Consider the following 69,468-nt stretch of genomic DNA (forward strand, 5'->3'; position numbering starts at 1 on the left):
TGATACATTCAAAATATAGTAGGTTTTAACAGCAAGCAGCATAATGTTTTGAATTTTTCAAACTTTGCGATGACGTCACATGCCGGTATAAACCCACTTGCTGCTATAATTTTTATGCTCAATGCAACAAATACAGCAAAGGTGACTCAAATACTGCACTGAGTTGTCTTGTAACAAAGCACAAACTGATCAAAGGTTCTTTTGTAGTCATCGTTAACTATCTCTAGTTAATAAAAACACCACATTCCAAAATGCATTTTTTTTTAACTTGCAAAATGTGCTAATTTGAAATTTTCTTGAGGCTTTCAGGTTTTCTTACAGGAAAACTATTTATCACTCCTTTACATCCTGTTATCAGTATCCATACTCTTTCCTTTGGTACTGACAAGGAGAAAATTGTTTAACCCTATAACTCTCACAAGTGATTTACATGTAACTTCTCTCTATAGTATTCAAACATTATCCAGCAAACAGGTAATCAGAATATTCAGACTTATCCTGTAGAATTTGTTACCTTGATCTAACACCAAAACCTTGTACTATATTTACAAGGAAATGTGTAGTAGTGAGTGGGGAGTATAAACAATTAGATCTTGGGAGTTAGAGGGTAAAGCAATCAAAGCTCTTTGTTCCTGATCTTTTCCTTTATTCTCATGATCTTATTGAATGATTCTGCAGTGTTAACGTAAGGAGAAATTAGGTGCAGGTCACTTGCTGGTTTAAAATGTTAAAGTACGTGCGTGTATATGCATATAGATGTTGAGTCTGAAGAAAATTAGTTTTCCTGGAATTTTTTTTTCTCTAACTGATAGAAAGAATCACTGAGTGAGGTCAGTTATAGTAGCGATGAGCTCACAGATGTTACCAGTCATGATGAAGAGAGCACAACTAGTGGATCACGAGCAAAACGTTCTCTTGATTTTGGTGGACGAAGACGCAGTAGGAAAGGCAGCAGAGAGGAAAGTCATGATGGCCAGGATATTGTTGATGGACCAGGATCTCACAGCAAAAAAGGGAGCACTAAACGGCAGACCCCTGACACAATTCAGGAGGTATCAGAAGATGCTGGTGAGGAAGGAGATGGGGCAGCTCCTCCTCCTATTCCACCTTACTTGGAAGACACATCCCCAGAGGCTCCTGAACGTCGCCGTAGGAGTAGACAGAGGTCAGCACTGGATCAGTTGGATGGTCCAGGTGAGCCCCTTCCTCCCATTCCTGGGGATCCACCTGAGAACAGGCTCACGGATGAACAGAGAAGAGCTCTGAAGGTTGTGGAGAGGTTAGGGTTTGAGGGAGTGTCTCAGAAACTTGCTCTGAGTGATCTCTCTGAAGATTCTGAAAGTTATATGACACCAGTGGTGCCCAAGAATACTATTGACTTCAATGGAAAAACGACATTTGAGCGAGAGCAGTTTAATGATACTTTGACAGAAAGTAATGTCCCAGTGTCTGAAGCAACAATCGCGGAAGCAAATCTAAGTTTAGGTCAAACATTTTCTGGTCTGGATGGTTATGAACTTCAGGAGGAGCTGCAATCTCCAAATGAACAAGCACAGAGAGGTAAACATCTTAGTTTTAAAACCCAGGCTGGTAAGGCTAACAAAGTTTCCTCATTTGTTAATCTCCTTAATGCACAAGAAAGGCATAGACAAGCTGAACGATCCTCCAATGCACCAGTAAAAGGACGAAGAGACCCAAGCCCCAACCAGTCTGGGGGTAGTAGCAAAGACAGCCAAGGATTTGTTGATCCATTTAATATCCAGAGACTTGAGGAAGCTCGGCAAGCAAATGAAACATCATTCTTAGAGAGACAACAAAAGTTGGAAAAACTTGTTGAGCAACAGCAAAATCTGTATCAAGAGCAATTAGAACAACAGAAAATCCAACAGCAACAACAGCAGGAAGTTGTGAGACAACAATGGAAACTACAAGAACAGCTTAGGGCATTAGAGAAGATGCAACAAGAGTTTAATGAGGTATGTACGTAGATGTGTCAATATGGACTTGAGGACTGCATCATTGATGAAAAAATTAAATAATTACAAACATACAGATACAAGCTGCTCAGTAAATGGTGCATGTATGCTTTAGTTCCAAATTAGGGTTTACCTCTGGGTAAGCTTATGTGTGTGTTCATGTTTCAACAAATTTATATTTAGAAGAATGTTTTTCTCCAATAAGACCTATTACTCATCTTATGTATTCAAGGTGAATATTATAAACTGTAATATTGCTTTCAGTTTGTAATTACAATCAGGCAAAAATACTGAATTAGTTATTATTTTGACAGAATGCTGACCTGTCACTGCAAGGACCAGCTGTGAGTGAATCTGATGTAAGACTCCAGCGACAACTTGTGCAGCAGCAACAAGAATTCCTTCAAAAGCAGAAAGAACAATTGCAGCATTCTCAAAATCAGCAAGCTAGAGCTCTTGAGCAACAGGAGAAGTTGTGTGAACAGATCGGACAGTTAGGTGTGACATACTCTGTTTGATTCCATTTGAAGTTTGAAATATCGCCTGTCATCAGTTTTACATACCGGTAAACATGTAAATAGATATTTTTTGACTCAAATATTTCCTTAGCTCACAATGCTTTAAATTAGTTTCATTTCAGTATTCCCTAGTCTTGGATTATGATGAAACATGACCAAAAAATAGACAAAATTAACCCAATTGAAATTTTTTAAACCATGAAATATTTTTAACTACACTTTGCACGTGTTGTTTGTTAAGAGAATGAACATGACTGTAAGTTTGGTGAGAAGGTAAAACTCTTCCCTTAGATTATCATAGACCAATTTATGTAAAGAAGATGAAAAAATAGTTTGTGTGAATCCATCAAATTTTATTTAAAATATGTGAGAACGAACGGCTATAATATTCCTTGAATTAACAATTAACTTAATCACCATTTTTCCTCGAATGATTTTTTACCAGAGGAACAGCAAAGGCAGCTTCAATCCAGTGTCAGCCTTCTTAGTCCAGCCGGTGAAGATCTGGCTGAGATTAAGCAACAAGAACAACAGATTGTCAATCTCCTGAATGAGCAACGGCGTCAGGAAAGCGAATTACAGAGACTGCATCAGTTGCAGCAACGAAGACTTGAAGAACAGAGTAACAGCTTTACACATGAAAGAAAGGTTCGAATGATTAATGGAAGCTTCATATCAATATGAACACGTTGCACAAATAAAGTTCAGAATGTCGGTGTAAAAATTTCATGATTGATGATCCCTTTCCGGGGGTGGGGTGGGACAGTTTACACCAAGTCGGTTCATACTACTTACAGTGGGGCAGCTTTAGCAAGATGGTCCCTCTGGTATTTTAGGTGCTTTTTTTTCTTTCACTGACACATCATATCGGGGATTTCTTAGGCTCTAGAACAAAACCAAGAAATGCTTCAAGGAAAAATTAAAGAACAGGAAACAAGGAGGATGCAACTGGAGGAGGAACTCGAGGAAATGCGACGAAAACACGTGGAGTCTGAAGAGCAGTGGAAGAAAAGACTTAATGCTGTGAGTGTTGAATCGTCGGATAGAAAAAGAAGGGAACGACTAGACAGAGGAGATGATCATGGTTACGGTGAGAAGAGACTGGACGAAAGAAACACCCAGGGTAATGTTGCAAGTTCGTATCAAGATAAAAAAGGGAGAAAAAGTAACCGAGCTACGGACGATTCTCCTCAGTTTGACGATGTCAGGCATGCGCTTCAGAGTGCTAGTCAAAGCTCGAACTTGTCGTATCGTGATGAAATAGAAGGAAGACGAGACAGAAATAAGCAAAGAAGCGCGGACAGCTCACGCCACGTTGATAGAGAAGGAAGATGGAGCGACGAAGACGCCGACAGCCCAAAGCATGGCAAGAGAGTCGGGAGGAAAGCGCGGGAAAAAGGGGAAAGAAACTCAAGGAAAACCCGAATGAGAAGTGCTGAATCTGAACCAGTGATAACGAAGACAGACGCAGAAGTAACCAGAGTCCAGGTGGTGAGAGATGACGAAGTTTACCGCTTATCTAAAGGACGAATTGAACTGCTAGAGTCAGAGAAGTCGGCTATGATGGAACTGAACACGTCGTTACAAGAAGAAAACAAGGCTTTAAAGCAGCTATCACTCTCTCTCCAAAAAGGAACAGGTTAGATTGCTACACTTAGTGGTTGCACGTCTAAGTTAGGGTGAACTCTTTTTAGGATCCATCAAATCTTTTTGCTCGCGCGCAATTGGTCTAAACGCATCACGTGGCCGAATATTCCCAATTGATATTCCCCAATTTTCAAACCTAATGTCCACTACGATATAAGTCTTCGTTCAAAATTTGAGCGTTTTGTGGTTGTTACAGAAGAAGGGAAATATTTGTTTGTTCATAAGCCGTACCGGAGAGCACTCAAAAGAAAACATCCCACGCAGCAAACAGTAAGATGTTGGTTAACATTTTTTCACACGCGTTGCAAAATATCTGAAGGATGATAAACACAATAGCCTCAATTTTGCTCGAACTGTCCGTACTTATTTTCGGGCTAAACAGCGGCTATTGATTATATTTGATTTGGCAGTTATATACGTGTTATGCGTGGACAACGACGAGTGAAAAATATTTCTTGTTGTTTACCCAGGTGTCTCTTCTGTAGTTCTACAAAAGCAAATCAAGGACTTGCATCAAGAACAGAAAGTTTTACGTGATACAGGTCTGGTAAAGTTGTTGTCAATTTTATTTTCTCTTTGCTTTCTTTGACCTCTACTTACTTACATTGGTGTCCTTCTTTTTCATCTTTTTCATTTTATGTCGTGCTGTTTTTCTGATCAGTGGAAATTACAAACTACAGGCACACTCTCAGTTGAGCAATTAGCTGTTGAACAGAAATTTAGAGGGATATGTATGCTTTTGCTCTTCTTGCAGTTCACAGACTCAACGTGGAACTCAGCAGATACCAAGCAAAATATCGCCCTGTGTCATTTGAGGTAACGAGCGGGTACTGAACTCAAAGATATTGCTTTCTAACTACACTCATACGAGACATTCAATGTGAAGAGTTTATTTAGGATGAGTCAGTCAGTCTTCTAGTATACGCATCCTGATACAATCTTAACATGTGCACCCTGATAATGAAGCAGTACAATACTTTGAGGAAAGGATAAACTAACCTTATGGCACTGCTAATCACAAAGAAAATCAATGATTATAATGATATTTTACAGGGAGTAGGAATACCAAAATTACAACAAATACAATAAAGAAAGTGGTCAAACATAGGACTGACCGAGCTAGAATGACTTAATTTTCTCGCTAAACGCTTAAATAATCCGAAACTTCCATGATGCCACGCGAACCTCTTCAACGTGCCATCAGAGTATTAATTTATCACTAATTCGTTCCCATGTCACTCAAGCGTCAGAAATAACATTTTTATTTGTAAACGGTTGTGATTGTGTTTCGGAACTCGCGTACTTTGTTCTCTCCAGGAGGTAGAAGGCATGGCATTGCCGTACAAGAAGGAGGCAGCTCCGTGGCTGGTAGGTATAACAATAACTGTACAAATGAAGAAAGGGCGTTGTGAATTGAATTATCAAAGTATTCACAGTTCAATTTTCTTTATAGCTTCATTATAGTAAATAAACCAGTCTGAATATTTTCCCATCCCATAATCGTCAAAGGTGAACTGCAATTGAAGAAAATGCAGAAAAAGAAGCTTGAAGAAATCTATCCTTCGACGAAGCTCCAATCCGTGCATCTGCGCAACTACTGTACCTACTGAACCACGAGTTTGGAATAGAGCAAATATGCTTGTTTTTTTTTTCACTTTAGGGATCTGGTCACGAATATATGAATTAAATGATGCTTCATGTAAGCTGTAATTTCCTCTCTTTTCTTCAGGTAAACACCAAGTTCTTGGCGCCGCTTTTCTTGGCGTACGACGATCGATTGAGAGAAAAAGAACAAATGATCAGAACTTACGATGTAAGTCGTTTTAAGCTTCGTTATCGATTATTAATTCGGTTTATGACGGCCATCCTATTCAGTAAGATTAAAGAAAATAGAGTTTCCTTAGAATAAACGGGATAAGCAACAAACAGGTGAAAGGCATATAGGTTTGGTCCATAAGTGTCGATTGGGAATTCTCTCCTACAACAGGCCGGGCTGGGTATGTTCAAAGCTGGGTCAAGAAAACTCATGGTTAGTGTGAAATTTGATTTTGGATCTGACAGCTGTTAAAGAAAATTCAGTTTAATTCTTTTTGCCTAAAAATTTGATGATTGCATGCTCTGAAAAGAGTAGAGAAAATTACTTTGAAAAAAGCTCTTGAATAGAGAAATGAAGAAACCCGGAACAAAATTTAAGCCTTGGTTAGTGGTTATCGGCCTTCGAAAAGCTGGCCCCAAAGCTCTTTCTTTCCTTTGTTCTTTTACAGTTGCCCTTTTTCGGTTTTCTTCTTAATTGCGATTGTAATTTGGCTGCAATTTATCTTTGTAGGAAGAGTTGAACTCTTTTAAGGCTCGAGTCATGGAAGTTGTCAAGGAAAATCAGCAGCTTCATATGGTAACTTCAGTTTGTCTCAGTCGTGGCTATCAACAGGCAACACACAGATTCTCTGACAACTTTCCTAATGCTGTCATATTTGTAACTGTTGAAGAATTTTTCCATCTGTGGACATAATTTCTTTTCAGTGCTTCATTTTTCATACTACTTTGATTTGTGTTTGTCTACATAGTTCGCGAGAAAGTTAGATTTTGATCATCATCTCGACCTCTATACCTGGTTTCCCGTGTTTCTTATAAAAATTTGTTTAATTTGTTAATGACAGAGCATCAGTAAGGCCAGTCCTGATGCATTGGGGCCGGATGAATGGTAAGAGACGTCAATATTTTGTTCTGATAATGAAGGACTTTTACTTTTTCATCGTTTCCTGGCTGTCTAAACCACGTGAAACTGGTTCGTTTTGGTTGATTTCCTGTAAAATTTTTTCCTCTGTTTTTTTATATCGTAAATAGCACTGTTAGTATTGACAGCACCATTTTTTTTATTGATCCTGTGATGAACTTAAAGTTTTGCCCGCATTTTTTCCAGCAATTTCAAATTGATTGCACTGGTTTTACTTTACTATGACTGGTGATTAGTCTACAATGTAGAGAGCTTGCCAGCGTTTTAACCAATCAATTGCAGAACCACTTTGACAACCAATCGCACCTTGCTTACTCTCGTTTTCTCGCGTTTAGCACTGTGTTCATGCCTTTACTTTTAGTTTTCCAAACAACAATCTTTGTTTTTTTTATTGGCCGTTGTGGTTTCTTCGGTTTTGGTTTTGTGATACTCTACTGCAAAGTGTTCTGTTAGGTCTGTAACAGATTGACTTAGCGGCGTTTGACTCTATTTTCTTGCAGGCAACAACTGCAGGAACAGGCAAAACTAGTGGTTGAGGAGAACGCTCTGTTGATGGAACAACAAGAAATACAAGACAAAAAAATGAAGGAAATGAAGAGAATCCACGGATTAGAAGGTGGCTATCGCTAACTTTTACCTTCCTTTCTCACGCAATGCTAAAGGCGCATGCTTCATACGCTGGTTCGCGAAAGGTTACTTAGAGCTTGCGAAACAAACGGTATCTTTTTGTTTCTCCCGCGAATAAAGACAAGTCTCGCGCGTGAGGGGCAGAGACACACGTGACACGCGCATGGCTCGCCCCTTCGTGCTTGCGTTCATTGGACTGAAAAAACGCAAGTCAGTGATGCGTGTCCAGCGTGGTAATTTTATAATTTTTTTCATATTCGAGACACGGTGTGGTCTTACGATGTTGTTTTGTACCGCTAATCTGACAAAGTTTTTAACTTCATTGATTCAAGTGTTTTAGATATTTCCTTTTCGTCTGTTTTTGATTGGTGAATATTGTCGCTATTTTCTTTTCAGTCTCCAAGTTGTCCAAACGGATTTCAAGTCAAGAGTCAACTCGGCGGCGCCTTGAAACGGAGCTAGATGACATGCGTCGTACCCATAACAACCTAATGCGTCAGCATGAAGCCATGGTTGCTGATCAGGAAAACAAGATGTTGATTCAAGAGCATCTTAGAATAATGGATGAATGCAGGAGGTAAGAGGTTACCAGCACGTCTTTCATGTGATGGAGAAAGAAACGATAAAAACATCCATCAGTTTGACTGGAAATGCGTAGAATTAAATTTTGCATCCGTTGACTAGCATTAGAAATTACAAGGTGACAAAAGATTGCAGCGAGGAAAAGTGCGAATTCCAGAAACAGCTTTTACCACTGTACTTAGAGACCATTTGGTGAATGACATACGTGGAAAATGTTGTAAGACCCAGCAGTGTTGACAGTTTTCTCTTCGTGTTCTCAACTTACCCAGCGTAACGCCCAAATATGTTGGCACAATTGCTTGGAGGAGGCATGAACGAGCGGGAAGGCACCTTCATCTTTACTGCGCCTACTACTCATCAGCTTAATTTGAGCGCGTTCTGCGTAGGATAATAACCTGATTTTCTTGCTCTTCTTTTTTCTAGTGTACTTGAAGACTTGAAGGCGAAAACGAAATCAGAGACAGAGGAATACAATTCGAAGTTACAGGTGAATTAACAAACCATCACAGTTTGTCAATATAAATTACAGGGTACTGGTAGTTTGGTTAGAAGGAAAGTTTGCACGAGTCGTTTTTTTTTTACCCATCACAAGGAATAATAGAGCAGCATTCAAGTTAATTTTGTATCACCAAAACCAAAGTTATCACAACGGACAATCAGTAGAAGCCGAATTATTTACCAGGCCCCAATTATAACTCACAGAGAAAACAAGCTAACCTCCTAATGCGCGGGAAAACGCGTGTTACCGCATCTTAATTGGTTTTAGCTTTGCATCTGATTAGTCGAGAGGATGGCGCGAATTTCCTAGACCAATCACAAAGTTTAGTGAAGCAACACGGACAATTACTTTTGGCACTAAAAAGATTTCACAAAACCAACTTAAGACAAGTTTGTTTTCTTACTCTCCTTGCAGTTGAAGTCTGCCCTCGCGCAAAAATTTTGAGGAATAATGATTTTAGATATGTGAAATTCACATATTTGCACTGTGGTGAAGAGACGAATAGTTGGCTTGTTTGCTCAGTTGGTAGAGCGCTGCGCCGGTATCGCAGAGGTCATGGGTTCAAATTCCGTACGGGCCTGAATTTTTTCAGGTCCTATTTTCAACTACTAGTTCAGTAGTGCTCTTAGCTGCGAGGAGCTCTTAAATTCGAATTTTGAGGAATGTTTCCTCAGTTTTACTTCAGATTGCTCAACATCTTGTATAAACTGCTGCGCTTTTGCTTTGAAGGCCGTTGTTGAAAGTTACTAATGTATAGTGCCTTTTTCATGTTAAATAAAGGCAGTCCAGAAAGAAAAGAGCAACTTAGCCATAAAATTTGCAGGTATTTGTTGTTTATGTAGTGTACGTAAATGCATTTTTAAAAACAATAGAAAATATGTCATGTGCATTTTGGCCGGCCGGACAGGCGCCATCTTTTCACGCAAGTTTGTCATGCGCGCAAGAAGTGGTGCATGACTCCTGTGACTCGTTGTTCGCGGTCTCCACGCTGTCGCCTCATGCTTTCCTTCGCCCTTTAAATAAAAGGCAAAAAAGCCCTTGTTCTTCAGGCTATGTTCATAAGTTGTCAATAATTCTAATCGATTCTAATTTGTGTGTTAAATCTGAAAGTCTCCACTGTTGGATTGCAGATGGCGAAGCTAAGAGCGCACAACTTGAACGAGAGCTTGATGCTTACAAGAAGTCTCTGCAGTGAGTACAAGTTTAATTTTAGGAAGTTGGTAAGATTTTTTACCAGCGTAGGATCAAGACAAATCTGAATGTCCAGAGAGGACTCGATATCCCCAAAACCTTCTGATTTCTTGCTTCAGTGCTCTACCAACTGAGCAACAGAGAAATCAATGGCGAGCCAACCCATTATTAGGTACACATGTGACAGGCGTCCTCCATTCTTGTAATTGACTCGTTCTCAGTCGTCTCTAAAAGGTGCGCGCCAAAGTGGGGAAGAGAGGGCTCATGAGAAGGAAATGGAGGAAAAGACGTCGTCTTCCTCTCTCGCTTTCTCCCTACACATCGCGCTCCGTGCCCCCATCCTACCCAGGTAGCTGCCCCACTTTGAAGACGACTGATTGAAATCAGAAATCAGTTTGCAACTGTAGCTCAGCGCAAACTGTACGCGCGAAAGTAGCGCGATTTGGTTTGTCTGTTGCTGGCATAAAACATAAAATAGGGGTTGATGATTAATTTCTTTCTATAGCCAGAAGGCTGAGAACCGTCGTCTGTCTTAATCTACAGGAAATCGGAGCGGAAGTTTCTGTTTCTTCAAAGAAAGTTAGAGCACATTCAGGAACGAGAGCTGACAGCGCAGGAGACTCTGTCACAAGTTCTAACCATTGTAAGTGTGACGTGTCACTGAATTGCGTGACTACTACTAAATTTTAGTCGATCTTTACCCAGATGCTTCTGGTCCCAACCTGACCACACCCTCTTTGCATCGTTTGCTGCTTTTCTTTTTCCTTTTTTAGCGAGAAAAGCTTGAGCGAGAGAACGTGGCGCATCCGAAGGCATAGGGTCAAAGAAACAAAAAAATTCAAACAGGGGTTGGGAGGGGGTAGGGAAAGGGTCTTCGGCCTGGCTGAAAAATAAAGGAAAGGAGTGTTACGCTTTCTAGGCTTAATGCTTTCAGTGAATTTCACTGAGATTTTCTTTCCTTAGGCGGAGAAAACAGCAGCCGAGAGGGACAACTACGTACAATTTGTAAGTTTACTGCTGTGCTTCCCGTGTACATGTACGTTTTCAAATATTCTTCCAGATACCGTGATGTTGCTATTTTATTAATTGGATATACATCGCAGGCCAAGACACAGAAGGCGGAACAACAGAAAGCTGCTTCGAAAATTCTTGCCGGAACTCAGAACATCAAAGGACTCGAGGAAAAACTCCAGGTACGGAAAATAGAAAAACATCTGGTAATACATTCAGCAACTTGCTTTAGGAAGAGTATATTTAAGTGGTTACTTAAGGAATAATCTTTGTAAAAACAATACTACACATCTTGCACCATGTCACAACGACGCTACGCATGGGCAACAGGAGCAATAACAATTTAATTCGACACGAAGAAAGTCCTATGTGTACATCTTCATCTCTCTCACTCTGGCCCTCATTTTACAACACGAGGTCCGTAAAACTACTCTCGCACATGCGCAGTACGATCGACTTAATCAAGCTTTTCCCTCCTAACACACCCTACTTCTATTTTAGTGTGATTAATTTCTTAATTATTTTCAGGAGTACAGGAGAAAGGCCACGGATAAAGTCGCCATAGTAACGGGAAGGTAGGTGACAGGTTGTTTAGTTCTTCAAATGGAAATTCTCAAATGTGATTTGTTACGACCTGAATTAGGAAAGGACAGACAAGCGTTTAAAGAGGAGATTTACTGATAAAGCTCCCGAGCAAAACGATATGAAAAGGAAATTTTCTGTTTGAACTGATTTTTTTATGAAGTTCTATAGCACAGCTGAGAAGCAATTCTGGTGAGAACTGACAAAAAGCCTAGGAAGACAGCCAAACTATTCAAATAGATACGCGCTGAGACCAAGAAATGACCTGTTAAAACAACGTTTTGTTATCCATCCAAATCCAAACAGGCTGCGAGAGAAAGAAACCGAAATCAACAAACTTAAAGAGCAGTACGAGGGGGAAATTAATAATCTTCGCGCTGTGGTCAGACAAAAACAACGCCAGTTGGAATTAATGATTGGAGACAACAGGTGAGATATAGGATTCTCTCGCGATATGGTCAAGTCTTTCTGCAGATGCTGTTTATGTCATGTCATTCAATAGCAGTTCATTTTGTCGGTTGATACTGAAGTACTTATTAGTTTCATCTGTACCACAGGAACGTTGACAAAGAACTGGAAAAAGTTTGGAAGACAGCAGCCGCTGATAACAGGCGAATGAAGGACACAGTTCGTCAAAAAGGTGGCATGTTTGATTCCGACTCAGACCCCAATGCACATCTATCTTCGGAAGAAGGGGAGGCTGCATAGTCAAACAATGCAATGGTGAGAGACCTTCGCTAACGGAATCGAGAAGACAAGTGCTACAGGACTAATGAATTTTTGCGTGAACACGTGTTGTATAAACAAAATCTAATTTAAAGTTATGGAAAGCTTATTTAAACTAATTGAAATTTTTCAATAAAATGGTCTATACAGTCCTTTTTATGTTTGGTTCGTTATTTTGAAGAAATGGATCCTCACTAGGTGGTTAAATATTTTATTTGATTGGCTTAAGACTGAAAACGGATTATCTATGAAGATGAAACTAACAGCGGGTGATTCACAAATAGTTTTGATTTCTTAACTCTTCCTGCATAACGCTTCATAATAAGAAACCAATTTAAACAAAACAACTGACTTAATTCTAGTATCGAAACCATGATGAATGGAAAGCCTGGGTTTAGAGCGATTGCCAAGTGGCTGCGGAAATGACAGGTTATTTTTTTCACGACTTATTTAATAGGTAATAGAGTGGATGCAAAAATTTAATCATTTTCTTTAGTTGTGAGAACTAAAGTTAATCCCGTATAGTCCAATGAGATACCGATATGACTGAATGAATAAATAGGAAACTCGGTGTAGAAAGTTAAAAAAAAGATGAGTGCTATTGAAACTATTTCTTGTGCATTTTGGAGTAAATTAGCATTAGTGAAAATTGCACAAACCCTACAGGGTTAAGCTCGTTTACCAACTTACACCCAAATGATTTGTTAACATATAACAAACGCACAAAAAAGAATACGCGAAAGGGAGACGACCAATGATTTAAAAAAAAAAGAAGTTAGATTTTTGAGAGGAAATAGGACCGTCATATTTTCGAAACAGAAATTAGTTTTAGGCATTCTAGAAATGCTATTCAGTAAGCCAATGAGCATTGCAGGCTCGCGCTATTACCGTGTTTGTTTTCTCCTTTGAGTCCATTTATCGAACGTGCAAGTCGAAGTCCTAGTCTTCTTTCAGGCAAAACTATGAACAACTCTTCGGTGATCAAAGTTAATCCATCAATCCATAGCGCTGAAGTTTGTTGCCTGTCCCTATACCATGGCAGTGCTATAATGGTAGTTAACACGCTGATTGCCCTGTTAGGTACGTTTGGTAATTTTCTTGTTTGCCTAGCGGTACTCACCAAGCCTCGTCTTCGCCGATGCTCGAATATCCCATTGCTTAGTTTGGCCATTGCTGACTTGATCATAACAGTGATCTGCGAGCCTTTGGTCGTGGCAATGGTCGGTAAAATAACCTTTCTACACGAGTGTGCGCCTAGTCTTGAACTCGGTTACTCACTTTTAGCCAACCTTTGCTGTTCCTCGTCGGTTATGCATCTTGTGGCAATCAGTATGGACCGCTTCTTAGCTGTCACCTTCCCTCTTCGTCATGGTCGGATCATGAAGAACTACGGCTTAAAAATCATGCTGGCAACAGTGTGGGTTGTCGCTTTTGCATTCACCATTGTTCGACAGCTCTTCCCGAGAAAAACTTATTACTTAGCTGCAGTAATGTTTGCCGTTGGTTATTTCCTCATGTTCGTTTGTTACCTGTTGATATTGCTTACTTTGGTCAGGGGAAGGAAACGAAAGGGCCGTCTGGGAGCGCAATCATCCATTGATGTCAATTTGAAAGTCGAACGGCGTGTTGCACTAACACTGGCAATTGTGATCATTTTGTTTTCTGTCACCTGGTTTCCGTTGATTGCTGTTTTTTTCATCACAGGAAAATCTCTGGTTGAAAAGTATGGTCCAGCATACATGTGGATTAGATCTTTGGCTCTCTCTAACTCTGCTATGAACTTTGTTGTTTACAGCGCAAGAATTCGAGACTTCCGCGATGCCTATATCTCGATATCCCGCAAGATGTTCGGTTGCTAAGTTGAAAATGCAAACACCGGTTCTATTGTATGGTAGAGCTTCTGATATTATGTCCTGTGGTAAAGGGATCAGTTGTAATGATCAATTTATTATAATAATATTAAAAATCATACGCTTAAGTTAAGCTTATGAATTATATCCAAATATTTTCCTACTGTCGATTCATAGTTGGAAATCTCGAAACTGATTAATGTAAAGAACACAGTGAGTCAACCTTAATTTGCATTCGAACACATAAAAAACCGCGAATGACTTTATCCATTCGGCATTTTTCTATTCGAAGCATTGAAACATGTCAAAGCAATCCGGTTGTACGTAGAAGAACCTCAATTTTGCTTCAAACTGGTCTTTGCAAATGCAAAGGAAAGGTGTACAGAGGGTAAAGATAAAATATAATGAAATATTAAATACGCCTGTTCTGCAGCTTTTTCAACTTTCAATTTTTCCGTGATGTAGACCTATTATCCCAGGTTGCAATAAAAAGCCTAATACTAGTGCCAGGTACCCAGTAGTCATAATTAGTTTAGTTGCTGGAAAAGCCTCGATATATTATACAGTGACAAAACTTTACATCACAGTGTATTGATGCATTAGCCTCGGCTAGAAAATGTTTGAATCGGTCATTTGAAAGGTCTCGAGTTTCTCTTATCTGCTTCGTCCAATCCATTAAACATCCAAATGTTTTTATCAATGAGGTTGCACGGAAAGACTGACAACTGTTGTGATCTGTCAACTTGTGTTGCAGAAATAGCGATTATTCCATAGAAAGTGCGCAGGAACGATTCTTATGCACGAGTTGCGTTGAATAAAAAAAAAGAACGACTAAGCGCAGCGAACGAGTGAGTTTTTTGATGCATCGCAACGAATGACTAAAAACTGTTCGTGCGCACTTTCCCTGATATGATTACACTCTGAATTACGAAGCGAACGACGATGAAAATGTATCGTTCGTCCAATCAGGGACACGAACAATAGGATTTCACAAGGTAAATCAGTGTGCAGGGAATGAAATCTTTCTTAATACTTTCTGGCACTAACCTGACATTCTCATCGCTTTTTTAAAATTTCGTTCAGGTTAAGAGAGAGAAGACATCAGTCGCGGCTATTTTTTCGTGAGCGTTGAAGGAGGATGGCAAAGGGTTTTTGCGTGACGCGTGATGGCCCCAAAATTTGCTGGGTGACGCGTGATTGTACCCAAATTATCCGCGTGATGCGGGACCGGACATCACAACATGATGCGTGATTTGCTATTTTTACAAGCCGTGACGCGTGATTTACAAGACTTACTAATCAGATTTCCGTGATAAGTGGACGCTCTTTGACCAAGAAGGATACCAGACATTAAAAGTAAATAGACTCTCAACAAAAATCAATAAACCAGGGCAGCTGTGACACTGTCTTCTGGTCTTTTCCGTCCTTTGCTAAGCTTTGCTTGACCTTGGATGTCTTTAATCTTCGCGGTAGGTCCAAACAATCGTGACACAAAAGGCATAAGTTAATAAAGTTAAAATTTGCACATGGACTATGACCTTCTGTGTTAGTTTTGTCGATCTCGTGGTCGTGGTAGTAAAGTCCACGGGTCAGTCCATGAATTCTACAGCTTGAAAAATAGCCAATTTGACAAAGTTCATACTGGTTCTCACGAGACAACCATTATACCATACAAAAGTTCAAACTACGGAAACATTGACAAAACTACGACTACTGATTCCTTGAACAACGAACTATGATGACTATGATGCCCAGACGAACACCTCAGATGTTGAAAAAATCAAGACTCTTCGTTTTTACTGTGTTCAATACTTGTAAAGTACGATTTAACATTCCGATACGAAACCTGAGTAAACGCTCTCGGAGCGTCTAGTTTTAACAAGTAAGTCGTCTTTATTGTCTAACAAAAAGCAATATGTCATGTGAAACGCAATTCATACCAGAAGGAAAACGTCGGATGCAATACAATTTCTAATAATACATCCGATAGGATAAAAACCTTACAGTATTAGTTGAGCGTACTTACTCCTTTTTTACGTGACGCGAGATTGGTTAAAAAAATCCTCCGTGATGCGCAATTTAATAGAAAAATTCGCGTGATGTGTGATTGCAACCCCCCCCCCCTCCTTTGCCACCCTCTTAATATATCATTTCTTGTATTCGAAGACTCGATTGATCCAGCCCACCCCAGTCTCCCTCGAGATCGTATATCAAATGCAAAAGTGAAACAACTGAAACTCCAATATCTGTATTCCCTTGACACTCGAAGAACATATTTAGATATCTCGACAGAATTGGTAGTTCACACAAGTAATTGGGAATCACGCCATAATTTCTTGGCTCCCGAAGAAGTAAACAAAAGAGGTTTACACATCAGCTTTGCTTTGTTTCCAGAATTAATCAATAATGAATGTACAGAATATTTCATTGGAATACAGCGCGAATACTTCAAGTGACTCCACAGACGATTGCGTCCTTCCGCAGACACATGGCGTGCTTCTTATGATAGTTAATTCTATAGCAGCCGTGGTCGGAACCTGTGGAAACATTATGGTTTGTATTGCAGTGCTCACGAGCACTCGTCTTCGTCGCAGCTCCAACTTCCTTCTTCTCAGTCTGGCCATTGCTGATTTAGTAGTGACGATGATCTGCGAGCCTTTGGTAGCTGTTATAGTCGCTAAGAGAGCGTTTCTCCATGATTGTGCATCCAGCCTGGAGCTTGCCTACGTTATCAGCTCAAACCTCTCGTGCTCTGCATCAGTCATGCACCTGGCAGCCATCAGTGTGGACCGTTTTCTTGCCGTCGTCTTCCCTCTCCAGCACAAACGGATCATGAACAGTTACGGTTTGAAGATCATGTTAGGAGTTGTCTGGGGCGTATCTATCATTTTCGCTTCATGCCGCATTCCCTTCCTCAAGGAGACATCTTATCTAGTTCTCGTGATGTTTGTTGTAAGTTATGGGTTGATAATTATCTGCTACGCGACCATCGTGACTTTTCTTGTCAAAGAAAAGCGAAGAAAAAGTGAACTCAGAGCACCACCCACAGTTGTTGTCAATTCCAAAATCGAGCGCCGCGTGGCGTTTACACTAGCAATGGTAATAGCTATCTTTACCGCATGTTGGCTGCCGATGATTGTCGTGTTCTTTGCTGCTGGTAAATCCCTTGTTAAGATGTATGGGACTGCTTACATGTGGATCCGATCCTTGGCACTTTCAAATTCAGCCATGAATTTCATCATCTACAGTGCAAGGATTCGTGACTTCCGGGAAGCTTACGCTCTAATATGCCGAAAGACTTTCCACTGCTCGTAATAATTCAGTCGTGAGTATCAAGGCTGGGCATCCGAACTATCTGTACACGTTATAGTCAATCGTTAACTTTTGAGGAAAGACGGGCAAAAGCAATGAGAAAATTAACCGTGAGGGAATGAATCAAAAGGATGCAATGTAAAAACGTGAATTGGTAAATTTAGAGGTAAACAGACAACAGATATATTAAGAGCTTTGAGAGATCTGAAGACACCGATTCTAAATATATCATTTCCTTTCTGCTGACATAAAAGTCAACGAAGCAAATAATACAGTGTGCATATTAGAAATTTAGAAACATCGCCCAATATTTTATGTAAAAATTAACCCAATTTGCTACAGCGGAAGTAAGTCGATATCGATTTACTCAAATACACCCGTATTTGAGTGTGCGGAGTTTTCAAAGTTTATATCACACTGAAAACCAGAAATGTTTCATATTGTTTCGTGATAGGTTGCTTAGCATTTGATCAGTAATTTTTATTATAGCTAGTTTGAACAGTATTGAATAATAAGGGCTCTTATACTGTAGAGTGTCATGGAAATATAGCGGGGTATGGCGCTCAATAAATGTATTTTAATTTTTTCTTTTTTTAATTCAAAAGAGACACAAACACAAATATGGGCGGCCGTCACCGCAAAAAGTACAGGCATCGTCTGTCTTTTAAGAGATCTATTTAAACTACAAATGAACAAGTTGCCTTTGGCGAAATGAAATTTTCAAACCAAAAATGATTTATACAATTCAAGAAACTGTGCAGCCACCCTTGTTGAACTGATTTAATAGAAAAAACACGAGTGGCTCAGAGTTAACTGAAATGGTTCAGTGTCGAAATGACAAAGTCAAGTCTTGAATGGATCAGCGTGCTGTGACATTCATTGCTATGCCAAACAGTCCAACTAACTGTACTTTTGTTCAGCGACTTGACACAAACGGTTCAGAGTAGTGTTAAATGGCTTAAGTTATCGGCAAATGGTTAATCGTAAGCCGCAATGGTTTAGAATTGCATCAATCTGCTTACCGTAACGTGAAGTTTCCAAGAGTTGCGGCTTAACTATGGTAAGAATTCTCCATTTAAAGTACAACAGTTTTTACATTAAGAAACTGAAAAGGTTAAAAAAATAACTTGAAACTGGCTAATAGCAATGTTAACTCCCACCATGAGGTCTGATGACAAAAACAAAAGATTGCTATCGTTGAGAACTGCTTCATTGTTCTCGCTTAGATGTTAAGGACCGCAAAGTATTTCATCGTGAAATTTGTGGGCCATTTAATAAAACCTGCACTTGATTTTCTGTTGATTCCCGGTTAGGGTTGTGTGTCAAATGAGTAAGTTTCAGCATATCACACCTGTTTTGCAGAAGCTTCACTGGCTACCGATCCAATACCGTATTATTTTCAAGATTCTGCTTCTAGTGTATAAATCACTGAATGGGGCATCGCCTAGCTATTTAGCTCAGAAACTACATTATCGTTCTCCTACTAGATCATCTAGGTCTGTTTGTAATGAACCTTTAATGCAACCTAGATCGTATACTAAGACTTACGGAGACAGAGCATTCGCTATTCATGCGCCAAGAGAATGGAACTTAGTACCCTATGAAATTCGGAAGTCTAACACTATCTCAATTTTTAAAAGAGCACTTAAGACGTTCCTGTTTAGTAAATATACTAATAACAGACCATTATTTTTAGAGATTTATACACATCGCTTTAGATTTATAGTAGGATATGGTTGTAAATTTGTAAATTTTTATTAATAATGTATGATTTTGTAAAGCGCCTTGAGCAGAGGATATGAACGCTATATAAATAAAGTTATTATTATTAGTATTATTATTATTAATCAGTAAGCCAATGAGCATTGTGTGCTCGCGCTATTAACGTGTTTGTTTTGTCCTTTGATTGCATTTATCGACGTGCAGGTCAAAGTCCCAATATTCTTTCTGGCAAAACTATGAACAACTCTTCGGCGATCAAAGTTAATTCATCAATCCCCAGCGCTGAAGTTTGTTGCCTGCCCCTGTCCCATGGCAGTGCTATCATGGTAGTTATATTTGCTTGATTGCATAGCAGTACTCACCAAGCATTGTCTTCGCCGATGCTCGAATATACCATTGCCGCTTACTTTGGCCATTGCTGACTTGATCGTAACAATGATTTGCGAGCCTTTGGTTGTGGCAATAGTCGGGAAAAGAGCCTTTCTACACGAGTGTGCGCTTAGTCTTGAACTCGTCTACTCGCTTTTAGCCAACTTTGCTGTTCCTCGTCGTTTATGCATCTTGTGGCTATCAGTACAGGCCGCCTCTTAGCTGTCACCTTCCCTCTTCGTCACGGTCGGATCATGAAGAACTACGGCTTGAAAATCATGCTGGCTACAATGTAGGTTGTCGCTTTTGCATTCGCCACAGTTCGACAGCTCTTCCCGAAAAAAACTTATTACTTAGCTGCAGTAATGTTTGCCATTGGTTATTCCCTCATGTTCGTTTGTTACTTGTCGATATTGCTTACTTTGGTCAGGGAAAGGAAACGAAAGGGCCGTCTAAGAGCGCAATCATCCATTGATGTCAATTTGAAAGTCGAACGGCGTGTTGCACTAACACTGGCAATTGTGATCATTTTGTTTTCTGTCAGCTGGTTTCCGTTGGTTGATGTTTTTTTTCATTACAGGAAAATCTCTGGTTGAAAGTTATGGTCCAGCATACATGTGAATTAGATCTTTGGCTCTCTCTAACTCTGCTATGAACTTTGTTATTTACAGCACAAGAATTCGAGACTTCCGCGATGCCTATATCTCGATATCCCGCAAGATGTTCGGTTGCTGAGTTGAAAATGCAAACACCAGTTCTATTGTAATGGTAGAGCTTCTGATATTATGTCCTGTGGTAAAGTGATCAGTTGCAATGATCAATTTATTATAATAATATTAAAAATCATACGCATATGTTAAGCTTATGAATTATATCCAAATATTTTCCTACTTTCGATTCATAGTTGGAAATCTCGAAACTGATTAATGTAAAGAACGCAATGAGTCAACCGTAACTTGCATTCGAACACATAAAAAACCCCGAATGACTTTATCCATTCGGCATTTTTCCATTCGAAGCATTGAAACATGTCAAAGCAATCCGGTTGCGTGTAGAAGAACCTTAATTTTGCTTCAAACTGGTCTTTGCAAATGCAAAGGAAAGGTGTACAGAGGGTAAAGATAAAATAAAATGAAATATTAAATACGCCGGTGCAGCAGCTTACTCAATTTTCAATTTTTCCTTGATAAAGGCCTATTCTCCCAGGTTGCCACAAAAAGCCTATTACTTGTAACAGGTATCCAGTAGTCATAAGTAGTTCAGTTGCTGGAAAAGCCTTCCATATATTATACAGTGACAAAACTTGATATCACAGTGTATTGATGCCTTAGCCTCGGCTAGAAAATGTTTGAATCGGGCATTTGAAAGGTGTCTGACTTCGCAGCACTTGTGTTGCTTCAATCAGTTAATTCCCTATTTTCAAATACAGGCCTAGTACTGCAGGCCAACCACTCATATAGTGCTCGTGTTTCTCTTCCCTGATTATTCCAATCCTTTAAACATTCAAATTTGTTTATTAATGAGGTTGCACGGGAAGTCTGTCACAACTGTCGTGAGCTATCAACTTATGTTGCAGAAATAGCGATTATCCGTGGAAGGTGCGCACGAACGATTTTTATTCACGAATCAGCGTTGAATAAAAAAAAAAGAACGACTGAGCGCAGCGAACGGGTGAGTTTTTTGATACACCGCAACGAGTGACTAAAAATCATTCGTTTGCACTTTCCATGATATGATGTTTTTATTTTATACACACAGAGATTTACACTTTTAAGTACGAAGCAAACGACTGTGAAAATACATCGTTCGTCCAATCAGAGACACGAACAATAGGATTTCACAAGGTAAATCTCAGTGTGTATGGAGTAAAATCTTTTTCAATACTTTCTGACATTAACCTTACATTCTCATCCTTTTTTTTTTAATTCGTTCGGTGTAAGAAAGAGAAGACATCAGTCGCGGCTATTTTTTCGTGAGCGTTGAAGGGAATCAACCATTTTGCACACATTTTGCTCATATTTAAGGTGAAAATGGGGCAAAGTCCATCTCGTTGTGTAGGGGACGAACAGCGGAGAGTTGTACAAGCAAAACTTTACTTGCTGATTTTAAAATATCAGTTTAATTTTGGGAATCAAGTTATAGAAAATGGCTGAAACTGAAACAACAGCTTCGCGTTGTATGCTTACATGTCTCGAGAATTCAGCCGCCGGCACTTTCTCTTAGAAGAACAAGAAGAGTTTCGAGTCTCTATTTCAGCACGTAGTCGGCTATACCCGACTTTTATAGACCATTCATAATCCTAAGATAAGTTTAACTCCTCAGTTGCATTCTGGTGGGGAACACTTTTAAAAGACCTTGAAAAAAAAAGTTGGGACTGCGTGTGAGAGTTGCTAAAACTGACGTTTTGAGCTTTGGGCCTTCGTCATCGTACCATTTGCTCTTACGATGGATCCGCTCACTCTCAGAAATGGCCAAATTGGATTGAACTTTCCTTGAAATGTCTTTTCATTTTCAGGCGGAGGGCTGCTAAGGAGAAGCAGGGTTTTTAGCTTTTACCAAAAAAGCTCATTTACTTGAACTATATAATACTAAAAATATTTATGTGGTCTAAGAGGCCTATAATAGTAACATGACGTTTTTGGTGACCCATAGCCTTCCAGTCATGAGGCGAAAATATAAAATTACTCACCATCAAGAGTGCTAGCCCATCCCAGTCCCCCTCCTTCCCATCCCTGTACCCGCCAACTTCTCGCTGCAAAAGTCACCCGTGATTTTCAATATGAAAACAATATATTCCTGCCTTATTTGGACCATAGATCAGTGTTAACGTCACGGTCCAGGTACTGGAAAGATCGTTTATCAAATGCAAAAGTGAAACAACTGAAACTCCAATATCTGTATTCCCTTGACGCGCGAAGAACATATTTAGATATCTGGACAGAATTAGTAGTTAACGCCATAATTGCTTGGCTCTTGAGGAAGTAAACGACAGAGGTTTGTACATCAGCTTTGCTTTGTTTCCAGAATCAATCAATAATGAATATACAGAATACTTCATTGGAATACAGCGCGAATACTTCAATTAACTCCACAGACAATTGCGTCCTTCCACAGACGCATGGCGTGCTTCTTATGATAGTTAATTCTATAGCAGCCGTGGTCGGAACCTGTGGAAACATTATGGTTTGTATTGCGGTGCTCACGAGCACTCGTCTTCGTCGCAGCTCCAACTTCCTTCTTCTCAGTCTGGCCATTGCTGATTTGGTAGTGACGATGATCTGCGAGCCTTTGGTAGCTGCCATAGTCGCTAAGAGAGCGTTTCTCCAAGATTGTGCATCCAGTCTGGAGCTTGCTTACGTTATCGGCTCAAACCTCTCGTGCTCTGCATCAGTCATGCACCTGGCAGCCATCAGTGTGGACCGTTTCCTTGCCGTTGTCTACCCTCTCCGCCACAAACGGATTATGAACAGTTACGGTTTGAAGATCATGCTAGGAGTTGTCTGGGGAGTATCTATCATTTTCGCTTCATGTCGCATTCCCTTCCTCAAGGAGACATCTTATCTGGTTCTCGTGGTGTTTGTTGTAAGCTATGGCTTAATAATTATCTGCTACGCGACCATCGTGACTTTTCTTGTCAAAGAAAAGCGAAGAAAAAATGAAATCAGAGCACGACCCACAGTTGTTGTCAATTCCAAAATCGAGCGCCGTGTGGCGTTTACACTGGCAATGGTAATAGCTATCTTCACCGCATGTTGGCTGCCGATGATTGTCGTGTTCTTTGCTGCTGGTAAATCCCTTGTTAAGATGTATGGCACTGCTTACATGTGGATCCGATCATTAGCACTTTCAAATTCAGCCATGAACTTCATCATCTACAGTGCAAGGATTCGTGACTTTCGGGATGCTTACGCCCTGATATGCCGAAAGACTCTCCACTGCATGTAATAATTCAGTTGTTTTAGAGAGTATTAAGGCTGGGGATACGAACTAACTGTACATGTTATAGTCAATCGTTAACTTCTGAGTAAAGATCGGAAAAAGCAATGAGAAAATTAACGATGTAGAATGAATCAAGAGGATGCAACACATAAACGATGTGAATAAGTAAATTTAGAGGTAAACAGACAACAGATATTAAGAGCTTTGAGAGATCTAGAGACACCGGTTCTAAATATAATATTTCCTTTTCAGCTAACATAAAAGTTAAGGAAGCAATTAACGCAGTGTCCATATTAGAAATTTAGAAACATCGCCCAATATTTTATGTAAAAGTTAACCCAATTTGCTACAGCGGAAGTAAATCGATATCGATTTACTCAAATACACCAGTATTTGAGTGTGCGGGGTTTTCAAAGTTTATATCACACTGAAAACTAGAAGTGTCACATATAATTTCGCGATAGGCTGCTTAGCATTTGATCAATGATTTTTATTATATTTAGTTTGAACAGTATTGAATAATGCAGTGTAAAAAGGGCTATTTTACCGTAGAGTGTCATGGTAAAATAGCGGGTATGACGCTCAATAAATGTATTTTAATTTTTTCGTTTTTTATTCAAAAGAGACACAAACATAGACATGGGCGGCCGTCACCGCCAAAATTACAGGCATTATAAATGGTTTATGATAAACAGAAATGGTCTAATTATCTTTTAAGAGATTTATTTCAAGTACAAATGGACAAGTCGCCTTTGGTGAAATGTAACGTTCAAACAATAAATGGTTTATACAATTCAGAAATTGTGTAGCCACCCTTGTTAAACTGATTCAATAAAAACGCGCGTGGCCCAGTGTTAACTGAAATGGTTCAGTGTCGAAATGTCAAGTCTTGAATAGATCAGCGTACTGTGACATTCATTGCTATGCCAAACGGTCCAACTAACTGTACTTTGGTTCAGCGACTTGACACAAACGGTTTAGAGTAGTGTGAAATGGCTTTACGGGTTCTCGGCAAATGGTTAATCGTAAGCCACTTAAGCGTGATTACTATTAGCTAGTTTCAAATTATTCTTTTAATCTTTTCAGTTTCTTAATGTGAAAACTACTGTACTTTAAATGAAGAATTCTTACCATGGTTAAGCCGCAACTATCAGAAACTTTACAGTCTCAAGATAAAATAAGAATCTGAAACAAAAGGAATGATAAAAATACAGATAAAAAGCATCATTTTACGCGACAGCACATTGACAGTCTAGACAGTCAGAACCCTATCTAAGAAACGTGATAAAGATAATTAGGGTATGAATTTGTTCGCTAACAAGCTCAAATAGGCAAACATTAAAAAAAGATTCTTACCAGAATAAGGCTCGCTGAGTCTAGTAGACGAGGCTATGGAAATAAATAATTTCTTCCTTTGTTGAACTTTGAGTGGACGGCGCGGTGAATACCTCATTCTGGCGAATTTCGCGCCAAATTCGTTCTGAATGACGTAAGTTGTGACGTAAGACCTGACATAGACTGTTCGATTTCAAACTTGACTTATCCATTTTGGTGGTTACGGCGTACACCAATTGCTGTAAAACAATTGCTGTAAAACACATTTCGCTTTGTACTAAAAAGTAGTTGTCGTCACGCTAAGCTATTTGGGCTCACGCTAAACCATTTCACTTTACGGTAAGCAGATTGATACTAAACCATTGTAGCTTACGATTAACTATTTGCCAATTCACACTGCTCTGAACCGTTTGTGTCATGTCACTGAACCAAAGTACCGTTAGTTGGACCGTTTGGCATAGCAATGAATGTCACAACACGCTGACCATTCAAGACTTGACTTTGTCATTTCGACACTGAACCGTTTCAGCGCTGGGCCACTCGTGTTTTTATTGAATCAGTTCATCAGGGGTGGCTACACATTTTCTGAATTGTACAAACCATTTCTTGTTTGAATATTCCATTTGAAGTTTAAATAAATCTCTTAAAAGACAATTAGACCATTTCTGCTTATTATAAACCATTTAAGATGCCTGTAATTTTAGTGGTGACGGCCGCCCATACACAGATTACTGATCGAAGGTGGCTATTTCAGAAGAAAATTCAGTGATAAAAATGTCAAGCAAGTTACGCTCAATATCAGGTCAAAGGTAGTCGAGGCTCTAAATAATTAGCGGAAAAAGTAGCGCTGGAAAATTTTCGGCTACATTCAGCCCAGAGCACATGTCTGTCGAAGAAATTCTGCACATTTAACCCCAAATATTTCAATGTCGATTTCGTTTACTCTCTTTCATAAATCTCTCATGACTAAGGGTAGGCTCTGACGGTTTGGATCGATATTTTGAGGTGAAATTACTAGTTGGTGCCTCCACAGAGAGTGAAAGGTTAAAAATAAGTATTGGAGCTACTTGTAATTAAAAAAAAAAAAAAAAGAGATGGTTCAGGAACTACCAAATCAAAAGTACCAAATCCTTTTCCGAGTCCCTGTCGAAACATCGCTACAACAACTACTATTTTCTTTTATTTATATTGTTTAATTTAATTATTTTTTGGTTAGCTATTAAGCGGCCACCCATAGGGAGAAGTGGGGTGACCACTTATTATAGACTGACCAGCAAATAAATTGCGTGGTTTTCGTGCATAAGTAAGTTTATTGATAGTTTATGTAAGCATTTCCGCTTAAGTGACCGTCCAATACAGATGAAAGACAGTACAAATAGGCCGTTGGGTTCAGTCATGGGTGACCACGACCGCTTAATAGAGGTGACCGCTTAACAGAGATGAAAGTTACCGTACCTGAGGGAAAAATTTCTTTGAAAAGCGATCGCTAGAGATAGTAAAGTAGAGATGGTCAGAAAACTTACTTCCTGTAAAACAGAACTAAGAATAAGTTATAGTAATTTAAAACCAATCATTCTAAATAAGATAAGAAATAACCATATATATTGAATTAAAAAACACCTTTGCACTAGCCTTCAGAACATCTGTGCTCAAAAAATGGTCAGAATGTCATAAAAAGACATCCATATCACCATTTGGCTTATTAATATCATTACATCTTACAAAAGAACTGAGCTGAAACATCCTGTCTGCAAAGATATTGACATCAACATTCTTTAATTCTAAATTCTATGTTGTGTTTTCTTACACTCAAGCAATAAAAAAATATTTCTTAGGTCCTACGTATAAGAAGACAAGTTCAACTGAACAGCTTAAATCTGTCAGTGAGATTCTGGTAAAGTTCAGTCTCCTCTTGATCATTCCTTGTCGGATTTCAAGTCAGTGCCACACGAGTTATCATAGCTTTCATTATCGTGCTGTTGCAGAAAATAGATAAATCGTTGTCATCTTTGACAATGAATTTTTTTTGTCTTGTCGAGGGAGGACTTGTGTGTGACATTACCCTGTCACGTGAGCACCGCCTCTGATTTCTCGACCAAGGTAGATTTATGTTAATATTATTTAGAAATCAATCGATTAAAAAAAAAATACAGCTTTGACTAGGCTTGAAGTGAAACAACACCTGATATCTTTTTTCCAGAGTTCACAACAACGAATGAAACTCGCTACCCTTAAACTATGTTGATAAGGCAGCCGACCCTGCAATTGGAAGTGTAAATTGGCTACCGTAGAGAGTTTTTAAAGCTGACGTTTCAAGCTTTAGGCCTTCGTCATCGAACCATTCACTCTTACGTTGGATCCTCTCACTCTCAGAAATGGCCAAAATGGAACTTTTCCTTGAATTATCTTTTCGTTTTCAAGCGGAGAGCCGCTATGGAGAAGCAGAAGTTTTAGCTTTTACCGGATAAAGCTCATTCACTTGAATGTTTATGTTGTCTAGGAGGCTTATACACGTTTTTGGTGACCCATAACCTTCCATTCATGAGGCGAAAATATCAAATTATTCGGCTAGATTTTCTCACGGAACTCCACTGTCCACTGTCATTATGTCATCCGATGGAACACCAAACAAAATTCAATTTAAATGGTAGGAACTTCAAATTTCTTGATTTGTCTTAATATATCATCTCGTGTATTTGAACAATCAAGAGTGCTAGCTCACCCCTGTCCCCCTCCTCCCTTCCCCCTCCCCCTCCCCCGCCTACATCCAACTGAAAAGGTCACTCGTGATTTTCAAAGTCAAAACATAACTTCCTGCCTTTCTTGGAATACAAATCAGTGTGAACGTGACGGTACATGTACTGGAAGGATCATATATCATATGCAAAAGCGAAACAACTGAAACAATATCTGTTATTCCCTTGTTGCGCGAAGAACATCTGTAAATATCTCAAACAATTGGGAATCCCGTCATAATTGCTTGGCTCTTAAGAAAGTTAACAGCAGAGGATTACTCATCAGCTTTGCTTTGTTTCCAGAATTAATCAATAATGAACATACAGAATATTTCACTGGAATACAGCGCGAATACTTCAAGTGACTCAACAGACGATTGCGTCCTTCCGCAGACTCATGGCGTGCTTCTTATGATAGTTAATTCTATAGCAGCCGTGGTCGGAACCTGTGGAAACATTATGGTTTGTATTGCGGTGCTCACGAGCACTCGTCTTCGTCGCAGCTCCAACTTCCTTCTGCTCAGTCTGGCCATTGCTGATTTGGTAGTGACGATGATCTGCGAACCTTTGGTTGCTGCTATAGTCGCTAAGAGAGCGTTTCTCCATGATTGTGCATCCAGCCTGGAGCTTGCCTACGTTATCGGCTCAAACCTCTCGTGCTCTGCATCGGTCATGCACCTGGCAGCCATCAGTGTGGACCGTTTCCTTGCAGTCGTCTACCCTCTCCACCACAGACGGGTCATGAACAGTTACGGTTTGAAGATCATGTTAGGAGTTGTCTGGGGCGTATCTATCATTTTCGCTTCATGCCGCATTCCCTTCCTCAAGGAGACATCTTATCTGGTTCTCGTGATGTTTGTTGTAAGTTATGGGTTAATAATTATCTGCTACGCGACCATCGTGACTTTTCTTGTTAAAGAAAAGCGAAGAAAAAATGAACTCAGAGCACCACCCACAGTTGTTGTCAATTCCAAAATCGAGCGCCGTGTGGCGTTTACACTGGCAATGGTAATAGCTATCTTCACCGCATGTTGGCTGCCGATGATTGTCGTGTTCTTTGCTGCTGGTAAATCCCTTGTTAAGATGTATGGGACTGCTTACATGTGGGTCCGATCCTTGGCACTTTCAAATTCAGCCATGAACTTCATCATCTACAGTGCAAGGATTCGTGACTTCCGGGATGCTTACGCTCTAATATGCCGAAAGACTTTCCACTGCTCGTAATAATTCAGTCGTGAGTATCAAGGCTGGGCATCCGAACTATCTGTTCACGTTATAGTCAATCGTTAACTTTTGAGGGAAGACGGGCAAAAGCAATGAGAAAATTAACCGTGAGGGAATGAATCAAAAGGATGCAATGTAAAAACGTGAATTGGTAAATTTAGAGGTAAACAGACAACAGATATATTAAGAGCCTTGAGAGATCTGAAGACACCGATTCTAAATATATCATTTCCTTTCTGCTGACATAAAACTCGACGAAGCAAATAATGCAGTGTCCATATTAGAAATTTTGAAACATCGCCCAATATTTTATGTAAAAATTAACCCAATTTGCTACAGCGGAAGTAAGTCGATATCGATTTACTCAAATACACCTGTATTTGAGTGTGCGGGGTTTTCAAAGTTTATATCACACTGAAAACCAGAAATGTTTTATATTATTTCGTGATAGGTTGCTTAGCATTTGATCAGTAATTTTTATTATAGCTAGTTTGAACAGTATTGAATAATAAGGGCTCTTATACTGTAGAGTGTCATGGAAAAATAGCGGGGTATGGCGCTCAATAAATGTATTTTAATTTTTTCTTTTTTTAATTCAAAAGAAACACAAACACAAATATGGGCGGCCGTCACTGTCGCGGAATCAAGAGGACTGTATACTTCTTTGTTTTCTAAACGCGTTTATTTTCTTCCATCACTCCTGACAATCTGAACATACTAACACTCTAACAATCTAATACCAATCTGCCCTTACAATTCAGTGCTACTTCGTTTTACAGTTCTAGTTGCGAAATAAAGTAATTTTCCCACAATCACGAGTTCAGTAAATTCCCAATCCCAAAGTACTGTTAGTTGCAATTTCACAATTATACGTTTCTTTCCCTTATTTAGTTCACTGTACGCATGCAAATCAGTGTTGAACTTTGTTTACAACGTTGTGAAATATCATGTCACGAAATCTTCCTATTCGCGTTACGATCAGTCTAGTATTTCGTTACATTGTGTGACAATTTATAACTTTAATCATTAATTATAAAGAAATCGTTCTCGACAGTCACCGCAAAAATTACAGACATTATAAATGGTTTATAATAAACAGAAATGGTCTAATTGTCTTTTAAGAGATTTATTTAAAATACAAATGAACAAGTCGCCTTTGGCGAAATGAAATTTTCAAACCAAAAATGATTTATGCAATTCATAAACTGTGCAGCCGCCCTCGTTGAACTGATTTAATAGAAAAAACACGAGTGGCTCAGAGTTAACTGAAATGGTTCAGTGTCGAAATGACAAAGTCAAGTCTTGAATGGATCAGCGTGCTGTGACATTCATTGCTATGCCAAACGGTCCAACTAACTGTAATTTGGTTCAGCGACTTGACACAAACGGTTCAGAGTTGTGTGAAATGGCTTAAGTTATCGGCAAATGGTTAATCGTAAGCCGCAATGGTTTAGTATTGCATCAATCTGCTTACCATAACGTGAAGTTCCTAATAGTTGCAGCTTAACTATGGTAAGAATTCTCCATTTAAAGTACAGCAGTTTTTGCATTAAGAAACTGAAAAGGTTAAAAGAATAACTTGAAACTGGCTAATAGCAATGTTAACTCCCACCATGAGGTCTGATGACAAAAACAAAAGATTGCTATCGTTGAGAACTGCTTCATTGTTCTCGCTTAGATGTTAAGGACCGCAAAGTATTTCATCGTGAAATTTGTGGGCCATTTAATAAAACCTGCACGTAAGCGTTAACTCCGCGTTTGCATTAGCACTTGATTTTTTGTTGATTGCTATTAGCCAGTTTCAAATTATTCTTTTATTCATTTGCCCCAATTGGCGTCCAGGCTGGCGCGGACAACGTTTTTTCCTACTGCGCTTGCGCATTAGAGTATCAATCGCCTTAGGAACAATTTAAATTTGTAACCATGGCGGCTGCAAGGGAAAGGAGAATCCCAAAACGATACTCCGACGAGGTCTTTTCAAGGGGGGGGGGGGGGGTTTATTCAGAAGAAGATAAGAACAAAAACCAACGACCGTACACTTTATCCTGTCGTTGTGACAGCCGTAGACAAAGTCATAAAACGAGTGAAAATTCACTACGTTGGAATCTTTGGAATCTTTGAAATATTTTTTTGCGATACTTGCAGCTTCTCTCTGTGTCTTCGAGTTTTTATGTATTAATATAAAATAGGACTGTCATAGTTTCGAAAAAAATTAGTTTCAGGCATCTTACAAATGCTTGTAATGCATTATTATATGGCTTGCCTAAGTATCAGTTAAAAAGATTGCAGTATGTACAAAACACGGCGGTTAGGGTTGTGTGTCAAATGAGTAAGTTTCAGCATATCACACCTGTTTTGCAGAAGCTTCACTGGCTACCGATCCAATACCGTATTATTTTCAAGATTCTGCTTCTAGTGTATAAATCACTGAATGGGGCATCGCCTAGCTATTTAGCTCAGAAACTACATTATCGTTCTCCTACTAGATCATCTAGGTCTGTTTGTAATGAACCTTTAATGCAACCTAGATCGTATACTAAGACCTACGGAGACAGAGCATTCGCTATTCATGCGCCAAGAGAATGGAACTTAGTACCCTATGAAATTCGGAAGTCTAACACTATCTCAATTTTTAAAAGAGCACTTAAGAGGTTCCTGTTTGGTAAATATACTAATAACAGACCATTATTTTTAGAGATTTATACACATCGCTTTAGATTTATAGTAGGATATGGTTGTAAATTTGTAAATTTTTATTAATAATGTATGATTTTGTAAAGCGCCTTGAGCAGAGGATATGAACGCTATATAAATAAAGTTATTATTATTAGTATTATTATTATTAATCAGTAAGCCAATGAGCATTGTGTGCTCGCGCTATTAACGTGTTTGTTTTGTCCTTTGATTGCATTTATCGACGTGCAGGTCAAAGTCCCAATATTCTTTCTGGCAAAACTATGAACAACTCTTCGGCGATCAAAGTTAATTCATCAATCCCCAGCGCTGAAGTTTGTTGCCTGCCCCTGTCCCATGGCAGTGCTATCATGGTAGTTATATTTGCTTGATTGCATAGCAGTACTCACCAAGCATTGTCTTCGCCGATGCTCGAATATACCATTGCCGCTTACTTTGGCCATTGCTGACTTGATCGTAACAATGATTTGCGAGCCTTTGGTTGTGGCAATAGTCGGGAAAAGAGCCTTTCTACACGAGTGTGCGCTTAGTCTTGAACTCGTCTACTCGCTTTTAGCCAACTTTGCTGTTCCTCGTCGTTTATGCATCTTGTGGCTATCAGTACAGACCGCCTCTTAGCTGTCACCTTCCCTCTTCGTCACGGTTGGATCATGAAGAACTACGGCTTGAAAATCATGCTGGCTACAATGTGGGTTGTCGCTTTTGCATTCGCTACAGTTCGACAACTCTTCCCGAAAAAAACTTATTACTTAGCTGCAGTAATGTTTGCCATTGGTTATTCCCTCATGTTCGTTTGTTACTTGTCGATATTGCTTACTTTGGTCAGGGAAAGGAAACGAAAGGGCCGTCTAGAAGGGCAATCATCCATTGATGTCAATTTAATAGTCGAACGGCGTGTTGCACTAACACTGGCAATTGTGATCATTTTGTTTTCTGTCAGCTGGTTTCCGTTGGTTGATGTTTTTTTTCATTACAGGAAAATCTCTGGTTGAAAGTTATGGTCCAGCATACATGTGAATTAGATCTTTGGCTCTCTCTAACTCTGCTATGAACTTTGTTATTTACAGCACAAGAATTCGAGACTTCCGCGATGCCTATATCTCGATATCCCGCAAGATGTTCGGTTGCTGAGTTGAAAATGCAAACACCAGTTCTATTGTAATGGTAGAGCTTCTGATATTATGTCCTGTGATAAAGTGATCAGTTGCAATGATCAATTTATTATAATAATATTAAAAATCATACGCATATGTTAAGCTTATGAATTATATCCAAATATTTTCCTACTTTCGATTCATAGTTGGAAATCTCGAAACTGATTAATGTAAAGAACGCAATGAGTCAACCGTAACTTGCATTCGAACACATAAAAAACCCCGAATGACTTTATCCATTCGGCATTTTTCCATTCGAAGCATTGAAACATGTCAAAGCAATCCGGTTGCGTGTAGAAGAACCTTAATTTTGCTTCAAACTGGTCTTTGCAAATGCAAAGGAAAGGTGTACAGAGGGTAAAGATAAAATAAAATGAAATATTAAATACGCCGGTTCAGCAGCTTACTCAATTTTCAATTTTTCCTTGATAAAGGCCTATTCTCCCAGGTTGCCACAAAAAGCCTATTACTTGTAACAAGTATTCAGTAGTCATAAGTAGTTCAGTTGCTGGAAAAGCCTTCCATATATTATACATTGACAAAACTTTACATCACAGCGTATTGATGCCTTAGCCTCGGCTAGAAAATGTTTGAATCGGGCATTTGAAAGGTGTCTGACTTCGCAGCACTTGTGTTGCTTCAATCAGTTAATTCCCTATTTTCAAATACAGGACTAGTACTGCAAGCCAACCACTCATATAGTGCTCGTGTTTCTCTTACCTGATTATTCCAGTCCTTTAAACATTTAAATTTGTTTATTAATGAGGTTGCACGGGAAGTCTGTCGTGAGCTATCAACTTATGTTGCAGAAATAGCGATTATCCGTGGAAGGTGCGCGCGAACGATTTTTATTCACGAATCAGCGTTGAATCAAAAAAAAAGAACGACTGAGCGCAGCGAACGGGTGAGTTTTTTGATACACCGCGACGAATGACTAAAAATCATTCGTGTGCACTTTCCATGATATGATGTTTTTATTTTATACACACAGAGATTTACACTTTTAAGTACGAAGCGAACGACTGTGAAAATACATCGTTCGTCCAATCAGAGACACGAACAATAGGATTTCACAAGGTAAATCTCAGTGTGTATGGAGTAAAATCTTTGTCAATACTTTCTGACATTAACCTTACATTCTCATCCTTTTTTTTTAATTCGTTCGGTGTAAGAAAGAGAAGACATCAGTCGCGGCTATTTTTTCGTGAGCGTTGAAGGGAATCAACCATTTTGCACACATTTTGCTCATATTTAAGGTGAAAATGGGGCAAAGGCCATCTCGTTGTGTAGGGGACGAACAGCTGAGAGTTGTACAAGCAAAACTTCACTTGCTGATTTTAAAATATCAGTTTAATTTTGGAAATCAAGTTATAGAAAATGGCTGAAACTGAAACAACAGCTTCGCGTTGTATGCTTACATGTCTCGAGAATTCAGCCGCCGGCACTTTCTCTTAGAAGAACAAGAAGAGTTTCGAGTCTCTATTTCAGCTCGTAGTCGGCTATACCCGACTTTTCTAAACCATTGATAATCCTAAGATAAGTTTAACTCCTCAGTTGCATTCTGGTGGGGAACACTTTTAAAAGACCTTGAAAAAAAAAGTTGGGACTGCGTGTGAGAGTTGCTAAAACTGACGTTTTGAGCTTTGGGCCTTCGTCATCGTACCATTTGCTCTTACGATGGATCCGCTCACTCTCAGAAATGGCCAAATTGGATTGAACTTTCCTTGAAATGTCTTTTCATTTTCAGGCGGAGGGCTACTAAGGAGAAGCAGGGTTTTTAGCTTTTACCAAAAAAGCTCATTTACTTGAACTATATAACACTAAAAATATTTATGTGGTTTAAGAGGCCTATAATAGTAACATGACGTTTTTGGTGACCCATAGCCTTCCAGTCATGAGGCGAAAATATCAAATTACTCAGCATAATTCTCTCTTTTCTCACGGAAATCCACTGTCATCTGATGCAACACCAAACAAAAAGTCAATTGAAATAGTAGGAACTTCAAATTTCTTGATTAGTCTTAATATGTCATCTCTTGTATTCGAAGACTCGATTGATCCAGCATTATCGTAAGACACCATCAAGAGTGCTAGCCCATCCCAGTCCCCCTCCTGACCATCCCTGTACCCGCCTACTTCTCGCTGCAAAAGTCACCCGTGATTTTCAATATCAAAACAATATATTCCTGCCTTATTTGGACCATAGATCAGTGTTAACGTCACGGTCCAGGTACTGGAAAGATCGTTTATCAAATGCAAAAGTGAAACAACTGAAACTCCAATATTTGTATTCCCTTGACGCTCGAAGAACATATTTAGATATCTCGACAGAATTAGTAGTTAACGCCATAATTGCTTGGCTCTTGAGGAAGTAAACGACAGAGGTTGTACATCAGCTTTGCTTTGTTTCCAGAATCAATCAATAATGAATATACAGAATACTTCATTGGAATACAGCGCGAATACTTCAATTGACTCCACAGACGATTGCGTCCTTCCACAGACGCATGGCGTGCTTCTTATGATAGTTAATTCTATAGCAGCCGTGGTCGGAACCTGTGGAAACATTATGGTTTGTATTGCAGTGCTCACGAGCACTCGTCTTCGTCGCAGCTCCAACTTCCTTCTTCTCAGTCTGGCCATTGCTGATTTGGTTGTGACGATGATCTGCGAGCCTTTGGTAGCTGCTATAGTCGCTAAGAGAGCGTTTCTCCATGATTGTGCATCCAGCCTGGAGCTTGCTTACGTTATCGGCTCAAACCTCTCATGCTCTGCATCAGTCATGCACCTGGCAGCCATCAGTGTGGACCGTTTCCTTGCCGTTGTCTACCCTCTCCGCCACAGACGGATCATGAACAGTTACGGTTTGAAGATTATGTTAGGAGTTGTCTGGGGCGTATCTATCATTTTCGCTTCATGCCGCATTCCCTTCCTCAAGGAGACATCCTATCTGGTTCTCGTGGTGTTTGTTGTAAGCTATGGCTTAATAATTATCTGCTACGCGACCATCGTGACTTTTCTTGTCAAAGAAAAGCGAAGAAAAAATGAAATCAGAGCACCACCCACAGTTGTTGTTGATTCCAAAATCGAGCGCCGTGTGGCGTTTACACTAGCAATGGTAATAGCTATCTTCACCGCATGTTGGCTGCCGATGATTGTCGTGTTCTTTGCTGCAGGTAAATCCCTTGTTAAGATGTATGGCACTGCTTACATGTGGATCCGATCCTTAGCACTTTCAAATTCAGCCATGAACTTCATCATCTACAGTGCAAGGATTCGTGACTTTCGGGATGCTTACGCCCTGATATGCCGAAAGACTCTCCACTGCATGTAATAATTCAGTTGTTTTAGAGAGTCTTAAGGCTGGGGATACGAACTAACTGTACATGTTATAGTCAATCGTTAACTTCTGAGTAAAGATCGGAAAAAGCAATGAGAAAATTAACGGTGTAGAATGAATCAAGAGGATGCAACACAAACGATGTGAATAAGTAAATTTAGAGGTAAACAGACAACAGATATTAAGAGCTTTGAGAGATCTAGAGACACCTGTTCTAAATATAGTATTTCCTTTTCAGCTAACATAAATGTCAATGAAGCAATTAACCCAGTGTCCATATTAGAAATTTAGAAACATCGCCCAATATTTTATGTAAAAATTAACCCAATTTGCTACAGCGGAAGTAAATCGATTTACTCAAATACACCTGTATTTGAGTGCGCGGGGTTTTCAAAGTTTACATCACACTGAAAACCAGAAATGTTACATATAATTTCGCGATAGGCTGCTTAGCATTTGATCAGTGATTTTTATTATATTTAGTTTAAACAGTATTGAATAATGCAGTGTAAAAAGGGCTATTTTACCGTAGAGTGTCATGGAAAAATAGCGGGGTATGACGCTCAATAAATTTATTTTAATTTTTTCTCTTTTTTTAATCAAAAGAGACACAAACATAGATATGGGCAGCCGTCACCGCCAAAATTACAGGCATTATAAATGGTTTATAATAAACAGAAATGGTCTAATTATCTTTTAAGAGATTGATTTAAAATACAAATGGACAAGTTGCCTTTGGTGAAATGTAACGTTCAAACAAAAAATGGTTTATACAATTCAGAAACTGTGTAGCCACCCTTGTTGAACTGATTCAATAAAAACGCGCGTGGCCCAGTGTTAACTGAAATGGTTCAGTGTCGAAATGACAAAGTCAAGTCTTGAATAGATCAGCGTACTGTGACATTCATTGCTTTGCCAAACCGTCCAACTAACTGTAGTTTGGTTCAGTGACTTGACACAAACGGTTCAGAGTAGTGTGAAATGGCTTAAGTTATCGGCAAATGGTTAATCGTAAGCCACTTAAGCGTGATTGCTATTAGCCAGTTTCAAATTGTTATTTTAATCTTTTCAGTTTCTTAATGTGAAAACTGTTGTACTTTAAATGGAGAATTCTTACCATGGTTAAGCCACAACTATAGGAAACTTGACGGTCTCATGATAAAATAAGAATCTGAAACAAAAGGAATGATGAAAATACAGGTAAAAAGCATCACTTTACGCGACAGCACATTGACAGTCTAGACAGTCATAACCCTAAGCTAAGAAACGTGATAAAGCGATTCATTGTTTTAAGACGACGAAACTACAATCATCGGGCGGCTAAAAACTGAAAGAATTGGAGATTAAAAAAATATGTGGTAAGAAATAATAGGAGAATATATTATTGTGAAATATAAGCTTAAACTTGCTTTCATTTTCATTAGCTGATTATTAAGCTACTGAACGTTCAGCACCTCGATAAAAACGGTTTCATCCGAAATATCCTTAACTCGCTGATATTGCGGCAAGATAATTAGGGTATAAATTTGCTCGCTAACAAGCTCAAATAGGCAAACACAAAAAAAGATTCTTACCAGAATAAGGCTCACTGAGTCTAGTAGACGAGGCTATGGAAATAAGAAATAATTTCTTCCTTTGTTGAACTTTGAGTGGACGGCGCGGTGAATACCTCATTCTGGCGAATTTCGCGCCAAATTCGTTCTGAATGACGTAAGTTGTGACGTAAGACCTGACATAGACTGTTCGATTTCAAACTTGACTTATCCATTTTGGTGGTTACGGCGTACACCAATTGCTGTAAAAAAATTGCTGTAAAACACATTTCGCTTTGTACTAAACTAGTTGTCGTCACGCTAAGCTATTTGGGCTCACGCTAAACCATTTCACTTTACGGTAAGCAGATTGATGCAGATTGATACTAAACCATTGCAGCTTACGATTAACTATTTGCCAATTCACACTGCTCTGAACCGTTTGTGTCATGTCACTGAACCAAAGTACCGTTAGTTGGACCGTTTGGCATAGCAATGAATGTCACAACACGCTGATCCATTCAAGACTTGACTTTGTCATTTCGACACTGAACCGTTTCAGCGCTGGGCCACTCGTGTTTTTATTGAATCAGTTCATCAGGGGTGGCTACACATTTTCTGAATTGTACAAACCATTTCTTGTTTGAATATTCCATTTGAAGTTTAAATAAATCTCTTAAAAGACAATTAGACCATTTCTGCTTATTATGAACCATTTAAGATGCCTGTAATTTTAGTGGTGACGGCCGCCCATACACAGATTACTGATCGAAGGTGGCTATTTCAGAAGAAAATTCAGTGATAAAAATGTCAAGCAAGTTACGCTAAATATCAGGTCAAAGGTAGTCGAGGCTCTAAATAATTAGCGGAAAAAGTAGCGTTGGAAAATTTTCGTCTACATTCAGCCCAGAGCACATGTCTGTCGAAGAAATTCTGCACATTTAACCCCAAATATTTCAATGTCGATTTCGTTTACTCTCTTTCATAAATCTCTCATGACTAAGGGTAGGCTCTGACGGTTTGGATCGATATTTTAAGGTGAAATTACTAGTTGGTACCTCCACAGAGAGTGAAAGGATAAAAATAAGTATTGGAGCTACTTGTAATTAAAAAAAAAAAAAAAAAAGAGATGGTTCAGGAACTACCAAATCAAAAGTACCAAATCCTTTTCCGAGTCCCTGTCGAAACATCGCTACAACAACTACTATTTTCTTTTATTTATATTGTTTAATTTAATTATTTTTTGGTTAGCTATTAAGCGGCCACCCATAGGGAGTAGTGGGGTGACCGCTTATTATAGACTGACCAGCAAATAAATTGCGTGGTTTTCGTGCATAAGTAAGTTTATTGATAGTTTATGTAAGCATTTCCGCTTAAGTGACCGTCCAATACAGATGAAAGACAGTACAAACAGGCCGTTGGGTTCAGTCATGGGTGACCACGACCGCTTAATAGAGGTGACCGCTTAACAGAGATGAAAGTTACCGTACCTGAGGGAAAAATTTCTTTGAAAAGCGACCACTAGAGATAGTAAAGTAGAGATGGTCAGAAAACTTACTTCCTGTAAAACAGAACTAAGAATAAGTTATATTATTGTTTTTTTAGAGGGCACGGTAACGAATCTTGCAATCTGATTGGTTCTTTACCCGGTCAGTATTTTCCTATCTCTGCCCACGGGCCACGGTAACGCTTTCGTGAGTCGCCGAGTACATCCCAACTTTCGTTGTCATTTTTCATAAATATACCTCGTTTTCCGGCTGGGTAGTACTTTTAAGCAAACACGTCGGTCACTACCTCAAGCCGATAAATAACTTATGAATCCTCTCTTTTCTCTCTATCAAATCACTTTGGTTGACAGAAAAATATTGGTTTCAGAATGAATTTTGTATAAACAATAGTGTCATTACTTTGGTTGGCAAGCGGCCTAAAAACCGTCTGCAATTAATTTTAATCGTTCACAAAAAGTACCCAGAAAGTTGAAACGTGAGGTATTTGGTTACAGTTAAACTGAACGATGGAACTTTCATTCATTTAATATCTGAATTTTCTCGAGCAATTTGTTCATAGTGAAAGAGCGAGCGAAGTTTTAATTTAAGTTCTACAACAAATATACGCTCCTGGTGAGTCTTTCCGATTCCGTTCAATTTGGACATTTGTACCTTAAATTGCACAACAGAAATTGAAGGAATTTTTTTTAGAAAAGGCCGCATTACATTCCCTTGTGTCTCGTTGGAGTGTGCCGTTCGAATTTAGTTTTTGTGAAGGAAAGATCAGAGTTAAACACGCCATTACAGCAAACAAACGAGCAAACTCTCACAACTTCAAAATAAAAAAATTGAATTTACTCACAATTACTTTCCTCGCCGTTTACTTAATGAACAGAGGTAAATCTTCGTACATGAATGAATGGTCGATGAGAGTGAATAATACTTTCCGTTAGATCATTAACTGATTTTGAAGAAAACATTATCGTGACAGTCCTTGCCAAACTGGTTCTGTTTGTTTTCAAATGTTCCTACGCTTTTTTTTTTCTTGCGCGCTCTCTAATTGACAGGTGTCAGATTGTGACAGATACTTGTAAAAATAATGTTTCAAAGTTTGTTTGGAAGCCTTTTAAATCACCTTTATCGTTACGGAAATGAAAATGTTTCGCTGAGGCATCTCTCTTAAATTTGCATCACCTCTATTTTAACCACCATTTACCCACTCAAAAATTGTTCAGTTTATGGAAGATCTTGCCGTATTTACGTCCACAAATCATTCGGGTTCTTTCGGAAAGAATTTAGTCAAGTTTAAAAACAATAAATATGTTATTTACCGGCTAAGGGTCGGTCCGTATGTTGAAAAACTGTGACCTCGGTCTTGAAAATGCTGCCCTCGGCCTACGGCCTCGGGCAGTATTTTCAAGACCTCGGTCACAGTTTTTCACCATACGGACCTCCCAGCCGGCAAATAACATATATGTAATTTAAAACAAATCATTCTAAATAAGATAAGAAATAACCATATATATTGAATTAAAAAACACCTTTGCACTGTGCTCAAAAAATGGTCAGAATGTCATAAAAAGACATCCATATCACCATTTGGCTTATTTATATCATTACATCTTACAAAAGAACTGAGCTGAAACATCCTGTCTGCAAAGATATTGACATCAACATTCTTTAATTCTAAATTCTATGTTGTGTTTTCTTACACTCAAGCAATAAAAAATATTTCTTAGGTCCTACGTATAAGAAGACAAGTTCAACTGAACAGCTTAAATCTGTCAGTGAGATTCTGGTAAAGTTCAGTCTCCTCTTGATCATTCCTTGTCGGATTTCAAGTCAGTGCCACACGAGTTATCATAGCTTTCATTATCGTGCTGTTGCAGAAAATAGATAAATCGTTGTCATCTTTGACAATAAATTTTTTTGTCTTGTCGAGGGAGGACTTGTGTGTGACATTACCCTGTCACGTGAGCACCGCCTCTGATTTCTCAACCAAGGTAGATTTACGTTAATATTATTTAGAAATCAATCAGTTAAAAAAAAAAATACAGCTTTGACCAGGCTTGAAGTGAAACAACACTTGATATCTTTTTTCCAGAGTTCACAACAACGAATGAAACTCGCTACCCTTAAACTATGTTGATAAGGCAGCCGACCCTGCAATTGGAAGTGTAAGTTGGCTACCGTAGAGAGTTTCTAAAGCTGATGTTTCAAGCTTTTGGCCTTCGTCATCGAACCATTCACTCTTACGTTGGATCCTCTCACTCTCAGAAATGGCCAAAATGGAACTTTTCCTTGAATTATCTTTTCGTTTTCAAGCGGAGAGCCGCTATGGAGAAGCAGAATTTTTAGCTTTTACCGGATAAAGCTCATTCACTTGAACTATATACAATAATGGAAATATTTATGTTGTCTAGGAGGCTTATACACGTTTTTGGTGACCCATAACCTTCCATTCATGAGGCGAAAATATCAAATTACTCGGCTAGATTTTCTCACGGAACTCCACTGTCCACTGTCATTATGTCATCCGATGGAACACCAAACAAAATGCAATTGAAATGGTAGGAACTTCAAATTTCTTGATTTGTCTTAATATATCATCTCGTGTATTTGAACAATCAAGAGTACTAGCTCACCCCAGTCCCCCTACTCCCTTCCCCCTCCCCCTGCTCCCTTCCCCCTCCTCCCTTCCCCCTCCTCCCTTCCCCTTCCCCCCACCCCCGCCTACATCCAACTGAAAAGGTCACTCGTGATTTTCAAAGTCAAAACATAACTTCCTGCCTTTCTTGGAATACAAATCAGTGTGTACGTGACAGTCCATGTACTGGAAGGATCGTATATCAAATGCAAAAGCGAAACAACTGAAACAATATCTGTTATTCCCTTGTTGCGCGAAGAACATCTGTAAATATCTCGACAGAATTAGTAGTTCACACAAACAATTGGGAATCCCGTCATAATTGCTTGGCTCTTAAGAAAGTTAACAGCAGAGGATTACTCATAAGCTTTGCTTTGTTTCCAGAATTAATCAATAATGAATATACAGAATATTTCACTGGAATACAGCGCGAATACTTCAAGTGACTCCACAGACGATTGCGTCCTTCCGCAGACGCACGGCGTGCTTCTTATGATAGTTAATTCTATAGCAGCCGTGATCGGAACCAGTGGAAACATTATGGTTTGTATTGCAGTGCTCACGAGCACTCGTCTTCGTCGCAGCTCCAACTTCCTTCTTCTCAGTCTGGCCATTGCTGATTTGGTAGTGACGATGATCTGCGAACCTTTGGTAGCTGCTATAGTCGCTAAGAGAGCGTTTCTCCATGATTGTGCATCCAGCTTGGAGCTTGCTTACGTTATCGGCTCAAACCTCTCATGCTCTGCATCAGTCATGCACCTGGCAGCCATCAGTGTGGACCGTTTCCTTGCAGTCGTCTACCCTCTCCGCCACAAACGGATCATGAACAGTTACGGTTTGAAGATCATGTTAGGAGTTGTCTGGGGCGTATCTATCATTTTCGCTTCATGCCGCATTCCCTTCCTCAAGGAGACATCTTATCTAGTTCTCGTGGTGTTTGTTGTAAGCTATGGCTTAATAATTATCTGCTACGCGACCATCGTGACTTTTCTTGTCAAAGAAAAGGGAAGACAGTATGAAATCAGAGCACGACCCACAGTTGTTGTTGATTCCAAAATCGAGCGCCGCGTGGCGTTTACACTAGCAATAGTAATAGCTATCTTCACCGCATGTTGGCTGCCGATGATTGTCGTGTTCTTTGCTGCTGGTAAATCCCTCGTTAAGATGTATGGCACTGCTTACATGTGGATCCGATCCTTGGCACTTTCAAATTCAGCCATGAACTTCATCATCTACAGTGCAAGGATTCGTGACTTTCGGGATGCTTACGCTCTAATATGCCGAAAGATCATCCACTGCACGAAATAATTCAGCCGTTGTAAAGAGTATCAAGGCTGGGGATACAAACTAACTGTACATATAACAGTCAATCGTGAATTTCTAGGGTTAATAACACACTGAAGAACCAGAAATGTTATTACGGTATTATTCCGTGATGGGTCGCTTAGTATTTGATAAATAATTTTCATTATAGTTAGTTTGAACAGCATTGAGTAACGCAGTGTAGTAAAGCTCCATTTTACTGTAGAGTGTCATGGACAATTAGCAAGGTATGGTGCTCCATAAATGTATTTTAATTTCTTATTTTAATTCAAAAGAGACGCAAAGACAGACAGATTACTGATCGAAGGTGGTTATTTAAGGGGAAAATTGATTAAAATGACAAACAAGTTACGATAAATATCAGGTCAAAGGTAATCGAGGCCTTAAGTAATTGGCTTCGCTCTGACGAAGGGCTAACGCTCGAAACGTCAGCTTGTAAACTATCTACGTTATCAACTCCTTGTTAATACCAAATTACCCTGTTATACTCTCCCACCGACGCAGCACCACAGTTTCTTCAGAAACTAACCTCCCTTAGTAAGTTTATTCATAGTTTGTGTAAGTATTTTCGCTCAAGTGACCATTCAATACATGTGAAAGACAGTGTAAACAGGCTGTTGGGTTCAGTCATTGGTGACCACGACCGCTTAAAAGAGATGACCGCTTAGTAGAGGTGAAAGTTACAGTACTTGAGGGAAAAAGCCAAAAATTTTCCTTGAAAACCGACCGCTAAATACAGGGTAATTGCTTGATATAGTGCCGCTAAATACAGGTTCGAATAAAGTTCTAAGCTGGAAATTCTTTGTTTCCCAACCACTTATCATCAAAAATAGACAGGAGGGTGACAAATATGCAAACAAATAATATTAAAACTGTGAATGTGGAGATGGCCAGAAAACTTACTTCCTGTAAAACAGAACTAAGAAAAAGTTATAGTAATTCAAAACAAAACATTCTCAGTAAGATAAGGAAAAAACCATATATATTGAATAAAAAAAACATCTTTGCACTAGTCTTCAGAATATCTGTATTTAAAAGATGACCAGAGTGCCATAAAAAACATCCATATCATCATTTGGTTTATTAATATCATTACATCTTGCAAAAGAACTAAGCTGAAACATCCTATCTGCAAAGATATTAACATCAACAGTCTTCAGTTCTAAATCCTTTGTAGTGTTTTCTTACACGCAAGCAATAAACAAATATCTGTTAGGTCCTTCGTATAAGAAGACAAGTTCAACTGAACAGCTTAAATCTGTAAGTGAGATTCTGGTAAAGTTCAATCTCCTCTTGATCATTCCTTGTCGGATTTCAAGAGAGTGTCACACAAGGTATCATGGCTTTCATTGTTGTGCTTTTGCAGTTCTATGTAAGATATAGGAAGGAAAATAAATTGTTGCTATCTTTGACAATTAATTTTTTTTGCTTTGTCGAGGGAGGACCGTGTGTGTGACATTACCCTGTCACGTGAGTACCTCTTTTGATTACTCGACGAAGGTAGATTGACGTTAATACCATTTATTTAAAAAAAAAAAACTACAGCTTTGACCAGGTTTGAAGTGAAACAACACTTGATATGTTTTTTCCAGAGTTCGCTACAACGAATGAAATTCGCTACCAAACATGACAACCTTTTAATCATGTTGATAAGGCAGGCGACCCTGCAATTGGAAGTGTAAATTGGCTACCGTAAAGAGCGGCCAAGCTTTAGGCCTTCGTCATCGAACCATTCGCTCTTACGTTGGATCCTCTCACTCTCAGAAATGGCCAAAATGGAACTTTTCCTTGAATTATCTTGTCATTTTTAAGCGGAGGGCCGCTAAGGAGAAGCAGGGTTTTTACCTCTTACCAGAAAAAGCTCATTCACTTGAACTATGTACAATAATGGAAATATTTATGTTGTCTAGGAGGCTTAAAATACTAACATCACGTTTCTGGTGACCCATAACCTTCCAGTCGTGAGGCGAAAATATCAAATTATTCGGCTTGATTCTCTCACGAAACTCCACTTTCATCCGATGGAACACCTACCAAAAGACAATTGAAATGGTAGGAACTTCCAATTTCTTGATTTGTATCGTGTATTCGAAGGCTAGACTGATCCAGCCTTATCATAAGATACCATCAGGAGTGCTAACCCACCCCAGTCCCCCTCCCCTACTCCTGCCTCCGCCTACTTCTTACTGAAGAGGTCACTCGTGATTTTCAAGATCAAAACAATAGATTCCTGCCTTTCTGAGAATATACATCATTGTTTACGTCACGGTTCGTGTACTGACAAGATCGTATATGAAATGCAAAAGTTAAACAACTGAAACTCCAATATCTGTTATTCCCTTAACGCGCGCAGAACATATTTAGACATCTCGACAGAATCAGTAGTTCAGACAAACAATTGGGAATCACGCCATAATTTCTTGGCTCTTGAGGAGGTAAACCGCGGCTTTGCTTTGCTTCAGCTTTGCTTTGTTTCCAGAATTAATCAATAATGAATATACAGAATATTTCACTGGAATACAGCGCGAATACTTCAAGTGACTCCACAGACGATTGCGTCCTTCCGCAGACGCATGGCGTGCTTCTTATGATAGTTAATTCTATAGCAGCCGTGGTCGGAACCTGTGGAAACATTATGGTTTGTATTGCGGTACTCACGAGCACTCGTCTTCGTCGCAGCTCCAACTTCCTTCTTCTCAGTCTGGCCATTGCTGATTTGGTAGTGACGATGATCTGCGAGCCTTTGGTAGCTGCTATAGTCGCTAAGAGAGCGTTTTCCCATGATTGTGCATCCAGCTTGGAGCTTGCTTACGTTATCGGCTCAAACCTCTCATGCTCTGCATCAGTCATGCACCTGGCAGCCATCAGTGTGGACCGTTTCCTTGCCGTTGTCTACCCTCTTCGCCACGGACGGATCATGAACGGTTCTGGTTTGAAGATCATGTTAGGAGTTGTCTGGGTCGTACCTATCATTTTCGCTTCATGCCGCATTCCATTCCTTAAGGAGACATCTTATCTAGTCTTCGTGATGTTTGTAATAAGCTATGGGTTGATAATTATCTGCTACGCGACCATCGTGACTTTTCTTGTTAAAGAAAAGCGAAGAAAAAATGAACTCAGAGCACGACCCACAGTAGTTGTTAATTCCAAAATGGAGCGCCGCGTGGCGTCCACACTGGCAGTGGTAATAGCTATCTTTACCGTAAGTTGGCTGCCGATGATTGTCGTGTTCTTTGCTGCTGGTAAATCCCTCGTTAAGATGTATGGCACTGCTTACATGTGGATCCGATCCTTGGCACTTTCAAATTCAGCCATGAACTTCATCATCTACAGTGCAAGGATTCGTGACTTCCGGGATGCTTACGCTCTAATATGCCGAAAGACTCTCCATTGCTCATGATAATTCGGTCGATGTGGAGAGTATCAAGGCTTGGGATACGAACTAACTTTAAATGCAATAGTCAATCGTTAACTTCTGAGTCAAGACCGGCAAAAAAAATGATAAAATTAACGGAGCGGAATGCATCAAGAGGATGCAATACAGAAACGTTGTGAATTTGTGAATTTGGAGGTTAACACATAACAGATATTCTGAGCCTTGAGAGATCTAGAGACACTGGTTCTAAATGTTATTTCCTTTAGACCTGACATAAAAATCGGCGAGGCAAATGTCGCAGTGTTAGAAATCTAGAAACATCGGTCAATATTTTAGGTCAAAATTTGCTAAAGCGGAAGTAAGTCGAAAGTTCCTCGCTAGTTTACACCTGCATTTGTGTGTGCGGGGTTTTCAAGGTTAATATCACACTGGAAAACCAGAAATGTTACATATTAATTCGTGATAGGTCGCTTAACATTTGATATGCAATTTTCATAACATTTAGTTTGAACAGCATTGAATAATGCAGTGTAAAGAGCTTCTTTATTGTAGAGTGTCATAAATAATTAGCGGGGTATGGCGCTCCATAAATGTATTTTATTTTTTTTCTAATTCAAAAGAGAGATAAAGACAGATAGATTATTAATCGAAAGTGGCTATTTAAGGGGGAAATTGATTAAAATGACAAGCGAGTTACGATAAATATCAAGTCAGAGGTAATCGAGGCTCTAAATAATTAGTTTTGCTCTGAGGAAGGGCTGACGCTCGAAGCGTCAGCTTGTAAACTCTTTACGGTAGCCAATTTACGATATTAACTCGTTGATAATTCTAAATAATCCTGTTAGACTCTCCCACCAACGAAGCACCACATTTTCTTTAGAAACTTACCTCCTAAATAAGTTTATTTATAGTTTATGTAAGTATTTCCGCCTAGGTGACCGTTCAATAAGGGTGAAGACAGTACAAACAGGCTGTTGGGTTCAGTCAAGGGTAACCACGACCGCTTAATAAAGGTGACCGCTTAGTAAAGGTGAAAGTTACAGTACTTGGGGGAATAAATAAAGGTAAGAATGAAGTTCTAAGCTGGAAAATCTTTGTTTTCCAACCACCTATCATCAAATATACACAGAAGGGTGACAATCAGGCAAACAAATAACAATAAAACTGTGAAAGTAGAGATGGCCAGAAACCTTACTTCCTGTAAAACAGAACTAAGAATGAGTTATAGTAACTCAAAACGCAAGAGAAGGAAAAAACCATACATAGTAAATTAAAAAACACCTTTGCACTAGTCTTCAGAATATCTGTACTTGAAAGATGTTCAGAGTGCCATAAAAAACATCCATATCACCATTTGGCTTATTAATATCATCACACCTTACAAACTAACTGAGCAAACACATCCCATCTGCAAAGCTTTTGACATCAACATTCTTCAGTTCTAAATTCTATGTAGTATTTTCTCACACTCAAGCAATAAACAAATATCTCTTAGGTTTTACATATAAGAAGACAAGCTCAACTGAACAGCTTAAATCTGTCAGTGAGATTCTGGTAAAGTTCAGTCTCCTCTTGATCATTCCTTGTCAGATTCCAAGTCAGCACCACTCAAGGTATCATAGCTTTCATTATTGTGCTATTGCAGGTCTATGTAAGAAAAAAGAAGAAAAATATATTGTTATTATCTTTGACTATGAATTTTTTTTTGGTCTTGAAGAGGATGATTTTGAATTCAGAGCATTCAAAACAGCACCCTGTTTGTTACTTTTTTTTTTACAACCATAATTTTTAATAATTCAAGGTGGCTTGGAGTGATAAGTTTGCACACAGTTACTCTTTTATAAGCTGAGCTTAGTTTGACATTATTAGCAAATTAGAAAAAACTCTTGAGGATAATGTATGGACAATGCATTAAAATGTTCCATTCCACTTTTCAAGAGAAGGAAACCATCCACAAATTTCATGGATGTAATATCACACACCAGAAAATTGCAACCCAATGACGAAGAAAAAGAAATGATTGTAAAAATACATTTCAAGCCCTAAAACACTCTGTTACTCCATTCACATCAGCTAAACATGTTTAGTCAAACTAGATTTAAACCTTGAACTCCCATGAGTGATTAGGACAGCATTTCTCCTTACAATATCAATACAATATAAAGCAGGCAAGAGATGGGAATGAAGAAAAATATCACTTAGGGGATTACTTGTTGGTCCAACACCAAATTCTCTGAACCAACATCATAAGAATTGTATGATGAATGGTGAGGAGAATCATTTAGGAGATCTTGGGTTGAAAGGATTAACTGAATGAAAATCAGCAACAAAGAGTAAGAAAAAAACTAGATTTTTGATAGGGCTCAGGTAATAAAAATTCTGTATTAACCCTTTCACTCCCACAAGTGACCAAGACAAAATTTCTCCTTACAATATCAATACAATATCAAGCAGGCAGGTGATGAGAATAGAGAAGAATATCAATCATGGGATTATTAGTTGATCCAATACCAAATTCTCTGAGCTAACGTCATAGGAATTGTAAGGCAGACAGTAAGGAGAATTACTAATTAGATCTTGAGAGTGAAGGTTAATAGTTCTAGATTGGAAGTGGATAGACATTACCATAAACAGCTTGAAACCTTCTGGTAAGAAAATAAGTTAAAACCATATTCAACAAATAGCTTTAAAACATGTTCAAGCTTTACTGTGAATATTGCATTAGCTGTGATACTTTGAGCATAATGATACATTCATTTCAGAGACTTGACCATTCTCAGAAAAAAAATATGTCACTTACCTCTAGTGGTTTCAACTCGGGATTCAATTAAAATTAATCATCATCATCTGAATCATCAAGGCGCTTCCTATTGAACTAATTGTTAGGTAAAATTAACTTTAAAATGTGAAGTTATACTGAATTGATATCTGTTAGTGGTAATGCAAAAATTTGCATCTAAGAATGTCAAGTATGTGTGATTTGATTGAAAGGAAAGTTTCTCTACAGACAGCTACATGTATTTGTACTGACAGACTCATGTAAAAAAATTGGAAAAATATGTCAGCGGTGCACATACAAGTAACCTAAATATCCAAGTTTTAACCTTTTGACCCTGAAGAGTGACTACCATCTAATTTCTCCTCACTATATCATCCCTGGATGACACGTTAAGGACACAAGAATAAAGGAAATGATTACCAACTTCAGAAACACTGTGCTTGTGTGAAGGAACACTTGATTATTAAACAAATTCTCCTTGTCAGCACCTTAGGAAATGTATAGTGAACAGTATGGAGAATATGTGTACTGGTGTCAGGGTGTAAAGGATTAAAAAGTGTGGAATGTAAAACTGATTTGCTACCTTGACTGTGGTTTTCTTTTGGGTTCGCTCACTAACTTCCTGGAGTAGACTCACCAATTGGGACTCTGATAACTGAAACAGAATTTTTTGTCACAGAAATAAATTCAGGTTGAAAAAATGGCTTTCATAAGCATCTTTCACTTTTTTCCTTGAAAATAACTTATTTACTTGGTCTTCTTTCACTAGAGCTTGTTTTGCAGAAAAGATGATTAATAAAAATTTTTCCGGTTCCTCCAAAATTTTAACTTTTGGATAGGCAAGCGTTACACTCAATGTGCCAATGTGTTAAATTATAAAGCTGACCTCAGTTTCCCGGAATTTTATGTCCAAACCCAATGGAAGGAGTTTATTGTATTATTGATTTAAAAACAACATACACATATAACTATTAGTTATCTAATGTTACCTTTCCAGCTATCTGCCCTGACCTAGCCATTTGGATTAGCATACTTTCCATCATTTTTGCTTTTTCAGGTTTAACCAATGCTATGCTGTTCACTATGGGGATATAAGAAAAACTTGTTAGTGATGATTGAATAAAAACCAAAAATCTAGAATTAAACATTTAAAGGCCATTTAGCTGTTTACAAAGTTCAGTAAAGGAGAGCATTACTGGCAAAACTTACTGCAGTTTAAAGGGAGTAACATTCTGAAGAAACTCTGGTGCTGCGTCGGCAGGAGAGTATAACAGGGTAACTAAGTGTTATCAATTGAATTGACAATGTAAACTGGTCATTGTAAAGAGTTTCAAAGTAGAGGTTCTGAGTGTTAGCCCTTCATCAAAGTGAATGAGTGCAGGTTACTCCTATCCAGTCCTTTCTTAAAAATCCAACCAAATGCCAAAACATCAGCTTTTTAAATTTATTAGCATATAGAATGAATTGCATGAAAATATCAAGGTTAAGATAATGGTGCACTTTTTTCGATTTTGTGTCACAAGATTTAAATCAAACAAATCACAATGTCCAATCTGAGTGAAGAAAAGTATAACAAAGAGAATTCAAATTTGAAGGAAAAAAAAACACTTACTACCTAAGAAAACCTAGGTAACCAGGTTGCAATTGGTATTGTGTTTGCTTTTGATGATTGAGAAAGTGATACAAAGTTTTCTGGACCAATACATTACTAGATTACTTTTGACACTTGGTTAAAAATTGCTCCAAAAAAATTATCAAGTGAGAATCACAGCATTTTACACCATTTACTAACATCTTGCTCTGGCTCCTTGTTCCAGTATTTGTGACAGTAGACTGTTTTTCATTTCAGCCTCCCTAATTAGATGAGAAAAAGGTATTTACTGCTGGTTTCACAAGCACATACAAGCTGCTTTTTCTGCTGTATCTTTTGGGTGGAAAGGGGTAAGGAGGAATGATTTAGCACAAACAAAATTGTGCCAAGGCTTGCATCAAACAGTAGAAATTGTGGGCATAGTGTTTAAAGCTTCACGAAAATTTTGAAAAATTGAAGTAACAACTAGAGTTATCTCGTTTCAAATCTCAAAATGTTTTCGGTAAAATTTCCGCACAGCCCCTTACTACATTATGCATTCAGTTCTCGGATAGAAAAAACAATGACAAAAACTATACATTGTCATTGGGAAAACAGATTTGTTTTACAATGGTATGGGGCTGTGCGGAAATGTTACCATGTTTTCCTTTTAACTAAAATTTTTAAGGAAAGGAAAAAAAAATTTGGGGTTTGTTGGGAACTGTTACGCTAAGGGAGGGGGCAGGAGACAGGGAAAAGTTCTCGTCTTACCAGATTTTTCACGACTCCTTACAGTTATGGAGCTTCACTCACAACGCCCAACATAAAAGCATGCGATATAAGCTTGAATGCACACTAACACACATAAGAAACTCTATAAAGTACCCACCAGATAGCCCCTCACAACGCCTGCTACTAACTACGACAAAAATTGAGAAGTCGAGACAGTTCCCATGCTTTATAAACTGAATCTCCCTGAACATTTTACCCTTTCTTGTGAACCACCAACATTGCATACGTTAGATTCAACTTCAGAAAAGATGCTGAGTGACTTTACCAAATTAAACAATCGCGTATCACATTTTTAACACTATCAATTGGGGTAGATAAACAAACTCGAACCTCTTCATGGCATCCTGTTGCTGTTGCATTTGTGCCGCATTTTGACCCTGTATTTCACGAAAGAGCGAGTTAAAGAAATCATTAAGTGAACGATAGCTATTTCAAAAGAATCTACCCCATATTGCCCTTGTAGTTCCTCCAAACGCTTTGCACGAATGGCAGCCAACTCACTATCCTCCGCCATATTTGACTGGTACCTGACTGGTCAGCATTAGATTCCATCCACCAAAACCACCTCGGTCGAGAGGGACTGAGATGGAATATTTAAGGACTTGCAAAACATAACCGAAGATTCTCGGAAATCCGCAAGTGATGTAGCCGAACATTAAAAGCTGTAAATCCCATGATTCTTGAGGAACAAACAGAAACAGCATAGCGAGAATTTTAAGTCGCGAACCATTGATGGTAGACATGCAGATAATTTAGGATACGTAAATTCTGTTGATGAGGCGCATAAACTTATTGCGGAATTTGAAACAGGATTGACGACGAAGTTTTCTTTCTTTAAAGCTGTCAAAGGTTTCGGGAACACATATATATATATTGATATAGCTCTTTAGCATTACAAAGCTTTGCTATCGCTATTGTGCATTCTCACTAGTTTATCTAGTTCAAGTCCTCTGGCATGGCTTGGATGATACCACAATTGTGGAATCATTCGGGTTAATTTAATGCTTACACCTCCTTCCTCGGACAGAAGTCACAAAATACTGGGGGAAGATGCACGAGATATTTAAGGAGCAAAAATTCGTTTTTTACTGGTGTGCCTTTCCTAATTTTTGGAAGGAAAGTGTTCAATTGCCAGCACGGCATAGATAGAACAGCTGTAGAGAAAAGGAAACGAAAAGATGCAGAAGAAGTACTGTATATAATAATTTCTTTTTATCCTCAACCTTTGTGTTTCTGTCAACTATGGCTTGCTAATTCGAAAGGTCAAATACTTGAATGGGTCATATGACATTGATCTCAGAATACTTTTATGACAAACGTGATAACAGTTCAATCTTGGCTAAATTGAAGATGGTTTAGAAGTTAACAATCATAAGAACTTTTCACTAACATATGCTGCTGACAAAGGAGAAAATATATGCAATTCTGCATTTTTTGCTTTCTATCAAGCAATCATATGTTTGCTCCTTATCACGCTATGACACTTCCGTTTTGTCACATTCCAAAAAATAACTCGAGAAATACACTGTCACTCATCTTACACTGTTATATTTACCTATTACAGAAGACTGGAAACAAAGATTTTGTTTTCAAGAAAATAAGATTTCTTGTCCAAGACACAAGGAAGTTTGACTGCAAAGCACAGATAAAAATGCAAGAAATTTTATTTTTTTCAGAGAACAAGGTAGTTCTACTCATGTATAAACAGAACAAATGCGATTTAATAAATCAGATATGTGGCATGACTCCTTTTCTTCCATCCCCACTCAAAACAAGCAAACACACCTATAGAGGTTCCAGTCTGGTCTGCAAATGAAAAGGAGGAAGGTGATCACTGCAAAATTAAGCATTAGGGTTCTTATTTATAACATATTGATTATTGTATACTGATATCTAGAAATTAAGGTTGCAAGTAGCAGCCAGCTGAGTTATAGTTTGAGTTTTATCAAGTCCATTACTTTGTTAAATTTAGAGTAACCTTGTCTTGAGAGAGGAAAATTGAGGAGCTGTAATATACTTATCATCAATTAGGGACCACAAAGAAAAGGAGAAGGAGAGGGGTAAGACTTGTGACAAGCTGGCAGACATATAGATAAACTTTACTGCTAAATGGGTTACAATACAAAGTGCTCAGTATTTGGATCAGCTATGGCTCAACTTAAACTTTGCTTTAGCTTCAAGTTTAATCCTTTGTGGTTTCCTTTCTCTGTGTTTATTTTTCATGTTATGTACACAGAAGAACACAAAAATGACAAGGAATGCTTTTGAATATTAAGAGGCTGGAATAAGCAAGAAACCAAAACTGAATTTTAAACAGTACAAAGTTAATTTGATCTTCCAATGTTATTTAATTTTAACCATTAATAGAATTTGCTATTTAAATTTATCCCCTCCATTTTTCTAGATATTGTGAGCAAAAACAAACAATTATCACAAAATGCATGGTATACAATGGTTTGATTCACCAATGTGGCAAAGGCCTTTCACTGTCTATCCATAAAAAGGGAAATAGTTTGTAAAATGTAAGACATTCTGCATCTTGAGCGTATACTTATTCATCCATGTGAAATTAAAGGTTACTTGAAATAAATGTGAAAGATTTATAGGATTTTCAGACCCCTGATAACAATTACTAATGTGCTGATTTGTTGTACTTAAAGGTTATGATTTTAGCGGAAATAGTGGAAGAAATTCTTGGACCTGGAATTTTGTTGCAAATGTCTGTTTAAATCAGTTTAAGTCAGTTAAAAACTCTCCTGTTTCAAGATTACATGATTACCACACCAGAACCTTTTGTATTCTATATTGTGCACCATGTTATGATTATGGTTTCAATAATAAAAGGTGCTGACTCAAGAACTTTGCAAAATATCTCTACATAAAAAGAAATAGATTATGGTTATGTACTCCAAATAGCAAGTCACATCATTCTTCTGTTAGGAAGTAGCAGAAATTGCTATGGTGGTTTTGGTGGATGGAGAGAAACATCCACCAAAACCACTTTATTCTATGTGTTAAGAGTTATGATAATCATTATGAACGTTTGGTCGGTCAGCAATTGTGCACCATAAAAAATAATTAGCCAGAGCACTAACTGCTAATTAGTGGTATAAATCTTTTGTCTCCCTGAACATCTAACAGTGGCTATAGATAAAATTTAAAAAATATATTGTTGATGGTTTTGGTCAAAGTTTTGGTGGATGTTCCCTAATGACATCCACCAAAACTACGTAACATCTGGGCACCTTTTAAATACGTGAAATATCTGCATAAAATTGCGTAAAATGTTTTATAATACTACAATCGAACAATAAATTAATACTTACCATTTCTTGAGAAAAAAAGTTTTGACGCAATTTCCCAAAACAAATGATACATTTAGGTCATCGGGATAAGTCGGCATGTTGTCGTAGCCTCGTAATTTTCATTTAGTATAACAAGTCATGAGTTGTCCATCATTCCATCTCAGTCCCTCTCGACCAAGGTGGTTTTGGTGGATGGAATCTAATGCTGACCTATTTGACTGTTCGATTACCGAGTAACCACGCCTGTAATCTTAAGCAGAGTAACCTCGTCCTTTTTTACTAAGAAATCCTTTCATCGCAATAATTATGCTATCATTTGGAGAAGTTTGTTATGACTTGAATCTAACAGCCTCGTTAATTACGGATCATGGGAAATAAATGCGGTATTTAGTTCTTCAATCGTTACATTATTATAAGAAGAGAGGTGCACGAGTCGTGAAATATAATGTGGGATCGTAGTTTCCCTGTAAATTTCCCCAAAACACCTTTTCACGGTGTCCCTGGAGGATTTCCTCTTGGTTTTTTTTTTTATTTCGAACTGTTTTCCTGATATCAAATCCGCGTGCTTTTGTTTTAATGCGCAATATTTCTCTCACCCACTCAAGAACAAAGTGGGTAATTTAAGTGCACACTTTTCCACCCCTCCCTTATTTAAAATCTGTCAAAATCAGATAGACGCGTAACCAGACCTAACCAAAGTCTCTCTCTGTCGTTGCCTTAGTTGGTAATAAAAAGATAAACCCTGAGAAAGAGGTTAGAGACTGAATGCGAAAATAAAGGGAAAAGTGTCTTGGAGTTGTCACTCGACACAACAGCCTTTTGTATCGTCAAGAGCAAGTTAGGGGACATTGGCATTAGCCATACTTCATACTTTATCCTTTTCCTACCCTCTGTTGTCACCAGGTTTGTGCCGGTGCTTTTTTTTTTTTTTTTACCTTCCACGACTAACGAGTTAACGACACGTAGTTGAAAATGATCGGCAAAGATAAGATATCATAATTACCATGGTTTAATAATTCGTGCGAAAGACCTTATTCAGGTCAAAATATCGAATTCGTCGAATTTTCTCAAATGCTTTTTTGAGGCAACTGTTTAATTTTGCAGTAGATACATTCGACGCACTTTCAAGGACTCTAGCAATGAAATTGCACATGAGAAACATTTGGGAGCTCCAGCCTTTCTTGAAGCGACATTCGATTTTCTACATTTCAAGCATCACAATCTAAAATATTGTATACTTAATAACATATATTCTTAATCGAGACTTAACCAATGCGGAGGCCTATAAATAAAATGAAAACAATTAAAACCCTTATAAGACTGAGTAGGTAAGAGAGTAGAACAATTGAGAGGTTTTTTTTTTTTACGATGGATGTTTTAGTTAATTGGACAGAAAATTTTAAATTGAATTTATCTTTCATGAGTGTGGGGTACCATTGTTCTGCTACCTTCGTGCCGGGGTTAAATAACAAACAAAAGTACTTGGAGTCTTAAGAATAATTTTTGGAAGAATAAAAATGGTTGGAGTCACGTACGATGGTGACGAGTTCCGGGAGGCAGTCACTTACCGGAAATGGTCAAACTTTAGGGTTCTTTAAAAAGTGCTCGGTGAGAGAAGGTTAGATTTCGCGTGCATGTGAGGAAGGCAAAGACTTTATATGTGACGCTTGTGAAGTCCAACATTAACAACTGAAACGATGATTTTACAGAAAGGCAAGGTAAGGTGAGATCTGATGTTTTCCCTTTTAAATTCGTGACGCGTGTTTAAAGTACATGTGACGCGTGTATTTTTCTAAAATTTGAGCGATGAAAACGGGATCAGGGCGCCCGCTTTGCTACCCTCCGTGGTGGTCACAGGGTTAAGTTGAACTCTCAAATATCAAACCAATATGGATTTAAGTGGCAACAAGTTAATACAGAGTGGATCGTCTAACATTTCAAATACTATTTGCAGCAATATGTGACCTAAATTTAGCTCAAAATAGAAACGCTTGAATCTAAAATTAGCTTTTGGTTAGGGCGCTTTTTAACACAGCCACGAAAATGAAATCTCCCCGTGAGCATTATATAACCTTGCAGTAGCTGTTCTTTCATGAAAATCCTTTTGAATCTTGAGTCATGTCGAAATCAGCAATATTGGATTCTAAAAAAAAATGCCCAATTGGTACATAAAACTATAAATATATTGTCGATGAAAACACTTAAAAGCCCGAAACCGAGTGAAGTCAAGTCAGGTGTTAATATGGATTTATAGTGTACGCATGTTAGCTGTTGGAATCTAAAGGCAAGAGGTAAGACAAAACCCAAATGACGTTCTTTATCAACGAAAGGAATCACGGCGTTCGTAAAATTAGGGAGGGTCAGGTTCTGTAGACAGGAGCAAGGCGTAAGTCTTTCGTAGTTGTATGGGGAAACACGGCGTAAGTGCTGTAACAAGGTGAGTTATGAGCCCACGAGAAAATTTTAGCCCTTGGGTTAAAATGGTCGCAAAACGGAACGCATTAGTTTTTGGAAGGGCATACAAAAAAAAAATCGATACCCGGCGGGAGTTCTGCTTCAAGTTTTAATCGCAACAGCAAGAAAGAAAGAAAGCAAGAAAATTCGAGTGAGTTTTTATTCCAACAAAGGGATCAGAAGGCATAACGCCTCTAATGATATAAGATGGCGCGTTAGAGATTCAGAGCCAATACTGATTATACTCAGCACTTTCAAGCTAACTGACAAATAAAAATTGTTGTAGCGTTACTCTCGTTCCTGATTCTGATTGAGTCGTGGATATAACTTTTTAAAGAAGTGAGTAAAAGGTCATGAAAAACAATAACAATGTTAATTTCTTGTTTGTTTTTGTCTTGTCTGTCTGTATTGATCTGATGTGCCATGTGAGTACTTAAGCGGTAAACAGAGTAGGTAATTCTATTGTCTGGGCGGTTGTTATGGACTTGGTAAAATACTAGCGGGATTGAACTTTATTCTTGTGCCAAGATGCAAATTAGTTAGGTAACAGAGAATGTGAGGGTCTGTCAGAAGGTAAATGCTGTCTGTGAAAAGCACTAAAAACAACCTGGGTTTCTCTTAGGATAAAGAGAGGCGTGGTCCGCAAAATATAAACAGCCTGAGTGATTTTGACGAAAATTTAAGACGTAGTTACTATTTCAAGCTCGATCTAAATAAAGAGAGAAGGAATGGACTAAGGAGATGAACAAAAAGGACGAATAACTTTTAATAAATGATGTAAAAATGTCATGATGAATTTCAAAATAGACCAAAGAGATTGGGATTGAACCACGCTATTCACAAAGCGAGGAAGTCAATTTGGGAGAAAAAGAAAAAAACAAACAAACAAACAAAAAAACATGAGTCATCATGAATGGCCATGAGTATGCTATAAAACGTTCATTAAATACTTTTGAGGGAAAACTTGTCTCATCCGATCTAATGTTTAAAAAGCTAGTGACTAACATCTAAATCATTCCAGTTGGATTGTATGGATTACGTATGACACTTTTTAAAATACTGTTTATTATGGGTTTAAGTTCACGGTGAGATTATGAAGTTGAGGTTTCTACTGAGTCAGTGATTGTTGATGAAGACGATATACAAATCAACTACCACGCAAAGACATCGATCGAGAGCGAGTCAGAGCGAATAATCCAATTGTTTTCGTATAAATCTGCATGTCGACCAGTCTTTTAGTCAATGGGATCGTGTTTCTATTTCAGGTTGTTTACAATCGCATACTGTTAGGCTACATACGTTACTTACTGTACATCTCTACTACAAATTATTTCATTAGCTGAATTATTTACGCATTTTGATTCATTCTTCTATATGACTCAGTGGAGGACAGACGCATATGTATGACGTCACCATCCACAATTTTGCCTCATTATCATATAAGAAAAATAGAAAATATGAAAACGTCCCCCTCAGTGCTCAGTCATAGATCAATGACGTCAGTGCGGTAAGAACGAGAAGGTGGCACACGAGGTGCTGCTAAAACGTAATCTTTTTGTTAAATATAAATAGCGAGTAGTTAAGCCAATCAGATTGCAGTAATTGTGATAGAACGCTAGTGGATTTATACCAAATTGGTTTATTCCAGACAGAACTAGACCCAGAGGGCGAGTCAGTTTATTTGTTCTAGAAAACTCCACTGATTAGCAATGCGTGGGCTACACGTAGCTAGCTGGTATAATTCAAGCCAGAACAAAAGCATCTCACAAAATTGATTGAAGTCCCAGGTTGATTGAAGTCCCAGCACGTGAAAAACTGCTTTTACACGATTCTTATGGAAAAAAGTTCCCCCAGATCGTGGAAAACTTCAGTGTTATACCCATACAATACTTTATTAAAAATGGTCACCAGACGAAAAGGATCGGCAATTTACGATGGGCATTTCCGGTGCGTTACCACAGCTTAGGAAAAATAGTCTCCATGAAAAATCTTAATTTCCATGACGACCGAAACGCAAATTTACAAACTGTGGCATTCAAACATAACCACAATTACTTAACATTGCCGCAAGTATCAAACATCACGTAATCCCTAAATAATTACAAACATTTGAACAAATGAAAAATCATCACGAATCAGGGTAATGATTCATTTGTAATGATCACATGAGTGATTGGTGATTGTCTGTCTTCCCGTATAATGCTATATCTATTAGTTGAATATTGTGCACAAATGGAGAGCTGGTAAATAATTGTGTTCTTATCTAGATTAAGTAAAGAACATCTAACATGTATCATTTGTTCATGTGTCTGATATTGCTTTGTTGTCTCCAACTGTATTGTTCTCCGCATATCATGAATGGTAGCGAGAATTATCAGAATCAGAGATTTCATGATTAAAGCGCGAGATGGTCAATATCTGCTACACTTCTATGCCAATATCATTCCCGTATCCAGTTACAGTCGAGGTTATGACTGAGTAAGTTATGAACGTAACAGCCTCTTTCTTCACAAATTGCCTTACGCGTCTAGGTTTCCCGCGCTTTCTGTCACGTGACGCTTTTACGTCAGACATTTTAAGCAGCATATTCAGTAGACAGACAGTATTATTCCTCGTCGTTTAGGATAAAGTTCACATTTTAAAGTGTTGGGCAATAGAGAGGAGATCCCTTCTGACCAGGTAAGTGTGTGCTTCACTTTTAAGTAGTAAAATCATCATCTAAATTCGGTATTCCTCACTTATTTTGCGAAAACAAACGCCGTTTAGAGGTTAAAAACGTGTTTTTTATATACTGTAAATGCCAATTCTTTTTAAAGCACGCTCACATCGAGTTAGCAACGTTCAGGAAAGCAAAATTTTTGCCGATAAGAAATCACTTACAGAAGCCGGATGTCAGGTAATTTAACAACAATATTTGCCGGACGTTTTACAGAATTAGAGCAATTCTCCTTTGCAATGTTTTCATCTGTTCAGTTCAATTGTATACTACCTTTGTCCTTCGGTTCATGACACAGGTACAACTTAAGTCTTTCACCGACGTAGAACAAACAAAGGTAAGAACAAAAGCAAATTTTTCCCATCTTTGTTCCGGAAAGATTATGTTTGTTGATCGACTGGATTTTCGTCGTCATTGTCTCACCGAAGTCGGACTATTATATTTTATATATTTTCAGTGACAGGGTTTTTAGGCTTCGTTGCGTTAAGAGCGTAAGAGCTACTAAGCTTTTTTCTTTTTAAAATTATACAAAAATAATAAAATTACCACGAACATTTTTACTTAAATGCGCGAGAAAGTTAAAATGGGGAAGGCATAAGAAAATGGGTTTAACGCGGTTGTCAATTTGAAGTGTTACAATGACACGAGTGTGAATAACTCACTACAAAATTCTTCTTTGGATCTCGATTGGCCTTTACAATTTTTTCAGTTTGTAAACATAAAAGGTGGAACAATTTAGTATTGCGCCGATATAGTCTGAGGCGTTTTCACTTCTTGTTTTTTTTGTGCGTTATTTAAATTAAATATTGCAAGGGAGTTTATGACGAGCGTTTTAATGACTGCACTGCTCAATGAACTGTCTGATTAATCTAGGTTCCACGAGTGCCGTTGTTCCGAAAATAACGTCGGTGTATGTCAAAAGTGAATACAGAGCCGATCTATCCCTCTCAGACATTCTCCTTAAAAAGAGGAGGGTGTTTGTATACATACAGGCGGTAAGATATATCAAACGAACAGCGATGTTAGTTTATGGCGCTTTTCCGATCTGAATATCAATGCAGAATAATGATGCAAAAGAAAATGGTAAGAATTCGCGACACGAACAATACAACTGATAAATGAATAAACACATTATTTATAGATTTATAAGACTGCATGAATCTAGAATCATGGACACGAGAAATGAATTATCTAGATTCCTAATGTAGGAAAATAACTCACGATACAAATGCTAAAGGCCGGAACATAAGGACTAATTGACCTTTTCCTAAATGGATATTTATACGAGAGGCTCACCTTAAGATACACTAAAGAAGTGGGCTAATACTACTGAGAACTTGACAACTTTGGATTCTGTGAAAATTGTTGATCGTGTGTTCGTCGAAAATCGATACAGAGGAGCAGATTCTCTTACCTTAGTCGAAAATAACCCGACTGTAACTCAGAATATTTTGAGGTTAATTCATTTCAGCCCAGGTCAACCCGTTTGAGTGTGAAGATAACTCTAACAATCACTAAAGAAGAAATGTTTCAATTCATTCATTAACTTTTGTAACATCTGAATTAGAACAATTATCCTCTACAATCAAAAAAGATTGATCCAAGGTGGAAGCGAATCAAAATAACCTGAAAAATAACATGAACTACAACGTTTATTTTAGCCATATAGCGGTTATTATGGGAAACTGGTTGACCGCAAATTCCAATACAACGCTAGACGCCGAATGATAACGATTATTTTGCAATGGAAAAGGTTCTCTGAAGCTTTCGTCACACTCACAGTTTAGGAGTAGTTTATTAAAGGACTTTTCAAAATTATGGAAAATGCATATATATTTCATTTCGCCGAGTAGTTGCTTGAAAGAACGAGTAACGTAAACAAATGTCTCAATCACTGACGGCGAAAAGTTTCCTTGAAAATTTTCTTTAGGGTATGTAGAGACATGTGAATATAAATAATATATTGTTCAATGGATATTATTTTACCCTGACAAAATCCACTTAAGATGATACTGAATTTCTGTCAATGGTGCGACTCATTTGAAACACTAAATATCGCTTTCAGAAGTTTATAGTAAGTTTCAGTTGCTGTGGTTTCGCCGGCGGCACACTAAGTCGTCAACGTTTACCAATATTAGAACCTCAACACATTCCTTTGATGAAAAAGTTGTTCGGTGGTGAAATTTTTCGTTAACGAGACAGTAAGGTATTATCAATTTTAATTGGTCTATTTTCCGGTCATCTTTTCTCAATGCTTAATTGATATTAGCTTCTCGTGTCTCTAAAGTTACATACAAAGCAGAGATGCTGAGAGCTTCGATTACATGCAGGAGAAATAACAAGTGTGCAATTTTGTCGAAGCAACGCCTTTTTGTCTTGAAGTTCATCGAGCGGTAAAGCCGAGGGCTCTCCGGGCCTTTTTCCGTTTATTTTCTTTCCTCTCCTCATTAGCTCCACTTAGTGTCACTTTAAAAAAAAAACCTTAGTACTCTATGTACTCAGCAAAGCTACAAGTTAATCGACCTACAGGACGGCAGTATTTGCCTTCCAATAGTGTTGAGTACTGAGGAGCAAGACATCAATTTTATCCTAAATGAAAGACCACCCATTGATCCCAGTGGCAGACAAAAGTAACAGGTTTAACTAGATCGTTTGTCATCATATTCCTGCATCTCGAAAAAGTTAGCTGAAAAATTTTAAGTTGAAGATTGAAGTTTTTAATTTCGTGAGAGGCGTTTCCCTTTTTCAACGATTAACCATCCTTGAAAGCGGCTTTTGGTGTAATTATCACCTCTTTGGTTTCTTAGATCTTCGGCATTTTAGCAGATTCCGAACTGTCTTATGGTCGGAATTTCCTGGCCGTTACAGCAGTTGTAAAATTGGCGTTTGTGGCAACGAGAAGTGCGGGGTAATACATGTTAGGAAGTGATAACCTTAGTGATGTTTGGATATACATCGAGAGATGTATGACTCTTAATCGTAAATTTGGCTCCCATTAGGCGAACGTATTTGAGGGCTTCAGGGAAAATAAGTCGTTATTTGACGCGGCAGTTGTGGCGCCGTTCGCACTCCGTCGTACCAAAGCAACACACCCTCGTAAGCACGCATCCGTTAAATACGGAATTTTGTCCTTAACTCTCACTCTAAAATTTTATCCATAAAGCATTTTAAAGCGTAATATTGGCATTGTGGCCTTAAACCTTCATTCACGGATGCAATGAAATTGCTATAGAACAGAATATTATGGATGCACAACATGCCACTGTGCACGCAACCCCAATAACTCGGCGGATATACTGTGAAAACGCCTTTCCTACGCCTTGAAGACGTGCACCCGGTCGGATCCCGCCGTCGGAAAAACTACTTATGGACTAACAAACCCAAATAAAAATTTCATCATCTTGAAATAAACTAAAACGTGTCCATTATCACCTCACCGGATAATTTACCGATCGGCGATCATAAGTTTTTGCACTTCTTTGCTAAAGTCATCAAGTGTGGGGTCAATCCAACAGATGGCAGTTTACATTTCAAATTGAGAAAGAGAGATGTCGAAATCTTTTGAAATCTTTTATCTCCAATAAAATGAAACCAGTAGTCCTGTCAGCGCTTGATTGAGCTAAAAACTTGATGTGATTCTGCTTGATAAAAATAGTTTTTTTTTCAAGTTTTGACGCTTTGAATCTTCTCGGCCATCAAGCAATTTCTTTGTAAGGTAAACATGATTAGCGAATCACTGTAGACTTTCAGAAAAGTAGTTTTAATTAACTGAGCTTGGAAGTAGTTAAGCAAACAACACACTTAAAAAAGGAGATGTCATTCTTCTTAATCATATGTTTGAATAGGGCCGGGGAGATCAAAGTACAGTGGGCAACAAATCTCTCTGATCATCAATTAAAATCATTGTCAAGTCTCCGCATCTCGTCGGCGAAGTGTCAGGGAATGAAACTATCGTTGGAACCAGGTCAGATTGCCGAACACGCCTCGTTTCCACGACACTGAAGGGCAGAACGAACTTCAAGACATCTACACGGATTAACTTTGTTCCATCGTAAATCATAAGGAACCACTCGTCTCAAGTATTCTCAAGAGCGTTTGTAAATAGTCTTAAGATGACTTCTACGACTTGTCTCACAGCTCTCGCTTTGTTGACAATCTCTTCCACTTTGGCAGCTTTAGCGGAAAGTGACAGGGATATAAACAGCTCAGAGGTAAGGAGTTAGACTTCGTTGTTTCTTGGCTAATTTTTCTCTCCTATTCGTGTTTCGTTTTACTCAGCTTTGCAGTTTGCACATCTACTGCGCACAAATTCGTTATGGAAATGACCTCATGGGCTGAACAAACGCAGTTTCTTGTTGTTGGAATGACATATTGTTACTGCATTTTCTCCCTCTTGCGAAAGCCTTTCACATGGCGTAATCATGGGTATGTCACAACTAGCTAATGTCATTTCAATTCGTTTTGCAACGAGCTTTCCATAAAATGCGTGCTTCGTGTGAGGCCATTGAGACGAGAGAGCATAGCTCATGAAGACCATCTTAAATAAAGGAACCAGTATTTTGACGGTTTCTTCTAATTTTGGTTGAATGTATCAATAATTAGGGAAAGAGGAAAAGTTACGTTTATTACCTTGCGTCTTCCGCTCTTTCAAGAAATTCGACACATAACTGTATCATTGGTAATAAAACCGAATGTTAGCCGGATAAACCACAAAAGTGTTTAATTACTTGCGAGCGAGCTCAATGACTTCTCCTCGTGCGTGTCCGTGTGTAAAGCCATAAAGAACCGAATCATTAGTCACAAAAATTAGCCTGTCGGTTTGTTATAAATGTTTACACAGTAGAACAAAGAATATTCTCTTGAGACATTATGTTGGCGGGCGCGGTGAGCTATTTTGGTGCAACACTCGACAACCCTTTTATCAGGCTTTTATGCAATTTCCAAGTGGCCCTTAAGATTGTCTACTGTTCATCAACCTGAAGTGCCATAAGCTTCCTGGCTGTCTATTTTGGATCATGATTGTCGAGCGACGAAAATCAGTGCTTCAAGATTCTTTAATACACGTACTACTTTTTGCTTCAATGTCATGGTATCAATTTCTATCTAGTAGTCAGTTTTCTTTGGGGAGAATGCAATACATCAAAATTTATAAGATAGAGATAATTATCTCTAATCATAGTTCGAAATTAATTTTTCATGTATCTTATCTGATCCTTCAAAGCTTTCCATTACGGTTGAATCGATTTTCGTACAGTATCACGCGTCAACGGACTCCGCTAGCGTACTTGACATGCTTCTCATACCTCCAAAATCCTTAAATCAATCGATGCGCCCATTGGTTTACCGTCTGGAGAGTTCAATTTTTCTTTGTGGTCAAAGAAGACAAAACAAAACTCTTTCGAAGAATTTCGACGACTGTACTCACCACAACCCTTATAAAATCGTCACTGGTGCTGTTTTTTTTCTTTGTGTGTGTGTGTGGATGGGGGGTGGGGGGTGGGGGGTGGGGTGGGGGATGATTGAACAAATAAGGAGAAATTCGGACAAATTTAAAATATTTTCAAATCATTAGTTGTTTATGACTTAGACACTTGTTTTTTTTTTATATAGATTTTTTAATTTAAAGAAAAGTTAAATGGGAATCAGGCAAATTGTTGTTACCTCCTTAATTTTATTTTTGCAATTGTTTCATGTTTTAGTTCATCTTTAGGGAAACATCTAGTGCTGTTACAAATGGTCTTCAAAGATATGAACTATCCTGTTAACTCAAAATGATTATACTAAAGGTCGGAAGCGAGCATTAACTTTGCGAAAGAAAAAATGACAGGTACCGTTGACTCTCGATGACTCGGATCTTCAAGGGAAATTGAAAATGGCACGAGTCTTCAGGAGATGAGAACAACTGACCGGAAATAAGGAAATAAAACGGCGGTCGCTGTGCACTTTAATCAAATGTCATTACCGCGTAGAGGAGTCGGGTGGAAAAGGACATTTTTTAAAGAGCTTTATGAAAATGCACTGTCGTTGAAATGTATCCAAGGGCAAGGAAACTTCAACTAAAATGACAGTCGTTTCATGACGGTCGAAAAAAGCGAGTTCTAATCAGTAATCCAACTAAATCCTATAGCGCTATTTCTCACCCCGCAAAAGGGCCGACAAAAAATAGAGTTCAACGAAATGGTTTCCCTTCGATTCGATTACTGTTCCGGAGTTATTTACTGAGCCTTTAGTCGAAAATTTTTGCACCTTCTTAGTTTGCGGCACTTTTTTTCTGGTCGGAACCTTCTATTTTGACTCTGAGATAATTCACAAAATCTTTAAATGGTTAAAGTTGTAAAAGCTCCATGCTACCCGATATTTTCGTTTTTTATTTCAATCAGTCGTCTTTTTCCACAACATTTTATTCTGGAAGTTGATTGGCAGCCTTTTTCAGATGTTCCTTCTAAAATTGTGGCGTTCTCATTTCGGTACCAGGAACACATGATTATCCATCCTGTTACAATGATGGTGTAATTCGCCCAAAGGAACCAAAATCATTCAGTGAAACCCGAAAGGGTTACTATTTGTAATGAAATTCAAAGAATGTTTACTCAAAATCGATAATGGAAGTCATGGCTAGTTTACAAAACGAAAACCAAAAGAATATGTCATAATTTTTGGTGGAGCTTTCCAAAAGGGTGGCGCACTTGACTCTTTATGTATTCTGGGACCAGACACTTTATCTCACGTTGTCTCCCTCCATCAAGGAATACAGATGAATGTCAGGGAATTGTAAGGGATAACAAACGAAATATCCAAGTCAAAGTAGCATGCTATGGATAAGCATCCCATCCAGGAGAGTTGAATGCGTCTCGCGAGTTATGTCGATAAAACAGGGGACCCTATCTTCCAAGTAGTTTTTAAAAACAGTTCGTTAGTCAGTGGTAGGTGGAACTGAGTGTCTGATATGTGGTACCCTCTTGAAGTTTTGTTCAACGAATAATTTCAACTCTTAAATTAACTTTCCACCTGGCTTTTGACGAAACCGTAGCACGAGAAACAAGTGAGGGTAGGCTTCAAGTCCCTTCGATCAAATCAACGGTATGAAAGCCTGTAGAATGTTGTCAAATCATTGCCTGAACAGTGTTACTATTGTATCTTTTCACAGGCAAGAAATGATATCACGGAACCCGGTTCGACGAAAAAGAAGACCCCAAAATGCAGAGAAGACCGAGATTGTCAAAAAGGCGAGATATGCCACACATTTTTAAATGTTTGCTTTGTTATGCCTCAAGAGAAAAGCAGAATGAAACTGAAGGTGGAAAAAAAGCCAACCATCCCTTGCAAAAGTGACAAAGACTGCGGCAAAAGTCAGTCTTGTCACGCCCTTTTTGGATGTGTGGATAATCCTCATATTCCTGCGACAGTCACGACTGCACCCCAGATAAGGGTACCCAAGTGCAAAAACAGTACTGAGTGCCCTGATGGCCAATATTGCCACGACTTCTTCAACTTGTGCCTACCAAACCTCACAATATTCTTCGAAACAACGGCTTCTCCACCACGTGCTGGTTGCAAAAGTGACTCAGACTGTGAAAACCAGGGAGATTTCTGCCATAACTTGACCAGATTATGCCTGCCACTACCTACAACTGCCATAACCTCCCCTTCTCGAAAAAGTGCATATGCCTGTAATTCCCATGCAGATTGCAAAATGACCGAGTTCTGTCATTTTCTCATCGGAATGCGGAGTCGAGATAAATCCAGAAGCTTTGGACCAAACAATAACTTGAAGTCTGCCCTCGGGGTATGCATTGCCCGAGCTTTAAAGGATGTTCCTGAGGACCCAAGTCCATTCTCTTCAAATTGCAGTCATGCTGCAGATTGCGGAAAGGGAAGGTGTTGCTTAAAGGATTTAGGGTTATGCGTGGGCTACCGCTTGCCTGGAGAGCTTTGTGTTGCAGAGGTAAGTCCAGAGATTGGCGTCGTTAATTCTTTTTTGGCGTTTTCAGGAAAACGATTCTACGCTTGACTTATATGGCCATTCTATTTATCATCTTGCCTAAATATTTCAAGTGCATTTTACAATACGTTTTATTCACTTTTGGTCCTTTTCTGTGAAATGATGTCCTACCAATCTGCCGCAGGAAGAGGCTATCCTTTTCTTTTTGAGTTGAAATCAACAAGTTTCAACCGCTTGGAAATCGAAAACTGAACAGAAAGTTTGGTCTGGCACCTTTTTTCTCCAAATAGCTCTGTGCCTCTTAGATTTCTGGGAATTTTTAATTGTCAGATCTTTTCTTGACGTTTGTTTCCCTCCAGGACGTATCATTCGCCTTTTCCTGCCCATGCCTACAAGGTTTCACCTGCATCAGTAGGAGACGTCCCATGCGACTCAGGAGACTGGAGAGAAAGCTTAAACTGCCCAAAGAAGTAGTGAAGAAGCTGAGCTTACAGTTTGATAAAACAAATGAATTTAGGGTTGGCAAATGTCAGCTTATTTCTGATTGAGATGTGGAAGCTCTCACTAACGCCGAACATGAGCCAGTGCAAGATCACATTTTCCAAGTAACAATGGTGGTTCCGTTAGATAGCTTTACACCCGACCATTATAAACTGAAAAGAGAGATCGCTTGTGACAGATGCTGATCTGGCATGCACAGACTATTGTAAAATATACAACAAGTTATGAAAGTTTACAGGAGCTTCATTGCCAGTATGCGTATTGTACAAAACGGATTGCCCGCTAATTTTTCTGTAAATAACCGAGGTCTTACTATTATGGCCCAGACAATTAAAGGGAAGCATGTGAAACATGGCCAGATAATGTTAATTCGTCCGTTTGCGTCTTTCTGCAAATCTGTCACTCTTCAGCTCAATCTCATTTTCCTAATTGCCATTTCTTATGGTGATCTATATACTATCTTCAGTATACCATTCAATGAGTTTCGATGTCATGTATAGGTGACATCAAGCATGACATGATAAGTTTCCCTTTTGTCTTCACTGTTTATTCACAGAAGTAGAGATGTAGCGAATGGAAATTATATTCTGATTATTCTCAAGAATTAATCAGTTAATTAACTCATAATTAAATATAGATTTTGATGAAAAATACATCGGCCCAAAGAGATGTAGTGTAAGTGTTAGGAGAACACGAAGTGATGTAAGGATGTAAGTAGAAATTGGTTAGTTTTGTGGGCAAGAAATTGTCTCAAATAGGCAGTCGAAAAGAAAGAGATCTTGGCCGATGGATGGATTTTAATAATTAACAGATCTTAGACTGGAGAAAAGCATCAATTAATCTTAGATGCGAATAAACGATTTCGCTGTACAGGTTGAATCAGTACAAAATAAACGATTCTGGACATTAAAAAAAGTTCTGCTGTGTCTTGGGCAAGAGAAACATCTGTTACAAAGTTCCTTGCACTTAAAGCGAAAGCCCACACTTTAAAGGCTCTATGGATGTTATGGAAGTAGGAAAGGACACAAACTAATATCCTATATGGTTTCTTGGTAAATCTAGTTTTTCCTTCTTGTGGTTTCTATGTGTGCACCTGTGGTCTGAATAACAAGACGCTTTATATCCAAAGTTCAGCGCCTGCGTGCAGCCCCGTTGTTCGAAGGCCGATTGGCAGGGTTAAATTTTAAAAATTATTTTTAAGAGCATTCAATCATCAAATTACAGAAAAAAAGAATTATACTAAATTTTCTACTAAAACTTTTAGTCTGAAATCAGAT

General features: G+C 38.5%; 10 protein-coding genes and 2 pseudogenes across 15 annotated transcripts in view; 11 read left to right on the top strand and 1 right to left on the bottom strand.

Moving 5' to 3' along the window:
* Positions 1–12,245, top strand: part of LOC113674283 (uncharacterized) — a 13,017-nt gene extending 772 nt beyond the window's left edge. Inside the window, exons 3-23 of one of the 2 annotated variants that reach the window (XM_089199727.1) lie at positions 813–1,976; positions 2,291–2,474; positions 2,940–3,142; positions 3,377–4,133; positions 4,612–4,683; positions 4,896–4,957; positions 5,459–5,509; positions 5,871–5,954; positions 6,468–6,533; positions 6,799–6,842; positions 7,376–7,491; positions 7,899–8,079; positions 8,508–8,571; positions 9,364–9,406; positions 9,714–9,774; positions 10,318–10,417; positions 10,738–10,779; positions 10,878–10,967; positions 11,314–11,360; positions 11,674–11,796; positions 11,925–12,245. In XM_089199727.1, the coding sequence (XP_089055853.1) occupies positions 813–1,976; positions 2,291–2,474; positions 2,940–3,142; positions 3,377–4,133; positions 4,612–4,683; positions 4,896–4,957; positions 5,459–5,509; positions 5,871–5,954; positions 6,468–6,533; positions 6,799–6,842; positions 7,376–7,491; positions 7,899–8,079; positions 8,508–8,571; positions 9,364–9,406; positions 9,714–9,774; positions 10,318–10,417; positions 10,738–10,779; positions 10,878–10,967; positions 11,314–11,360; positions 11,674–11,796; positions 11,925–12,075 (3,705 nt within the window). In that variant the 3' untranslated portion in view covers positions 12,076–12,245. The remainder of the gene's footprint in view (positions 1–812; positions 1,977–2,290; positions 2,475–2,939; positions 3,143–3,376; positions 4,134–4,611; positions 4,684–4,895; positions 4,958–5,458; positions 5,510–5,870; positions 5,955–6,467; positions 6,534–6,798; positions 6,843–7,375; positions 7,492–7,898; positions 8,080–8,507; positions 8,572–9,363; positions 9,407–9,713; positions 9,775–10,317; positions 10,418–10,737; positions 10,780–10,877; positions 10,968–11,313; positions 11,361–11,673; positions 11,797–11,924) is intronic. The other variant, XR_016184803.1, reaches the window with a different exon arrangement.
* Positions 12,142–14,088, top strand: LOC113674284 (histamine H2 receptor-like). The gene has a single exon (XM_027190765.2). The coding sequence runs from the start codon at positions 13,056–13,058 to the stop codon at positions 13,950–13,952; it is 897 nt and encodes a 298-aa protein (XP_027046566.2). The 5' UTR covers positions 12,142–13,055; the 3' UTR covers positions 13,953–14,088.
* Positions 14,089–15,623: 1,535 nt separating this feature from the next.
* LOC149048281 (histamine H2 receptor-like) lies at positions 15,624–17,899 on the top strand. The gene is made up of 2 exons (XM_089199728.1): positions 15,624–15,825; positions 16,338–17,899. The coding sequence occupies exon 2, from the start codon at positions 16,350–16,352 to the stop codon at positions 17,256–17,258; it is 909 nt and encodes a 302-aa protein (XP_089055854.1). The 5' UTR covers positions 15,624–15,825; positions 16,338–16,349; the 3' UTR covers positions 17,259–17,899.
* Positions 17,900–19,213: 1,314 nt separating this feature from the next.
* On the top strand, positions 19,214–20,187 carry LOC113674234 (adenosine receptor A2a-like; annotated as a pseudogene).
* A 1,912-nt stretch (positions 20,188–22,099) lies between these two features.
* LOC149048282 (histamine H2 receptor-like) lies at positions 22,100–23,991 on the top strand. Its single transcript, XM_089199731.1, has one exon. The coding sequence runs from the start codon at positions 22,383–22,385 to the stop codon at positions 23,289–23,291; it is 909 nt and encodes a 302-aa protein (XP_089055857.1). The 5' UTR covers positions 22,100–22,382; the 3' UTR covers positions 23,292–23,991.
* Positions 23,992–27,439: 3,448 nt separating this feature from the next.
* Positions 27,440–29,103, top strand: LOC149048283 (histamine H2 receptor-like). Its single transcript, XM_089199732.1, has one exon. It carries the CDS (start codon positions 27,671–27,673, stop codon positions 28,577–28,579), a length of 909 nt encoding a protein of 302 aa, XP_089055858.1. The 5' UTR covers positions 27,440–27,670; the 3' UTR covers positions 28,580–29,103.
* Positions 29,104–31,459: 2,356 nt separating this feature from the next.
* LOC149048284 (adenosine receptor A2a-like) lies at positions 31,460–32,439 on the top strand (annotated as a pseudogene).
* Positions 32,440–33,947: 1,508 nt separating this feature from the next.
* On the top strand, positions 33,948–36,614 carry LOC149048285 (histamine H2 receptor-like). Its single transcript, XM_089199733.1, has one exon. It carries the CDS (start codon positions 34,853–34,855, stop codon positions 35,759–35,761), a length of 909 nt encoding a protein of 302 aa, XP_089055859.1. The 5' UTR covers positions 33,948–34,852; the 3' UTR covers positions 35,762–36,614.
* A 4,775-nt stretch (positions 36,615–41,389) lies between these two features.
* Positions 41,390–43,768, top strand: LOC113668351 (adenosine receptor A2b-like). Its single transcript, XM_027184237.2, has one exon. The coding sequence runs from the start codon at positions 41,830–41,832 to the stop codon at positions 42,739–42,741; it is 912 nt and encodes a 303-aa protein (XP_027040038.2). The 5' UTR covers positions 41,390–41,829; the 3' UTR covers positions 42,742–43,768.
* Positions 43,769–44,714: 946 nt separating this feature from the next.
* On the top strand, positions 44,715–47,099 carry LOC113674261 (histamine H2 receptor). Its single transcript, XM_027190738.2, has one exon. It carries the CDS (start codon positions 45,248–45,250, stop codon positions 46,154–46,156), a length of 909 nt encoding a protein of 302 aa, XP_027046539.2. The 5' UTR covers positions 44,715–45,247; the 3' UTR covers positions 46,157–47,099.
* On the bottom strand, positions 46,657–51,850 carry LOC113674266 (programmed cell death protein 5). Its single transcript, XM_089199734.1, has 7 exons — positions 51,719–51,850; positions 51,604–51,650; positions 50,704–50,765; positions 49,901–49,992; positions 49,495–49,566; positions 48,933–49,007; positions 46,657–47,779 (listed from the first exon to the last, which is right to left on the bottom strand). The coding sequence occupies exons 1-6, from the start codon at positions 51,785–51,787 to the stop codon at positions 48,966–48,968; spliced, it is 384 nt and encodes a 127-aa protein (XP_089055860.1). The 5' UTR covers positions 51,788–51,850; the 3' UTR covers positions 46,657–47,779; positions 48,933–48,965.
* A 4,354-nt stretch (positions 51,851–56,204) lies between these two features.
* On the top strand, positions 56,205–69,106 carry LOC113674256 (uncharacterized). 5 transcript variants are annotated; one of them, XM_089199736.1, is made up of 6 exons: positions 59,671–59,711; positions 59,849–59,928; positions 60,047–60,085; positions 63,594–63,959; positions 66,896–67,693; positions 68,050–69,106. In XM_089199736.1, the coding sequence occupies exons 4-6, from the start codon at positions 63,861–63,863 to the stop codon at positions 68,236–68,238; spliced, it is 1,086 nt and encodes a 361-aa protein (XP_089055862.1). In that variant the 5' UTR covers positions 59,671–59,711; positions 59,849–59,928; positions 60,047–60,085; positions 63,594–63,860; the 3' UTR covers positions 68,239–69,106. The 5 variants fall into 5 exon arrangements, with proteins under 5 accessions (XP_089055865.1, XP_027046531.2, XP_089055863.1 ...); XM_089199737.1 differs by lacking the exon at positions 60,047–60,085 and having other exon boundaries at positions 59,634–59,711; XM_089199739.1 differs by lacking the exons at positions 59,671–59,711; positions 59,849–59,928; positions 60,047–60,085 and adding an exon at positions 56,205–56,296.
* The last annotated feature ends 362 nt before the right edge of the window (positions 69,107–69,468 follow it).

The sequence above is a fragment of the Pocillopora damicornis genome, chromosome 3 (assembly GCF_964200805.1).
Source record: "Pocillopora damicornis chromosome 3, jaPocDami1.2, whole genome shotgun sequence".
Classification (NCBI taxonomy): domain Eukaryota; kingdom Metazoa; phylum Cnidaria; class Anthozoa; order Scleractinia; family Pocilloporidae; genus Pocillopora; species Pocillopora damicornis.

Coding starts and splice junctions, on each gene's coding strand:
- LOC149048281 (XM_089199728.1), top strand. CDS start 16,350: ATGAATGTACAGAATATTTCATTGGAATACAGCGCGAATACTTCAAGT.
- LOC149048283 (XM_089199732.1), top strand. CDS start 27,671: ATGAACATACAGAATATTTCACTGGAATACAGCGCGAATACTTCAAGT.
- LOC113674266 (XM_089199734.1), bottom strand. CDS start 51,787: ATGGCGGAGGATAGTGAGTTGGCTGCCATTCGTGCAAAGCGTTTGGAG. Junction 49,993..50,703: donor ACAAGGAGCCAGAGCAAGAT/GTTAGTAAATGG, acceptor ATATCCCCATAG/TGAACAGCATAGCATTGGTT. Junction 49,567..49,900: donor CAGGGCAGATAGCTGGAAAG/GTAACATTAGAT, acceptor ATTCTGTTTCAG/TTATCAGAGTCCCAATTGGT.
- LOC113674261 (XM_027190738.2), top strand. CDS start 45,248: ATGAATATACAGAATATTTCACTGGAATACAGCGCGAATACTTCAAGT.
- LOC113674256 (XM_089199739.1), top strand. CDS start 63,861: ATGACTTCTACGACTTGTCTCACAGCTCTCGCTTTGTTGACAATCTCT. Junction 63,960..66,895: donor GGGATATAAACAGCTCAGAG/GTAAGGAGTTAG, acceptor ATCTTTTCACAG/GCAAGAAATGATATCACGGA. Junction 67,694..68,049: donor GAGAGCTTTGTGTTGCAGAG/GTAAGTCCAGAG, acceptor GTTTCCCTCCAG/GACGTATCATTCGCCTTTTC.
- LOC113674284 (XM_027190765.2), top strand. CDS start 13,056: ATGAACAACTCTTCGGTGATCAAAGTTAATCCATCAATCCATAGCGCT.
- LOC149048282 (XM_089199731.1), top strand. CDS start 22,383: ATGAATATACAGAATACTTCATTGGAATACAGCGCGAATACTTCAATT.
- LOC113668351 (XM_027184237.2), top strand. CDS start 41,830: ATGAATATACAGAATATTTCACTGGAATACAGCGCGAATACTTCAAGT.
- LOC149048285 (XM_089199733.1), top strand. CDS start 34,853: ATGAATATACAGAATACTTCATTGGAATACAGCGCGAATACTTCAATT.